This window comes from Parasteatoda tepidariorum, chromosome 8 (assembly GCF_043381705.1).
Source record: "Parasteatoda tepidariorum isolate YZ-2023 chromosome 8, CAS_Ptep_4.0, whole genome shotgun sequence".
Classification (NCBI taxonomy): domain Eukaryota; kingdom Metazoa; phylum Arthropoda; class Arachnida; order Araneae; family Theridiidae; genus Parasteatoda; species Parasteatoda tepidariorum.
The window spans coordinates 90,611,225-90,667,727 of NC_092211.1; the positions used below are offsets into that span (position 1 = coordinate 90,611,225).

The 56,503-nt window shown below is 30.3% G+C and overlaps 2 protein-coding genes across 4 annotated transcripts in view; both read left to right on the forward strand.

The window, feature by feature from the left end:
• Positions 1–9,655: 9,655 nt before the first annotated feature.
• LOC107442139 (solute carrier organic anion transporter family member 74D) lies at positions 9,656–29,712 on the forward strand. Of its 2 annotated transcripts, XM_043050894.2 has the most exons (9): positions 9,656–11,241; positions 15,664–15,750; positions 17,500–17,688; positions 17,763–17,927; positions 21,569–21,749; positions 23,149–23,293; positions 26,433–26,608; positions 28,083–28,147; positions 29,022–29,712. In XM_043050894.2, exons 1-9 carry the CDS (start codon positions 10,617–10,619, stop codon positions 29,372–29,374), a joined length of 1,986 nt encoding a protein of 661 aa, XP_042906828.1. In that variant the 5' UTR covers positions 9,656–10,616; the 3' UTR covers positions 29,375–29,712. The 2 variants fall into 2 exon arrangements, with proteins under 2 accessions (XP_042906828.1, XP_071040467.1); XM_071184366.1 differs by lacking the exon at positions 28,083–28,147 and having other exon boundaries at positions 9,657–11,241; positions 29,022–29,276.
• A 4,670-nt stretch (positions 29,713–34,382) lies between these two features.
• The window catches only part of LOC107441394 (solute carrier organic anion transporter family member 74D), a 44,327-nt gene continuing 22,206 nt past the window's right edge, over positions 34,383–56,503 (forward strand). For both annotated transcript variants that reach the window (XM_071184365.1, XM_071184364.1), the window contains exons 1-4: positions 34,383–38,245; positions 46,517–46,603; positions 52,620–52,811; positions 55,453–55,617. In XM_071184365.1, the coding sequence (XP_071040466.1) occupies positions 37,597–38,245; positions 46,517–46,603; positions 52,620–52,811; positions 55,453–55,617 (1,093 nt within the window). In that variant the 5' untranslated portion in view covers positions 34,383–37,596. The remainder of the gene's footprint in view (positions 38,246–46,516; positions 46,604–52,619; positions 52,812–55,452; positions 55,618–56,503) is intronic.

Consider the following 56,503-nt stretch of genomic DNA (forward strand, 5'->3'; position numbering starts at 1 on the left):
TCTGGTTGGCATAATATATATATTAATTCGGTAAACACTGTTATTTCTTGCAACAAATTATTCAGTTAGTGAAAGTTAATATTATTCGAAATTTAGTTTCAAAACTAATATTTAAATGCGATCTTTAGTTATTGACTTTCCATTGGATAGTTTTTATATAGAGTCATCCACGTGAGAATCTTGGTAAGCGCAATTATTTCTTTTTGTCATGTTTCTTTGACGCTTCAATATGAACATATATGCTGCTGCAATTTTCACTTGCAGAATATTATTTAATGATATTTTAAAATAACATTTTATGGTTTACACTATTTGCAAAATTAATGGATAAATATTTTCTAGACAGGTATGTCAAAAACGCATAGAAATCATGCTTTTATAAAAATAATGCTAAAACCCCTATTTTTGTGCATAACCTATTTCGGACTATCAAATTCTTATGTATTTTTTTTCTTCCAAAAGTAGAAAAACTATACGAATGCAAAATAAAATTTTAGATTTCTAGTTTATTTGATTAAAATCAAATTTTATGTATTTTAATGTATGGTTGCTTTGATATGAAAAATGAATATTTAAAGAGACCTATATAAAGTTTTGCCCACGGCAATAGCTCTTCTGATAGAACATTATTGCGATTTTTTTTAGAACTGTATTCTGGGTACTTTTTACTGAGTATCGCTCTCTTGGAATATCCCTCAATACTAAAAAGAAAATAAATAAATTGTTATATTTGTTGAGAGTAAAAATAAATCTGATTAAATCATTTTCTATTTTAGCTATCTAATAACTTTGGTGCTGCCATCTATAAGATTTAACACAAAGCTCAAAAATCTAAGTACGTTTAAAAGAAACATTTAAATAATACATCATGACTCGAAAACGCAGTATCGTTTTGCGTTTTAATCATGTTATACTAGGTTACTTATTACAGCAACACTATTTAACACGTTTTTTGCTGCAAATTTAGCAAAAGTAAAAGATAAATACGTATATAAATATTTTTGTTTATCGATATGTAGAAGTCTCGAATAATTCAATATAGTGTTGCCATCTATTGACTCTCTTGCCCATTGCATTCAATAACAAATTATTTTTTCTTCGGCAAAGCATATTTTTAGGGGATTGAAATGGATTTCATAGAGCTTTAAAATCTGAAATGGAATCAAAAGCTGGATTTAGTGTTTTACTTTATTGTAAGTTTAAAAGAATAAAACTAAACATGTTATTTAAGAAGAAATGTCTTAATAAAATATTTTAATTTAGAAATTACACAGATTCCCAGAGTGAAAACTATATTTCAAAGTATAAAAATTTTCTTAAAAAAGACGCTATTGTGTCTTCCTTTTTTATTCGAGTTGAATTTTCTTTCTTTTTTTTTAAAATTGGAATTAAAACTTGAAAGCGGCTGTGTCCTTGTTTATGATTTTAACGCTAGAAGGGATATTTTGTAAATTCTTATCACAAATTTACACCACAAAATATTAATATTTTTTTACATGTGTCGATATTTTACATTTAACCATGACTTTTGTACACAAATTTCAATTTTAAAAAATACAGTGAAATGCAGAGTATTTTATAAAAACATGTTAAATTGTTAATGTTACAAGAGTCGATTTTGACGTTCACTTCACATATTGCATAGTGATATCTATAATTTTTGGATTTTCATTTGGTTTTCAACCAACGTGAATCATTTAAATTTGGATAATAAATTTTGTGTATAATCGTAATTTGTGACAGTGTCGTCCGTTCTTGAAAATGCGTGTCAGAAGTTCTACCATTTCATAGAACAATTTAGAAATTAATTTTTCAATTCCCAAAATCTATTTCTTAGATAAATAATGTCTTCAAATGTTAGTAAAACTATCTTGCACCTTCACTATCTCTTGAGTTTTAACACACACCTGAAATTTTAGTCAAAATTAAAATTTTTTTTAATACTTAAAGGCGAGTCCTAAATTAAATGTTAAAAGGAGCATTTTAAACATTAACTTTAAAAATTTGCTTCATGAATATGGATACTTTTCACTCATAGGGACCATGAAGCCAAGTTAGCTAATAATAAAGAACAACGTCGATTCTGGTTGGCATAGATCACCGTCTATTAATAATACAATATTGGAAGAGACACATTCACTTTTTGACATTTTTTTTAAATTTCTCAAGAAATGCCATTTTGTAACTTTAGAAATGTTTAGTTCATGCAATTTTTCATACTTTGCAAGTTTAAAGCTTTCAGAGGTTTGAGGGGCCGACGATAAATTACAAAGGAAAACGAATGCCAGAAAATCAAGCAATAAGCTTGTTACTTGTATCAATCACTTTAATGGTTAGTTGCACCAACTTCATAAAATTTCGAAATTCTAGCTTCCATATTTATAGAGTTGCAGAAATTTTTATAAAAATTATTTTTTTTTGTCTAACTTTTTTGCTTTCACTTTAAAAATATTCAGTGAAATGAAACAAAATTTTTGGAGCAATTTAAATTGAAATACAATAATTTTGTCTTAAAATTCGAAAAAAAGTTCGCTTAAAACTACGCAAGAGTATTTAAAATAGTTCTTTTGTACTGCGCATGAGTGAAGAAATGTTTGAAATTTTTTTTCATCATTTTGTAGTGAATCGTACTTGGCAACTCATGAGAAAAGCCTTACTTGAATATCTTAAAAACGTAAAAAGTGTCGAGTAATTTTCTATGCAGTTTTTGTACTTTTTAAAATAAAGCTATAAATGATGAAGAGTTTTCCAGGAGTCATCTATTCCATTCTTGTATATTATGAAAGTATATCAAATATGAAACTACAATTGTGATCACTATTGATAACAATAATTATAGAATACATAATCGATATTAAAACAAATCTGTTACTCAATTTAAAAATGCTTTCATTCAACTTTGGAATATTGTAGTATTATTTGGAGTTCCTGCTCTAATAAGAAGAAGCATTTCCTCGTGTTTTCACATTGCAAAATGATCCCTCATTGGAATGGAATGTCGTGGAGATTTGTCTTGTTTATTATTTTTCTATAAAAATTTCAATTATACGATTGATTGTTCAAATATTTTAAATATAATTTCTGCAAATAGTCACAATGATTTCAAAAAGAAATTATTTGTAAGGTCATTTTGTGAATACATTTACATAAAAAAAATTTCATAGAATATTTTTTTACGAACAACTTACAGACCTTGATATTTTTAATATGTTTTTTAACTGTTTTTTTTTTAAAATATGTTCAAACGTTTTATTATTGCAATGACGCTCGTTTTTTTTTCTTTTCTTATTGTATACGTTACCGTAAATGACCGAAATCAAGAGAATGTCGACTTTCACCGGTGAATGTCAACAATCACATAGTCGCTTTGGTGAATGTCCGAAATATTTGATATACCTCATTTGATACTCATTTATTCGTTGATATTATTATATTTATTCGATATTTTAATATCTGCTGAGGATAGATTAGGAGAAACATCAGTGTAAGGCATACTGGGTAAATGTATACCAGGCAGTGGCACTGAACCTTAGAAAAAATACATTGATGTAGGGCATACCGGGCAATATATACCGGGTAGGGACACTTAACTAGTATATATTTCGGACCAAAGATACTATGTGATTGTCAACATTAACCGGTGAAAGTTAACAACCACCCATTTCGTCATATACATCGCTATGATTGGATTATATCCGTAGTGTGTAATTTGTCTTCAAAATAAATAACGAAATAAAATTTAAAAAATTATATCGCGAATTCTATGAATAACGATAATCATTGAAAATAATATTATTGTGATGATTGGTAAATTTTATTTGAGTAACGAAAATCAATGATGTTATCGATTTAATTTATATATATGAGTAAAATTCCAAAAATTTCGAGATATGATTAAATATCGATATTTTTAATAATATGTAATTAAAATTCAAATAATTACTGATAAATTAAAATTTATACCCGTCAGTCATAGCGACTACCGTTTGGCGAAAGAATTATATTTTTACTCAGCAACTTAAATTGTTTGGATTCAAGGTTTTCAAAAATAATAGTTAAAAAAAATTTTAATTTTAATCGAAAACTCGTTGCATTTTTTAATGCGACACTTTAAAACTCATATTACAACTTACCGTTTTAAAACATAAAAAATTTTGACGAGTGTTCATCGTAGCATTTTTGCATTTGAATTGCAATTTTTCCCTTTAAATAAGTAGTGAAATTCGGGGCATTTTATAGGAATGTGTCTGACTTTTTTAAGGACTAAAAATAATAATAAATAAATAAATATTTGCAAGATCCTACTCTTACAAGACAGTCAGAAGTTTCTTTCCCAGTTAAATTGCATTTCAATCAATTAATATAAATTAAGAGCAGACTCTATCAAGGGGATGATTTACTGAACCAAATGCAGATTTAAAAGATAAAAAATGCAAGAACAGTTTTGACCTTCCACTTTGGCTTGTTTTAAGTCATTCTTTAAGAAGAAGATAAAAAGTATTAATTTCATGATATAAGTATTTTCTTATCTTTTCTATTTGTGTACCGATGCTGATAACTTTTCTTTTTTTATCAAAAAAATGACTGATAATGTTCATTCAATGAAGGATAAAATAAAATCTTTCTTTTTTTTTCTACTGCGAAAGTTTCTCTCACAAATTGAGCTCGTTTTATGTAATAATGTGAAGCAACGAAAGGCTTCATTCATCAAGGTTAAACAAATATTTGACCTTACTCAGTGAGCAATATTGTTCGGGAAGAGGAAGTAAATGCATTGAAATTAGGAAAATTGCGTTTAAAAAAATACTAAAAAACAAGCAAATGTTGGCTTTTTACAGTGTATTAATGTCATCCTTTTTTTTCATTAACAATGCAAAACAAGATTCAAACAAGTTCTTTTGAAAAGAATTACATAGAGTCGTCAAATCATCGGGCTGTAAGAATAGTCGCGTTCTGATTGATGTTGGGTTAGCACGGGATATATATATAAGTTCAAAATGTAGAATAAAACAAAGAAAAATTATAGACATATGGAAAAAAAAGGGGGGAGGACGTAATAAGTAAAAAAATAACAAACAACAGTTTAAAAAAAAAGGATGAAANTGGAGGAGCAATGTTTTAGCGTGACTTTTTGGTGTATAATGTTTACCAACTAAACTTCGTCAGATCTGACTGTAACTCTGTCTCTCCCTCTCCGTCTGGAGAGGGGTGAAACTGCTATTTCACCATCGTTTAGCTAAATAAAATATCATGCCGAAACTGGACTCGTTAATCATGTTGCTCTGACTGCTAATTTACTAAAAAATTATTATAAGCCTCGCAGGACTTTTACTTTGCGGAGGAAACCTGTAAAAGAAAATCAGTGTTTATAAATTTGAATCTTAGGCCTGGCAATGCTACGCAGTTCTTTAGAGGCCGGCTATGACAATTTTTCATCCCATCACCCAACGGGGGTGAAAAAGAGAATCGCCGAAGGTTCCCATCGAGAGACCGGGAAAAAATCGCCTAATCCCGTTCTGAAGAAATCCCATCCCTTTACTTAATAAGTTACCTACGGAAAGTTGAGTTATGCTAGTGCTGCTCTGGATTAATCGTCGATGAAGTGTTTTCTCACCCAGGAATGGTTTACGATGGTCTACTTAAATGTTCGAAACTCCCTCCTACTCAGAACTTAAAGAAAAATAAGCTTCAATTTCTCCTTCACTCTAATTTATGAATCCTTTTAACGAAAAGAAAAAAGAGAAAGAATAATTTTTTCCTATCAACTTTTATCTGATGTTGTGGCTTTCAAGATATATGTTGGATTAATTCGAACTTTATCCAGCTGTATCCTTTAAATATTTTTTTTTGAAAACATTTATTTCTTTGATTTTTAGTGATTAATAAGAAAGGAAATCGCAGATAACAGAGGAATCGGCACTTTTTTTTAACCGACATGGTTCCAGAGATTTTCAAAATCATTGCTGCAGGTCATCTTTTTGGAACTTTGAATGGTGTCGCTTTTACGTACTTCATCGGATGTAAAAAAGGGTCAAAAAAGTGAATTTTTTAATTTCGGAACTCTTTAAAACGAAAAATTTGCTTGTGATAACAAATAATGAAAACGGTCTAAAAGAATTTTAAAATCAGTTAATATCTTTCTTTCACGCATGGTGCTTAAAATGAATAAAAACTTGAAAAAAATCAGGCTATTTTTTAAAAAAATTAATTAGGTGAGCTAAGATTTATAAAATAAACGCGCTTTATTTCTTTAGGAGTTTGTGATGGTTTGAATATTTTAAATAAATGAAATTCTGAACCATAATTTAATTTTTAGGGTTCGCACTATGTTTTAGAAAGAGAAAAAAGAGAAGCTTAGCAACTTTTCGCAATTTTCACTTTGCATCTCTTCGCTCATTATATTAGATCAGAACCACCGAGAACTTCCCGCGTTCCATCACATCATTATATTTACAACTACCTATATTCAAAGATTTTCAATGCAGTAGAATTTTTTGATTTATTGCATTGTTATTCGTTGAGTAAGGTTCCTTTTTTATCTGCACTACATATGAAAGAGCAATTCTCAAAACATGTCCCTTTTTTGTAATATTAGAAGCGAATAAGTTTTCCTATTATTAAGTACATATTTTCGTTTCAATTTCTTAATTATTTACTTTTATATTAGCTTATAGTTTTCAATGAGGTGTAGAATGATATTCATGTTTGTTATTATCTGAAACAGACAGAATATGAAAACATATGAGTGGATCAACTACAACTACTTTATTGCACAATGTAGTCAACTACAGGTTTTTTTTTTTAATGTACCGACTACAAACTACTTTGGAGATGTATAGTCACTATTTTTAGAAGATGAACTTGGCTTGAGAATTTAATTGACACCGATTTTTAAAATAGCTCGGAATAAAAAATTGGTTTATTCAAACGCTGGTAAGAAATATATATTCATGAGCAAGTTTGTTAAACCATTCTTTTTTTCGAATTTGTTCATTTGATCTTCTTCTTATGCTCTTCTCGACAGCGAATATTCAGTTTAAATGCAAGGAAATGATCAAATATTTCAAATTTTGTTGCGTATTTAACGCTCTTTTAATTTTTTTTAAAGAAATAATGTACGAAGCGAATAGGTTTTCTCTTATTGAAATAACATTAATGTTTCATGAGAGAGTCGATTCGCATTTGAAGGTGGGATGAAGGGGACACATTTGCTACTATTCGTAATGGTTTGTTTAATATGAGTAATGCGTCATTTTAAATGCATCATTCTTATGAACATTCAGCTGTAAGGGGGCACACTGATTTTTAATGATTCCAATCGAAAAATTAACTGAATCGGAGCATTGTTTCTTTACTAAACAAACGTTAGTTGTCGGGAATCGCTACAAACTACATTTTTTCTGTATCACACTACTCACTACACTACTTTTCTTAAAAAGTTGTACTCTACACTACACACTACGAAAAAAAGTAGCGACTACAGTAGTTTCGCTTCTTGTAGTCGCAGTCGTAGTTACAGTAGTCGCGCTACTTCCAACCCCTGCCTACAGTGAATACAATTCTATAACTTGTAAAGATTGGTAGATATATTTTTTGGCTTTACTCATGTCTCAGTACCACATGGAGGAATGTTCGCCAATACAATTCTAGAGGCATTCTTCAAATGAAACGCTGATTTCTTAAATTGTTTCGATTTAAATTTGCCGTTTTTATAATCGACTGAATCAGTGTTTCATCATTTCTATTGTGGGTGAAATACTAACGAGTACAAATCATCGATCTTTTTTTTATAAAGATTCAGCCCTGGTATAATTTTCATCCGACAATCTTATCAAAAACTGAATCCAAAAATATCATGAATGGCCACTCTTTGAAAACCTCTATTGACTGCCTTTAAACTGCAATTCATTTAACCAAAAAGTGAAGATATTCAATCGAAAGTGGAGATTTTAGGTTAANTATATATATATATATATATATAGATATATATATAAAAGAATACTGCCGAAATGTTTTAATTTATTTCATTCATTAGTTTATTTACTTATTGAATGAATGGGCTGTATAATGGATTCATTTATCTAATTTGATTTTTTTTTCCAATTTGATTCAATGAATCTATTTTAAATTTTCTAAATAATTTTTCTATTCAAATTTTATAAATAATATTTTAATTTAAATGTTAATAAGTTTAAATTAAATTTGAATGAATTAAAAAAAGTTGAAATATTTATTAATTATTTTTTAAAAAATCTAAACTAAATTCAATTTAAATATTTATGTATTTTTAATTGGCAAAAAATTTATAGAACGTAACTATTTCTCATATTTCCCCTTTTTTAAAATCGGATTTCATCAGCTTGTATTTGTATACTTTTAGAATTTTTTTTTTTACTGCTTCTTGATCGGGTTGATAACTGTTATAAACAGTTGAACTTGAATCAAGCATAATATTCATTTTTTTGCTAGTCTGCAGAATTTCGAGTTTCTAATGGTTATTTATTTAATTGAATTTAAGTGTGAATTGACGGCTCAAAGAAAGGACTTCGAAATTGAATTCTTTCTATTTCCTCCAACGAAAAATGTGAATTAAAAACATTTCTCAGAATTTCTTTTCTTTCTTCGTTTATTTCGCTGTTGACGAAATATAGATGTCACACCTAAAAAATGTAAAAGAAATACAGAAAAAAATTGTAAAAGTAAGCATGATGATAAAAGTTTAAAAATGTTAAATAGACGATAAACTATTTCTAGAATAAGAGCGTGTTAATCAATGTTTAAATAATTGCACGTGATGAGTTTGATGCAATGCAAAATGCGCAAAGAATAATAACAATAATAAACGAACACCTTGAATAACTATTTATCCACTGATCGGATTTTCGCATACTGAGACTTAATTGAGGTTAATCACGTTAATCGCTGAGAATTAATCGCGTACTGAGAATTTTTTTGAGGGTGATCTCAAATGTGCTAATTAATTAGATCAGATGATATTTTAAGTTACAAAATCAGGAACAAAAACGTATTTTCTCCGAATAAACATACTTTCTTTTCTCCAGATTATTATATCGGACCCCCCCCCTTCCCCATACATGAGAAATAAGGTCCCAATAACACAGCTGGTGAATCTCCAAAAGTACATCTGAAAAAGAGACAATTCTTTGCATATTTGTAATTAGATATACACAAATCGTAATTGAAAAATATATTAAAAAAGAAAACATTTGCAGATTTGTGTTATAAGTTTTTACTATTTCAATCTCTGAATTTCTTATTAAATTGAAATACTTCATTTCTTATCATATTAATCTCAACTATCACATATCAATCGCAAACTTCAAAATTCCTTTTTCTTTTTTGATGAAGATTTTTTTTTTTATCGGTGAAAACTGATGTTCTTAAAGATTTGAAAATATCATTTTTTTTTCACATTTAATCAGTTCTCTCTACTCGGCAAACTTATAAAAAAATAAATAAATAGAAAGTAGGAATGTTGTATAATGATTAAGCGACAAAAATGTCATTCTTCCTCAAGGTCACACAAAATTGTTTTTTTTTTTTTTTTAAATATTATTTTTTTCTTCTTTTTTTTTCTCAAGCAAAATGAAATTGTTCGTAAAAAGGAAGCGGACTCATTGAAATAAGTAGTTTGGCAAATAAAAAGAATGAACATTGTAATATTTGTCTTCATTTTCATTTTTATTTTCATTCACACAAGGCAAACAAGTTTGGGATTTTATTTTTTCAAATAACAGTGGACTTCAGTTAGAAGGGTTGTAGAAAATCGTCTGCTCATCTCGTTGTTCTAATCAAAACGATACAAGGAATAATAAAAGTGAAGTGTTGACTTAAAAGATGAAAGAAAAATCATTTTTATCGAACGAAAATTAATATTAGCTAAGTAGTTCATTTGCTTACAGAGTTGCAAAGAAGAAATTCTGATTGTTTCTCTCCAAACAGAACAAAGAAAAATAATAAAATAAAATGCACTCCATTTAACTCGATTCATAATCTGCACATCATTTAACTCTTTATTATACCCTACTTAATGCTCTTTAGAGCATTCTGATGTCTGCTAATATAACTGAAACATGTAGAACCGATTTTGTTAGTAGAAGCTAAGCAACATTTCTGATATGCTGCATGTTACTGAAACTAATTAATATCTGATGATTTATTAATGGAATTATCTGATGAAAGAGAAGAAGATTTGTTGAAAGGAAGTGATTCCATGATCAGCATTTCATTATTAATTTGCTGCATGTTCCTTGAAGCTAACTTCAATCTGCCGTGGAGTTGAAACAGATAATCTGATGAATTAAAATTAAAACTTTTGATAGTTTGAAAAAAGAATTTAGAGACAAAAGACTGATTTGTTCATGATGGTGGAATGTGTCCATGCTAAACATATCTGCAAAGCCAATTTATATTTCTGAGTAGACACTGAGCAACGTTCTATTCATAATTTGCCGCATGCTCTTGAAGTCAATTTAAATCTGCCGATGAGTTGAAATAGATTATCTGATTGAAACTAGTTTTTTTTTATTAAAATAGAATTTGCTAACGAAAGATTATTTGCTGGACGTGACGTGTGAAGTCTGATCTCTACAAATATGTCCTCAGATCGGAAATCCTCGACAGGACTTGATTGGCAGGAGGCAAAAGGCGATGAGGATACTGCCTGCGGAATCGGTCATTTTCACCCGGCATGGCTCCAAAGGTTTAGTTCTCCGAAATCGTTTCTCATCAGCAATGGTCTTTTGGGTCTCTTGAATGGAGCTACCTTCGCTCACTTCATCGGTTGCATATCCACTTTAGAGAAACGTTACGCCTTCGAAACAAAGATATCAGGTCTTATTTTGATGTCCGAAGAGTGGATTCCATTTTTCATAGCTTTCTTATTGGGGTACTTTGGAAGTCGGACCCACAGACCGAGATTCATAGCCGCAGCCATGTGCGTATCCACTCTCAGCAGTTTTGTTTTCGCGAGTCCTTACTTTTTGTACGGAGCCATAAGGGACTCATCCGTTTTGAAGGAATATGCCAATCAGACCGATTTTCAGCTGTGCGGAAAAATTGAAACGTACGAAACATGCAACAAAAATCCCAGAATCTTTGCTATCTCGCTCATATTCTTTGGAATTATGTTGAAAGGATTGGGAAATATAGCATTTTATTCGGTTGGAACTCCTTATTTGGATGATAATATTAACAAGAAAAATTCCGCACTCTACTTAGGTAAGTTCCTTTTTTCTCAATCAAAGTTTTTTTAATTGTTTTTATTGAATGGTTAATGAACCGTAGGAAACTAAGCTCATATAGCAGTTGAAATTCTTTGTAAAAGACTTCCGGGTTTCTAGTTCCAATTTATGGGTTGTTCTAAACTTTTTTTTTAAAAAAAAAAAAAACTCGTTATATATATTGAACTATGTGACTTGCGCTATTTACCGTTCAATCTGTAAATCCCTTTCATTTTTGCTGGAAATAGAAAGAAAAAAAACGTAAATAAACTTTCAAAACAAGGTAATCCTTGCATTTAATATATGTCATGGTATTATTTTCTTTAAATAGATTTATGACTAGACATAACGTAGATTTATGACAATAGACTTACGAAGTGAAAATTGAAGTACAATTTTAATAACACAACTTCCTTGAATATTAAGACTGTTCTCTTATCGTCCCGTAAACGTAACATAAGTGGAAGAATGCACCGGAAACATTCGAGATTCTAATACCGGTTTAAGAATTTCGTTTTTGTTTACACTTAGTGAACCAGCTATAAGAATATTCAATTTTTGATCCACCCCTTTCACGCATATTGATTCATTTGGTGCGTAGCATCACTCACGTTCAAATATGTAGGTTCTGTTGCAGTGCAATTATCCTCCAAATCCTCCAATAACTGAAAGTCTTCACGTAGTTTTCATAAGATTGTCTAATTACGCAACTGAAAGAAAGGATTTGACTTGCACATTTAACCTTGCATAGGAAAGGAGTTAAAACAAGAAAGCGAGAGAGAAAATATATTTTAAAGCCTACATAAATAAAGATGAAAGCCGGGTAGCCTGGTTGGCAGGTACTGGATCACGTTCCTTAGAACGGGAGTTCGAATTCAGCGCCCGAAGACTCCCCGCTTAGTAAATGGTGGCGGGTGCACTCTAAATCTGTAGGGTCACAGAGTCCACCATGTTTCCATAACAAATTTTACCTCTGAGGGTACTGAATTGGAGATGGATCGTTCTCTGGTTCAGATCAAAATTACAATCTGTGGATGAATGAATGGGTCCGCCCTATAAACTTGTGTGACGTATGGGTGTAGCAAAAGTTGAATTCTTGGCCACAGATGGCGCCACTGGAAAACAAGATCAATCGCAACCCTTGCCTTAATGGCCTACGACAACAATAACGATGAAAAGGTGGTTCGCGAATCCCAATAGCAACATCAAATAAGGAATCGTCTGCTTTCCTTTTAAAAAGGAACTTATTTTAAGATAAATTTTAAATAAAATCAAAATAATGTGTGGAAATTTAACTGATACTATACCAACTCGATTCTTATAAGTTGCTCGCAATATCGTATTCTCTTATTTTTTGTGTGCAAAACTGTTGTATTTTTAAAAAGCATATATTTTCATCATTTTTATTTAGTTTTCCTAAATATGCCAAAGATGCCCGGTGACTGAGTGGCAGCGCTTCGAGCACTCGTGCAAAAGGTCCTGGGTTCGATCCTCAGATCGGGCAAGGTTGACTCAGCCTTTCATCAATTCAATGGGTCGATAAATGAGTACCAAGCATGCTTGAAAGCTAAACACTGGTGGTTTCGCGTTCGGCTGACCACCTGACCGGAACATCTGCTCCTGCACCCCGGAGCCCAAAGCGAAGAAAACTGAGTTGGGCACAAAGTAGGCCTTGGACCTCTATGGGCTGTCGCGCCACTCAGTTTAGTTTAAATATTCCAATAATTACCGATATATTGTGTTCTATAATAATTGAAACTCGAATAATAATTGTGTTCTATTAAAATTTGAAACATAGAGAATTGTCCGCAATAACTTCCCTCTCAAAAACTTTATTTCGTTTCACTGATGCCATACTAACTCCCTTCGTAAAATAAAAAAAGTTTTAACGAAAGAAAACTACAGTGTAATGATAGGACTGAATATGCTCCAGAAATCACTCAATAACGGGATTGTGTGAAGAGAATTAATACAATCAGTGTAGAGCGCGCATTAGATGCTCGTTTAATCATTGAAGAGTTATTTATCAAATTATCATTTTTAGTTGAATGCAAGAGAATATTATGTTTCTGTTTCATTCCTTTTTGTTATGAAATTGTCGACTCATAAGTAGGGTTACAGATTTTGACAAATCTTCTAGATTACGTAGATACGTTGTCGTTTAGGATTTACAAATGTGATAGATCTATATGCGATTTTGACAACAGAGGGCGCTGTTCTCTTTCCTGTTATTAACTGTACCCGGTCTACTTTTTCGCCATTTAACTATCCTGTATTCACTTTTTGTCGATGTGTTGTAATGTTTATAGTTTGAGTTAACATTTTTTATTTACAGTTGAGTTAAAATACTCATGTTTATATGAGTGTTTTAAAAAATATTAATTACAAGTGAAAAATAAAGATCATGCTAGACATAAGCTATGAAACAAATATCAACTTGCAACCAGTTTACTTCAATTTTAAAAATTCGCTAGATGAAGCAAGAAATGAGAGAACTGCTGATCTGAGGCTATATAAACACAACTAAATTACAAAATGAAACACAACAAACAAGAAATAAAAATTGAATCAAATCAAGGCTGCCAATTGAAGAGATTTCATTCAAAATTAGGCAATTTTGTCTCTTCTTTAACAAATAAAATCTAATTTAGTCTTTAATAGTTATTAGAATCCAATGGTAGAAAAGCTATCTCATGACTCGTAAAAAAACTAAGTTCAGATTCTTATTTAATTTTATGTTTCGATAAAAACAAAATAAAAATTTGAAAATATCGGAAAGTGGTATAAGCAGTAGTGACTTCCTAATTGGAATAATTCTTGATGTGCTTTGGTCGTTTGTTTAGGTTTACTTTTTTGTTGAAATCACCCTCTCTTTATTGACTCCAATCAAATGTGTGTAAAAGAAAGAAAAAAAGAAACATAACATAAACGAATACGCTTGAAATAATGATCATATATTGGGACTCCAAATTAACATTGAAGGTATTTTGACTATTTGTAAACCTAAAAGTCTCATACATATATAATTAAATTTTAAAGAATAGATTTAGCTGCAATAGGGGAATGACGTTAAAAGCATGGTGGTTAAATGAAAAATGCGGAAAATAGGCAGGGAACTTATATTAGGGTGGTGTAAATTCTTATTTAACGGAATAAAATTCTTAATTTGACCAAATCATAAATAAGCAATGGTAATTATTTTTAAATATAATAAAGAAGCATCAAGAGTAACTTTAAAGAAGTAGAAAGCTGCCAACTTTTCCTATTTCATCAGGAAAATTTTATTTCTATATAGCAAAATTTTTACTTTGATATTTCATTTTTTATTTAGAAAAAATTTCATTCAAAACATATAGGGGAGAGTCGGGTAGCCCCGCCCACTTAAGGAGTATTGCTTATATTTATGTATAATATTGAGTAATAATCAATATTTTTGAATGTTTCTATTGTTTTACCATCTAATTAAATAATGCAAAAAGAATTAACCAAGAAAAGAATAGTTTAATTTAAAAAAAATAGAAATTTAAAAAAACATGTTTTTCAGTTCTTTTCAAAATGTGTCGGGTTTCAAAATAAAATTCATTTATCATTTTAATCACGAACTTATTTTATTTATTACATATTTATATACTTTTAATGAATTCTATCATTTAATGACAATCATTTAATAACAACAATATTTGTTGTTAAAAATGCATATAACATTCAAATTTGAAGCAATAAAATAATAATCTTTGCAACCGTACATTTATCGACGAAATAAAATTGGGTGATGATACCCGACATTCATGTGAGCGGGACTACCCGAAATCCAATTTTTTTGTAAATTTGTAATTACTCGAGCAATTTTTCACATATAAACTTCTTTCTTCGTGCAAATTAAACTTAAGACTACATACTTTAATGCTCTATGTATAGAAAAAAATAATTTTTTTAGTATTAAAATGAAGTTTAATCGAAACATTCAACCAATTTTTCTTAATTTCATGACTACTGTACTCAATATATTTCCAAAACTATTGTTTACAATGTTAACAGCTGCATAAATACTTGAAACTTTGAAAATAATCTTTTCTTACTATAACAATTAATGTCCGATGGCCCATTGACTTGAAAAAATATTCTATGCAGATGAAATTGACTGTGGGCGGGGGTACCCGCTGGGCGGGGCTACCCGACTCTCCCCTATATTACTTATTTAACAGTTTCATGTTTAATAATTTAATTAATAAGAAAAAAAGTTTTAAAAAAAATTAATTTGTTGCTAAAATGCATTTTTTACTACCTCGCAAACCGAATAATTTGGTGATTTCTCGTTAATTACAAAATCGAAATCGAATATTCCCCTCTAAAAATTAACCTATTAAAGACACCTTCGTTGAATCCCCGCATTTTTTTTAAGTTAATATTTTTCTTCCAGCAATTTCAATGACCATTCAGTTACTGGGACCAGCATTAGGATTTTTGCTTTCCTCTTTTTGCCTACAATTTTACGAGGATCCTTTCTGTAAGTAAAAAAATACTTTTCTTTTGTAAAATAATTTCAATAATAAGAAATTATCTTTAAAAACAAAATTAAAACAATTTTTTAAAATGAATGTAATCTTCAAATTGTTAAAGTTTATTGTTAAAAAAATTTTTTTTTAAAAATTGTTGCTCATAAATAAATTCCGCCGGCAATTAGTTTTCCTGGAAGAACAAGACAGACTCTTGATGGATCGAAGAAACTACGTCACCACACAGAGGGACATCTTAGAATTGAAATTTGACTGATCCTTCAATTTTAGCTACCTTTCAAATTCCTTCCTTTATCCTTACAGATCTGGGAATGCATTCTCACATTTTTACCGCGAGAGGCACAGTAGACAAAATTTATATTAAATTTCAGAATTTCGAAACTTCTTTTTTCTTGAATTTTTCAACTCGACTGTAAAATTTTACTTCTAGGATAGATTGTGACAAATTTCAGTGTAGGGAATACCAAACAATGTCCTACGCATTCCTGCCAGTTTGTTATCCCAGTTTACCTTTCCATTATTAACCATAAGCACGCCTTTTGGTAAACGGTATGATAAATGCACATTACCTGGTAACACTTGCTCTGTATTCCTTACAACCGGTATTTTTTGCACTGTTTCCAACTTGAGAGAAAAAATTGAAAAACTATTAACATAAGGAAGCAACTTCGAATGAAAGAAATAGTCTGAAACATCAATTCTCCACGCGATGTCATTTATTCGATCCATCAGAGCCTTCCTTGTAAAGAGCTAATATGCTGGATCTGTTTCTATGTGGAAGCTATATCCTTTTTAAACAAAATATTTTTATTCTTTCTATTATTTCAAATTTTCATTACTATTGCGCGGCGTAAGTAAGAGTGGAATTTAGTAATCGATAATTAGACGACTTTCTGACTGCTTAAATCATGCAAATCTTCTGCGCCTGATGGCCAATGCAAGTTCAATCTGCGAGCAGAATTTGTCGCCCTATTTTTGTCGAAAGGCAGATTCTTTACCTTGTTGCGGATCTTATCGTTATAGTATGGATGCATAAAATTAAATCTCAATTGAAGTTTCGGTCATTTTGCAAACAGTTAGTATACCCCAAATCTCCACAACTACTCTCTCTGTCAAAAAAAAAAGAAAAGAAAGAGAGAAAACAAAACAGATTTCAATCGTTTTTTGACCACCATAAACATAATTTTATCAACGAAGACATTTTATCATCAATCGAGCACTTAAGTATTTTTCAACTACATCAAATGCTCAAAATTTAACTGGAGCTGTGTGCTGATTGATAAAATATGGGTGCATGTGTTTCTTCTAAATGATACTAACAAAATGTGTTGCCATTTTATATTCAATTGAAATTTCACTTAATTTCCGAAAAAAACAAATTGACACAAAACAAAAAGAAGGAAGTAAAAATGCTTAAAAGTTACGTTTTTTAATATTTTTATCGAGTCGATTCAAGAAGAATAAATAAAAAAGAAATATCCATTAGACTAAAAAAAGATGCTAAAAATACGTATCCTGTTGACTAAAAAAGAAATGCTAAAACAGAAAAGCTTATCTAGTATATTGGTGCTAAAAAATATAGAGCATAGCTTTAAGAAAGACTTGGGAGGGAATTTTCTATGGTGACAGAAGTGGATTACGAAAGTGGTGCTTTTGACTTAGTACGAAAAAAAAATGAAAATATTTTTTCCGTTTTTTATTTTATTCGAGAACGCATTTTAATTTTTTTACGTTTGTAGATGATCCTGGATATGGACCAGAAGATCCACGATGGATCGGAGCCTGGTGGCTTGGATTTGTCATCATAGGCATTTGTATGTTTTTTGTCATGTTGCCAGTGTGGCTCTACCCGAGACGATTTCCCGGTGGAAAAGAACCAGAATCTCACAGGAAAAAATCTTTCAAATCCATGACCGACTACTTAAAAGGTAAGAAATAATTTTTTTTAATGAAAGTTGTTTATAAAAAAAAGAATCTAAAATGGATTTAACGATAATTTTAGACATGAAAAACATTTTGTTCCGCTTCTACAAGAACCCATTGTTAATGTGCAACCAACTTGGAGCCATCATGAGAATTAATGGAATCGAAGGCTACTACATACTGATGCCCAAATATCTGGAAATGCAGTTCAAACAGACAGCTTCTATGGCCAATCTTCTATCAGGTAAAAAAATGCACTGATTCATCAATGAGATGCCCGAAAGTGACGTAGTGTGGGTATCTCCATCCTGATTGGTTGTTGAACATAGGAATTTTTTTACGTTTGCAACTGTTCTTTCCATTCAATTTCATGCAAGCCATGCTCGTCAAGCATCAATTCTCTAAAATGATACATTCTTACACAATCTGTATTCTTACACAAAGATTCTTTCACTGTTTATTGACACAGGAATTTAACACAAAGACAGGCACGAAGCCTTGTGGAACATAAACAAACTAATTATGCATCGAAGTTGCCAGGTACACAAAACAAAAATATATCACGGTTACAATAAAATACATAAACAAATAATAAATCTAAGCTAAGTAAAAGATGTAGACCAGAATGAATTATATTTCAACTAATTCTATGTGCGATACGGTTCTGCATTTAATTAACTTATGGTTCATTAACATTCTAACTTATGTAAAGAAACTTAGCTCAACTTTAATTTGCCATTTTGCTGACAAAGATTAGCTGGCGCTGTCGTCATATGTGTGGGTATGGGATGTCTTCTACTTGAAGTGCAAGTACCTAATGAGTTGCGTTATGCACAATCCATTTTGAAACTTAGTTTGTTTGCTTATTTTATTGCGATAAAACATCCTTTGTTAGACGCCTGGAAAATGTAACGTTTCAAAACTGTTAAGATTTTCTGTCAGTCCGTATCGAAATCTTATTCTTTGACTTGAAAATTTTTATTGACTTTATTTGGGGATTGAAGGTTGGTAAACCTGTGAATGACAAAATGTCAATACAGATGTTAGATATTGATGGAAGAGTGTTTTGAAACGTAGAGACTGGATTGACACCTCGAACATTTGAAATCAGTGGTTGGAAGAGCTACATTATTTTTATAGTTTAATTCAACTACTACAAGTTTATTACAAATGTAGCTAGCTATAACAACTACATTTTTTTAAATGTAGCAACTGCGAACTACTTTGGAATTGTAGTAACTCATTCACAACTTGAATGGGAAGAACTTTGCTGGAAAACTTACACCCGTTTTTAAAATGGTTTTGAATAAGAAATTGATTTACATTAAATATAAGGGTATAGTTAAGAATTATTTATTTATATTTACACGATCCAGTTTGTTATTTCAAAAAATGTTTTTTTTTTCGAATTTGTTTCTTTAACTTTCAACTCACTTTTCATTCCTTTTCAGGCAGCGAATATTTATTTAACGAAAGTCGAAATTATCACATACTCGAATTGTTTAATTTCTTAATTGTTTGATGCTCTTTTATTTCCTCTAAGAAATTAAGTAGATTGAAAATACCTTTGAAATAACATCAATGTTTCATGGGTGTGCATGTGAAAGTGTGATCGAAGTGATTAATTATCAATTGCTTGTAATGGCACGTTTATATATTAGTTATACGTGATTTTAACTGAATCATTTCTATTAACTCTCAGCTTTAGTGATAGGATCATTTTCATTGCATCCATTGACGGACCCATCAAATTCGACAATTAGTTGCATTTGAGCAGCGTTTCTATTCCTTACTAACGTTTTTTTTTTCTTTCGTATCGCACTACTCACTACACTGCTTTTTAAAAAAGTAGCACTCTACACTACAAGCTGCGAAAAAAAAAGGAGCGACTACAGTAGTTTCGCTACTTGTAGTGCGCTGTTTGAAGTATGACCAGAAATTTGGTGAGTGTATTTTAAAAACTGATAGCATTATAACAGAAACCAAGCTAAAATGATTTAACTCATATTGGAAAAGCAGCTGAAAGTGTTGAAACATTCACAGAAATTCTAATGCAGCACTTACACGCAATTTTGCTTTATATAACAGGATAGTTGGGTTAAATATTTTTGAAAAAGCATTTCAAAGAAGTTTAATTTTATAATTAAAGTTGATTATTTTTAAATGTTTTGTAGAGATCATTTTGCCAACTCATTCATCATTACGTGGAAAAATATTATTGAAGTTTGGTGTGGAATTAAAGCAGAAATTTATGGAAGTAAATAATTATTTATCCGAGTGTTTGTTTCTCGATGAAGGTAAACAAATGTAATCAAGTGGTAGTAAATTTGGATTAATAATAAAATTATATATTTTATTTATTTTCGCTAAAAAGCTTCACGGTAATGAAATAATATGTTTTAAACACTATATGAATTAATTTTGAAAAATGGCGTGAAGGGTGTGACCTCCTCTTCTGAGGAGTAATATTAGAATTGTTGTCACCAAGAAAAGTAAATGAATCCATGTATTGTATATAAACTGATTGCACACGCATTCAAATGTGTTGAAGGAAAAGAAAATCTGAGAATAAATAATAGCGTATTTTTATGGTAAAAAAACATTTAACAAATATTTTATGTCAATGTGTTAGGGCTGATGTTGAAAGAATCTCTAAGAAAATGTTTTACACTCATTTCAAGGTTGTGGAATATTGATAATAATAATGACTTTTATTAATTGAGAAAAAAATTATATGAAATAATAATATAGTTTTTTAATTCCAAGATACGCATTTACTCTGGTCCTTTCGATCTATTTTCAGTCCTCCCAGAAATTCACAGAAATTCTAATGCCTCAGCCAGTTGAATGTTGCTCAAATTTCAGTCACTTTCGATCACATTTGCTACCAATGAGATAACTAAAAGACTCATTAAATCTTGTCTATCCAATTTTTTTAGTCATACTTTTTTTTCATTTACTTTCATATTGTTTTATTCATATTGTATTATTCACTCTCATACTGCAAATGTCAGTCCAAATATCGACAATTTTATTTATTTTACTTTTAAATATTTCTGTCTGAGAATCTTTAGTGAATACACATTGTTGTTGTGATTCGTTGACTTAAGCTTTTTTAAGTAAAAAATGTTTAAATGAATTGTAGTCATTATAACACATTTGGGATAACGGGTGTTGTTCTAGGTTATCCGTAAGCTTTTCGACTAGATTAACTGTCTCGACCAGAATCAACTTCACCATAATCACACATAAAGAATTGAAATAGTCATAAAAATCAGACCAACCTAAGTATTCATAACAGAAAGCGCTCTACTTGGAGTTGCTTAGCGGACTAGGTTCTTCCTTTTATTTTCACCGACTCGCATTTTTAATGCTCTAACATAATATTAATTCAAAGTATTTTAAAGCTCCTTTTATGTGTAAGTTATTCATTATGACTGTCTTGGCGGCGATTTTAATACCATCAATACAATTACTGAAGGAAGGAATAGAATATCTTAAGAAACGTTTATTGGCTGAGATTGAAAACCCATCCAGCCTATTGAATGACAGGAGGCCCATTTTGCAACCCATGACTTGAAATGTAATGGCGTTTATAAAAGGTTATATAAAAAAGATCATTGGACCCATAAGTAACCAGTGATAATGCGATTATAATTTTCTCTCTTTTGTAATAAATCTTTCGTAATTAATCTAATAATCATATTTGTATACTCTTTATATTTTCGAATATGATTTGCTAGAGTATCTTTTTAAAGATTTTTTTAAAGCTAATTACAATATAATTTAAGAAATGCGGTTGAACCTACTCATTAGTATGAATATTTCATTTGTGTGCAGGTTAGTACTAAACAAGCATTTTATATTAAATTTCGAATGTTTTAGGTCCAGTTGTAATTGTTCTAATGATGGTGGGTATCATGAGTGGAGGATATGGAATAAGCAAGTTCAGACCAAGAGCCCGAAAACTGACTGGAGGAATTGTAGTCACTCAAATACTGACGATCGCGAGCTTTATCGCTTGCATGCTTATTATGTGCCCATCAACAGAGATGTCGGGAACAGTGTAAGAAGGTTTTTGAGATATTTTCATATAAGGGGGCAACTCTATTTATACTAAATATTCACAACTTATGCAAATATCTTGGCAAGTGTTATTTAAATTATAATAATTTTTCACATTGAATATTAGGACATCAGATTATCTTGAACAATAAATGTATGGTAAAAACTATCAATGTTGCGCACATTACATGATTTGGATAATCCTATATTTCAAGTGTAAGATAATTCCGTTTTGTTGCATACATATTTTATAAAAATACAAGAAAATAAATAAATACTTTCGAAGTTATTTTAAGGATTTTTAAATAAATTTAAAGTTTTTTACTTTTCTGTTAAAAGTGATAGCGCGTTTTCGCCCAGACATGCATCAAAATATTAAATTGTTCTTCTAAAAATATCTTTCTCGCAGTAAAACTTAACTTATTTTTTGTTTTTGCTATTTGTCAAGGGTATTATCGAATCTTTAATTTTTTTAACTCTTTTTTTTTATTTTTAGACATCTACTATTTTTCTTAAAGCGTGACATTGACTCAGTTATCGTTTTGACTAAATGTTGCGTGCTTTAAAATTGGTATTTTGAACTGCAGTTTACCGAAGATGAAAACTGAAATTGTAATATTTTAAACTTAACTTTTAATAAAATCTAAATAAATATAGTTGTAACAGTTGTTTCACGTTCACAGTTACAGACTTCATTCGATGTAGAGAAATAAAGAAAGAGGAAGGGAAAAAAAGCGAGAGATCCGTTCAGTTCATGTCAGGTAACAATTCGGATTCGGAAAAGTAGATTACAGGCTCGAATGCAGTGGCTCCACCACAACATCAAAATTAACCCTTTAGTTAAAAAATGTTTTAACGTATTTTTTAAAAAAAACTTTTGAAATAAATTATGTTAATTTCTGTCACAAGACCGAATTATAAATTTACTTTAAAATTGCACTTTTACATTCTAAATTAACTTTAAACGCAATTGTTGTCAGAGCTTGGAGTTTTGACCAGTATTATATTCTCCCACCTTTTGAAAACTGACCATTACAGTTTTATGCTATATTCCAAGCAGCGGATTAACCTGGATTTAAATTACCAATTATAGCTGATTAAAGTTCGAAGTTAGTTTGTTTATCTTGATAATGCAGTATATTATTTTCGTTAGAGCTAAATACCTTCTTCCAAGTCTAGAGTCTATGAATCTCGTGCGATATTAGGATAAACAGTATTGAAGATTCTTAAAATTGCGAGCCATTTCTTGGAATACACTAAACTGACTTTATTTTTAAAGTGAAAAGCCACTGCACTGTATTCACTACAATGATGTTTGTTTTAACAGTTTTTTTTTAAAGTCACATGCTTTTTTATACTTTCACAATCGGACAAACAGAGCACATAAATTTTTTTTTCAGGTTTAGTTTAGAAAATGATTGTAATCATGAGTGTTATTGCACCACCAAGACATATACTCCGATTTGTGCACCTGATTCTAAATCGGAGTACTTTTCTCCCTGCTATGCTGGATGCACCGAGTTCAAAAATGAAGACGGCAAACAGGTATACCTAACGATGTTTTTGTTCGGTTCCTTAAATAGTAAAAACAGTCAGCAACATAAAGCATATACAGGGTGTCTCAGGATTGCTTTAAAGGGGTAAACTGTAAGGGGAGGACATCTCAATGATTCGCAACCCATGGTCTTAAATGTCATGGAAAAGTAGTATGACAGGTACAAGAAACAAAGAGACACAAGACTGAGATCATTTGAAATATTTATTTGTCAAAGATATTACATGTGCTGTGGTAGATGATATGTGAAAGTGTCACAAAAGATATTCACTATTGCTTAGCAATGCATGCCTTACACCGTCGAGCCATGGATTGGCGCTGAAATACACCTGGATTTAGTTGGATATACGCAGCAACACAGACAATTCTTGCAACCCGATTCATTTTGGAATCTGTAGGTGTTGCGTACACACCGCTTTTCAGTACGCCTGAAATAAATAAACCCATGTTGCTTAAATCAGGAGAGCGTGGTAGCTAGGGAAGCAGTCAATGACTCCCAATTCATCGGTGACCAAACACCTGATTCAAATGTTCACGAATACATCTGCCATAATGGGTAAGTGCCCCATTATGTTGAAACAGCGTTTGACATGGTTTGACATATTTGTGGACAGGGTCAAGCAAGTTTGGCAGCAGCTTTTGCAAAAAAAAATTCACTAAAAAGTGATAATGGGCATCACGGGGTCTTACGTCATGGGGATTCTTGCCACCTTATCAATGCACATTGCGGTGATTGAACACACCATCTCGCGTGAAGTACACCTCATCCGGATATAAACTTAAGGATGGAAAATGTGCGTCTTGGCGACATGGGTCGAGATGCCTAAGTGCAAAACGCACACGCGCAGGATGATTTGTGTGGAGCAGTGACAGTACTTTTTGTAGATAGTAAAGTCGTAAGTTTGTCCCAATAATCCTTGGACGCTCTGTATGAAACTTATGTGACTGTAGTTCAGGAGACGGAAGCTCATAATTTCGCAGTATGACTCAAAACACATAAATATAGTGCGCATGTAAATTTAAACATATTAAAAAGAAAAAAAGCATTAATCGAAATAAAAGTTCAGCGGGTCTATTTCTAGATTTCAAAGATCAAAATGAATCATTAAAATGAAGTCTTTCGAAAAGCACTTCTATTTTGACACTAATTCTTATGTTTCAGGAGTTGGTGAAAGGTACTAAAAACCAGATACTGTTCAAGTATACAAAAAATTAGAAAAAAAAAATACTGTCTTAAAATATCTTGAATAAGAACTTTTATTGGTATTGTCTGTTAAGGTTATAGGGGTTTCGAGAATTAGAATTTTTTTCAACTAGCATTGCTTTTCGAAACCTGTAATTTAATTTATATCACATTAATAATCCGTTATTTATTTAATATTTCCTTTATTTTTATAAAATTATTCGAGTAAAATGCTTGTGAGGGAAGAAAATTTAAATGAATGTTTTTTCTAATAATAATAATATAATAAATGAATTATTAAAATGATATTCAATTATGAAAAATTTCTTTATAATTTTATGTCCAATAAAATACCCAAATACGACAAAGAAGCAGAATGTTTCTATGTAACCATTTTCAATAAATTTTTCTTCCTCTTTCGTTTTTATGTTAATGTAAATCGCTTTTCATTCATTTTCAGTTTATTCAGAATCAAATTAAGAACTCGACTCAATGGCCACTTCAGACCTGTGAATTCAACTGTCTGACAAAGAATCCGCTTTCAAGACTAATATTGAAGAAAAAAAACGATTTAATGAAAAATGTCCCGCATTCACTGAATATTTTCTAAATGATTCATAAAATTTAGATCATTACATATTTTTAAAATAATTAATTATCTTTCGTTAATTAATGTATTAACAATTGCTGATGAAATTTATTCATTAAATCTCGGTGTTTCTCTAAAAGAAGCTCTATCATTTATGGTTTCACTGTCGAAAAAAATTTAACACCGCTACCTCAGTCTATTTCAGCTGTAGCTCTTGAAGCGATTTCTTTGCATTCATAACTCTATACGATTTAATGAGTTTTAAAAATCTAAATTCCAACAATGAAATTTACTACCACTATTATAAATTTATAGGATCAGTAGAAATCGTCTAAAAACAGCTGTTCACTTCTAAAGTCTTTGCTTTTTTTTAAAAAATAAATAATGACTGATTGATTTAAATGTTATTTAGGAAATGGGCGATATCACATTACGAATTTATTTGCATTAATGAGTTATTTCTTTCAAAAAAGAACAATAAAGAAGTTTGAAAAACGGAATCAAATCGTCCATTTATTAAATAGTACTGTGCATTTTATTAACTGCGCCTTTTGACCGGAAAAAAGCTTACCGAAGACACGTTTCTTGATTAGGTTAGTGATTCTCATGATCTGAAATCAAAGTTCTGGTGTTCTAAGGTAGTTTGAGTGACGATCTTTAAAATTATTCAGATTGGAGTTCCAAAAGCAAAATACTTCGGATTCGCTTACTTGGTGAAGTTTTTCTCAAACTGAGTTGAAATGATTTTAATTATTTCTAGCTACATTTCATTCACTTTTGTTTTAAACAGACAAAGTATATGCTAAACTACACTAAAAATGCTTAAATTGTTGATGAACTATCTTTAAATGCCAAAATTGCAACTTTTAAGTTTGTAGTAAGAAATAAATGATTAGCAAAACAAAACGTTTTATCAAAATATGAACTATTTTGATGGGACCGAATAAGTTTTGATAAAAAATGCCAATGAAAGCAATTTTTTATTTCACATGGTTATTTTACATTATTTTTCCATATAATCGATACTTTGAATAGTTGAAAATATTTTCTACAGTATACCTATAATTTTGAGATTCCGCAAATGTCTTGTCGATCACTGCTTGTAAGTTTAAGGGAAGCCAATCACAGACTCGTATGTCTCAACTCGCTAATTACGCTAGATATAGGAACTCTAGCTGGAATTAAAACTATTTATAGATTGTCTGATAACGTTTGTATTCTTTAAGCAAAATGTAGCAAGAAATCAGTTTTCATTAAAATGAGCGTGAAGAAGCATTTAAAAAAGTGCTTAAAACAGCACATTCGGAATGAACATTTGCTATTGGAAGATAAAACTGTTTTATTTTTCTGTTATCAGGTGTACACGAACTGTAGTTGTGTACAGGATGAAGCTGGAAAATTCCGTCATGGAAATGCTGAAAATGGTTTCTGCGGATTCCATTGTCAGGGACTTCTTGCATACGTCATAATACTTTCTGCCGGAAAATTCATGTTCTCATCACTGGGGGTCGCTAATCCACTCATCACACTCAGGTAAATCATACGATGACTCTAAAATGTTTCGTAATGTTTAAAGCATTTATAGAGATTGTTTTTTTTGGGTTTATTTTCGAAACTTTCGAAAACGAGAGTTATAAAACTGATCAACTATTAAAATTGTTTGTTTTATACAGTAATGTTTAAAGCGTTCGTAATATTTTTTTTCGGTATCTTTACAAAATTTTTGCAAACCAGAGAAATAAAAATCCAGAGTAGTCATTAAAAAATTCGTGTTTTTCATAGTAATGTTCAGAGCATTTGCAGTACTTTTTTTATTATTTCTCAGAACTTTGACAGACGGGGAAAAAAAAATTCCCCTTTACACATTTGCTACTTTCCAGCGTTATTTACTATCTCCTTCATAGATCCAAACAAGACACATCTTGGTAGATATAGATTCGTTACAATGAACAAAAAAAATAATGACCCTGATGAATCACTTTTGACATGAGGATCGGATTTTCACAAACTAAAAGCCAATATTAATGGGCGATCACAAATTTAGCTACTAAATTGGACATAAAATCTCTGAAAAAAAAAAACAATACTTTTTCTTCGAGGAATTTGAATTTTAACAAACAAAATGCGTCGGGGGGGGGGGTTAAGACGACATCTGAAAAATAGGGTGCCAATAGGATATTCGTCGAAAGTTTTGTTATCTTTTCGTGCATTTTGCTATATTTTCGGAATTTTTTTAAGGAATTGAAAAATGCTTGAACACAATTGCAAAAATCATTTTTCTTTTCATAATTCGATATAAAAATAATTATGAATTTATGTTCTTAATTTATAATTTTATTTAATAATGATCGGAAAACTTCTGAGTTGTTAGCAATACATATTTTGAAATTAAAACAATAATACATTTCTACAATAATACTAAATTTGAATAGAATACGTAAAGTAGCTAATGAGTTATATATATCTGTGTTTCTAAACTTTCGTTTCTCCAGAGCGGTTTTCAATCAAATCAAGAATTTTGTCATTTATCTTTGCATTCTTTAATTAGATGCAAAAATTAGTACTGCTTACAATTCAAATATTTTTTTAACAATAAAAAAATATGTATCAAATATTTTTTAATAATTATTTATTATTTATAGCATGTAATTATTTTTCTTTGAATGAAGACATTTTATAATTGTTTACAAAGGAATTTTCGATTCGCTTAAAAACTTCCTGGCATATGGCAAAATAAGTAAAAAGTAAAATTAACAATCGGAAACATAAACTTTGGACTGAATTATTGGGACCAGAAATCCATTGAAAAATAAAAAGGTATGTTAATTCAGAGAAAGTACAATTTATGTCTGATTCAATAACTTAATAGTTAGCACCCATTAATTGGCATGCGTGAGATCAATGGATTGAATGATTGGCACGTTGATTGTGAAAAATCTATCATTTGAGCATAAGTTATTCATAGTGATATCAAATATCAATTAACTCTTGTAATGTATGCATTTAGGTCCGTTGATCCTGATGACAAGGCAATGGTGTTTGGTGCTGTAGGTCCTTTATATTCTTTGTTAGGTAATTATCTGTTTATGCAAATGATTTAACATACCGAGTGTACAAATCATTATTCTCTTTTCTTATGTCGTACATTCGTGATTGAATTTAATCGAAAATTTGAAATGCAAATTTCATAGTGCAAATGTAAACATATAAAAAGTGAGATGTTACTATAACTATTACTAAAGTTACTATTTAAATACTTTTTTTTAAGTTATATATCGGATAAACAATAATAATTAAGTTTTGTCAATCTAAAACTTTAATTTTTGATCATTATAATACGTAAGATAATTGTGTAGGATATTTGAAATACTTCCAAATGTGTCGATAAATACGCACGAGCATTTAATTTTTATCAGTGGCTAACACTTAATTAGTCAGAAAATTTCATTTCGCTCATCCCGCTCGAATGGATTTTGTAGAATATTCGAAATTCGACTTTTTACGTGCTGTCTGTATGCTGCCAAATTTAATCACTTCGGATCGGTATATTTTATTTTATAACCGCCGTTGAACAGTCTACCCAATTTTTGGGTTTACAAGCTTTCGATGGAACTAACCCTCCCATGAAGAAGAGCACCACGGTTAGCCTGAAGGCGAGGAGACTCTAACTCATGATACGTCTACAACTGAGGATATTTTACGTCAACACCGTGGTCGGTGCAAGCCGGATGCGGAATTCGTATCGACCAGCCATCACTGGGATTCGAACCCGCTAAACCTCATTGGAAAGCGAATGTTCTATCCCCATCACGGCTCGGTAATGATATGTAATAATAATAATGTGAACTTAATATGTAGCTAAAACATTTTTTTTGTTACAAATTTGGTTTACCCTTTTGTTAACATTTTCTGATACATAATTTAATGATTATTATTTCTCTTCTAGCATTCTTCCCTTATCCACTTATTTACGGCGCCCTCACGGATTCCAGCTGTCTCGTATGGCAAAAAAGTTGTGGAAAGACTGGAAACTGTTGGATCTACGACCTCGATGACTTCCGGTACAAACTTCACGGCACTACGATTGTATTCTTTTGCTTTGCTTGTTTCTTTGATATCTGCGTATGGATTTTTAGTAAGAATCTCAAAAATTTGTACGAGGAGCCTGTCTCCAAAGAACAAAAAGAAATGAACCCTTTGTCCACCCTCCATTTTGATACTGTTCATGATACGCGAAGTGAAACAGAATCGGATTTGGAATATGTTTCAAAAGAAGACTCTTTGAAGAGGGATTCTTAAAATCATTCATGGTTGTTTAGAAACCCTCGAAAGTATTGCAAAGAAAGATACAGATTTTTGTATTGTATTTGCAGAAAACATTTGCCGATTACTCTAAAATATGTCGACGAACCAGTTTCCAATGAACCACAAAGAGGTTCTGGTTCGCTATTGCTCACCAACCACCTTTCCTTTGCTTTTTGATATTACATTTATATGAATAAATATTTATTCAAAAGATCACGAAATGTCAGATATCGAAAAAGATTTGAATTAGCACAAAATTCGATCTCGATTGTAGTTATGATAAAATTTAAACCTTATCTCCTTCCCAATTTTTTTAAAATTCCTCCTTAATTATATATTATATATATATAAAAAAAAATCCTTTTTAATTTAAAAAAAACTGGTTAAATTCTTTATGTTAAACAGGTTGCTTAGAAATAGTGCAAAAAGTTAAGTCCTGAAATTTTATATTATTTTTCAAATTGTTCATTGGACACAATTTTATGCAAAGCTTTTAATGAAAGTGAATATACAGGGTTAGGGCAAAATAATGGAGACACTTCCGTACTTATACATTTTTTCATATTTCTCAAGAAAGGATTTGAGAATCATTTTATAACTTTAGAATTGTTTATATCATGCGATTTCTCATACTTTTCAATGAAGTGTAAGGCTTTTAAGGGTCTGAGGGACCGACAATAAATTGCGAACGGAAAATCTAGTTTTTGAACACCCTATGACAAAAAATGAAGGAATAAATTTGCAACTTTTTAACAATTATTTGATTTATTTTATGCAATAATTGCACAAAATTTCGTAAGTCTTGCTTTGATATTTATTAAGATATGGACATTTAAAAAAAAAACTTCGTCTTAAGCTTTTTTGCTATAACTTTAAAAACATTCAATAAAATTAAATAAAGTTTTTAGAGCTATTGAAAAGTAATTACAAAATTGTTGCTTTGAAATTTCAGAAACATTTTTTTAAAACCTGCGGAAGATATGAGTAATTAAAGTAGCTCTTTTATACTGCACATGTGCAGAAAAAATTGGAAACAATTTCGCTCATAATTTTGTAGAAAATCGTATTTCGCAACTAATAAAGGAATTGAATATCTTAAAAATTTAAGAAGTTTTAAGCCATTGTAGTTTCGTACTTTTTATAAGAAAAATGATCAAGGGTTTTCCACAAATATAAATTCGTATTATTAAACAAGAGTTTTTAAAAATGACACCGGCAATCATCCTCCATAAAAGCATCTTTTCTTTCGATTGTTTTATACAACCATATTTCGGCGTATAAAGGTTTATTGTAACGAATTATCTTTTGTTATTTAATTTTGCCTCTTGATATAAAAAATAATAATTGTAGAAAGCCTATTATCATTTTGAGCTTTGTTTTAAAAGGTGAGAAAGCTAAAGAAATTGCTTGAAACTTTTTATATTCTTAAGTTATTCAAATTAATTAATTTCATTATTAGCTAAATACGATTCACTACAAAATTATGAAGGAAAAAAAATGTCAGGTTTTTTTTTCCGCGTATGCCCGTTATAAAAGAACTACTTTAATGTTTTGAGCAGTTTTAAACAAGTTTTTCTAAAATTTTTAAGCAATATTTTTGTAATTAATTTTAAATTGCTGCAAGAATGTAATTCGATTTTATTGAATGTTTTTGAAGCTATAGCAAAATAGCGTTAGACAGAAATTAGTTTTTATAAAAATGTCCAAATTTTCATGAATATCTAAGCTGAGTTTAAGAAATTTTATGCAACTATTGCATGTAATAACTGAAGCAACGGTTAAAAGTAGCAAATTTAATTCTACATTTTTTTGGCATGGGGTGTTTAAAAACACTATTTTCCGTTTGTAATTTAATGTTGGCCCTCAAACCTCTAAAAGCTTTGCATTTCATTGAGCAGTATAAGAAATCGCATGATCTAAACACTTCTGAAATTATAAAATGATTCTTTAATTATTTCTTGAGAAATATGAAAAAAAAATGTATTGGTGTAGAAGTGTTTCCATTATTTTGTTCCTCCCTTGTGCTAATTTAACTCTAGAAAAGTTAATAGGTTAGATTCTGAATTAATTATGTTCATTGTAAAATGTTTCAGAAAGTGGTAGGATAATAAGTTAACTTTATAACAAAACAAAAAAAAAAGACCACTTTAGTATTTAAACTTTAATTCCGAATGAAAATCAAAAGGAATAACAATGGGGCAGAAAATACAAAAAAAGGAAGAATGATAGAATTAGGAATATTTTGCAGGTGCATAATAATCTCTTCTCAAAATCTTATGAGACTCCAAAAGAAATCTGGATCTTCATGTGAATTCACTAATACACAGTGAATTCTCTGCCTTTCTTATAAAAATAAATAATAAAAATAAAAAAGCGCCAACAACAATGCGAAAGCAGTTTATATCATTATGTTTTTATTTATTTATTATTTTTTTCAGTTCGACTTATCCGTCCTATCATTTCCTTATCCGTATATCATTTCCTTTCCATTACGCTATCGACATTAATATTTTTAGTAATGTTTTTAAAACTTAGCTTTAGTTATCGCGAAATCTGTAAGGAAAAATAGTTTCTATTTTAATCTTATTAGACTGTTGAACATTAATTTATTTTGTATATGTATGTATCAGTTGATATAGGTAATAATAGGCAGTCTTTGAGTGGTTTTCGAGTGAAAGAAGGATACAAGCGCATCTAGCTAATAACAGCTGATGAAAAATTTGAAACACCTGCCATTCGATAGCAAATTTAATCGCCAACTAGAAGAAGATTAATGAAAAAACAGTTTAAATCAGGGATTAATAGATTTTGTCAAACTATATCGTTTGGATAGAAATTATGCCAATGCCTAGTCTTTATTTCAACATAAACTTCAAAGCAAATTAAATCAAAATGTCAGTTTCAAATTCTATCCACGGAAATCTACCTATACCAAAGAATTTCCAGTAAAACTCACGAAGTCTTTATGTCTTATAAAAATACAGATACACTGCAATTTTTTTTTTTTTTTTTTGTTTTNTTTTTTTTTTTTTTTTTTTTCTAAAAGTATTTATGAAAAGTTTTTTTTTCTGAAATAAATCATCCTTTTCACATTTAAACTTTTTNTAAACTTTAAAGCAAATTAAATCAAAATGTCGGTTTCAAATTCTATCCACGGAAATCTACCTATACCAAAGAATTTCCAGTAAAACTCACGAAATCTCTATGTCTTATAAAAATACAGATACACTGCAGATAGTTTTTTTTTTTTTTTTTTTGATTTTCTAAAAGTATTTACGAAAAGTTTTTTTTTTCTGATATAAATCATCCTTTTCACATTTAAACTTTTTGAAACATTCAACCTTTTCAAACAAACTTGTAAGTTTCGGGCAGTTTAAATCTAATTATTCAAAATGCAGCTTACAAACGTGGAATTATTGAAGTATTAACGTCATAAACATTACAGCTCTTTAGTCCAATAAAATTTTAAACTACAAGTTAGGCCAACTGTTACTCTATCTGTTATTTTTCATTCGTGCTTAATTTGTACCAATTAAATATTAATGATAAAGGCAAGTATACTGAGTGCAAGAAACTGGATAACATTTGATCTCATGATTTAATTTCAACGTACTCAATCTTAATGGTTCGAGGACCTGACTAATTTGATTATGACTAACTAATTGACACAAGAATGTAATTTTTCTGAAAAATAGTGTTCCAATATTTTAGTCAGGAGAGTGATCACAATTTGGGGTCACTTAATATTAATTTCACTCCTTGCGTATTTCGCTATATCAAAGGAATCATAAAATTCCCACAATTATAAAATTCGTTTTTCGAAAGATGTACGAAATAATTTTGAATAAGTATTATATATAACAACTGTGGAAAATTTTTGAATTGAGTAAAAAAGTTTTACAAGGTGCATTTTTAACAAGGTAATTTTGAATGACTAAATTCGAATTTTTAACCAAAAAATTCTACAGAAAGGAAATTTTAAAAACACTGCTCTTTTGTATTTCATCAAAAATCCAATTCCGCACAAAAAAATGTGTTTATTCTGCGAAAGTACGTTTTTCGTTTGATTCTGTAGCTTAAAATGTCATCTGCACTATTGAATTGGTCTTTTTTGAACCCTTAATCAAGTAGTTTATGCAAATGCGGTTATTAGAACAAAAATTATTTTGCTGTTTTTTTTTCTTTCTTAGCACTATACTTTATCCCAAGAAGATATTTCAACATGCAACAATACTTCGAATTTAATTTGTGGAGCTTATTAGAAATTTTAGATAAACTGATTTAGATACAAAGCTCTTTATATTATTAAGAGAAGCTGCATATCATTATAATAGTTGTATGTCATTAAGTAATTGTCATAATATTTCTTGAATATACAGGGTGTTTATAAATTCCCGGACCCATTTTGATGTTTAATAACTCATAAAATAATGAAGATATAAACAAACTTATGGCATTTATTGATGGAATAACTCATATATTTTCCTTTTCAGGTTTGAATATCTTTACTTTTGTAAATATCGTCTGCGCGTGTGGTTAATTTCAGATAATTTCATTTTCCTGTCTAAATATCTGTACTTTTCTAAATATCGTCTGCTTATTAATTGCATTTTTCTCTCTTTTGTTTTTGGCAAACTATTGCAATGATATGTTTACTTTTGATGTGTTTGTTCTATGTAGAACTTTTCTATGTGATGTTTTATTCGAGCGGATATTAAGGAGAATGCATACACCACAAGAGGATTCACAGATTTTATGGTGGTTCATAGAAACAAAATCGATAGTGCAAGCACAGAGAAATTGCAGAAGAATTTACCAAAAAGAACTTCCATCCAAAAGCAGCATCTTGCGGTGGAAAAAGAATTTTCTAGAACAGGAAGTATTGCAGATAAGAAGCGTTCCGGTCGTCCCTGCACAAGTGATTTTGACGTTGAGCGTGGCAGACAAACATTTTTAGACAATCCTAGAAGATCTGTGAGATCAGCGGCAAGAGAATTGGATGTGCCAATTTCGACGGTGTACAAGGTTATTGAGAAGCAATTAAGACTGCATGCATACAAAGTTCAAATTGTTCAAGGTTTGGAACCGGACGATAGGCCTAGGAGGATGGCGTTTGCAACAGATATGGCAGGAAGGATAGAAGATGCGGCTGATTTTCTGAAGCGCATAATGTTCTCCGACGAAGCATCCTTTCATGTTTCTGGCATTGTTAATCGCCATAATGTGCGCATATGGGGATCTGAAAACCCCCATGAATACCGTGAGACACAAAGGGAATCCCCAAAGGTTAATGTGTGGTGTGGACTAATGCACGATCGAGTCATAGAGCCTTTCTTTTTTACAGAAAAGTCGGTCTCATCAGTCGTTTACTTAGACATGTTGGAAAACTTCGCATTTCACAACTAGAAGAGCTTCAGCTGCATGTCTTTTTGCAACAAGATGGTGAACCACCTCATTGGGGTATCATCGTTCGTAGTTCTTTGAATGACCATTTTCCCGGATTGGGCGAGAAGGTCCAATTCCTTCGCCACCCAGATCACCTGATATAACGCCGCTGGACTTTTTTCTTTGGGGATTTATGAAGGACAATGTTTACAGGAGGATCGTGTCGAACATTGATACCTAAAAGCCAGAATTACAACCGCAATAGCCTCTGTGGATGCCGACATGCTTGCCGCTACCTGGCGTGAAATTGAATATCGACTTGATATTCTCCGTGCGACGAAGGGACGTGGAAGTTCATTGACAAGGGTCATGGAACTTTTTGTGTCTATCTAACCATTTATGTTATTAATTTTAATCCATCTTTATTATTTTATGAGTTATTAAACATCAAAGTGGGTCCGGGACTTCATAAGCACCCTGTACATTTTCTTAGTATGATAAGTACATATTCTTGTTTTTTACATTCTTGTTTGTTATACAAGCTTCAAATATGTTATGTGTTTAAACTGGAATGGCATTTATTTTTTTAATTATTAGAGTATGTTTAATAATTATTGTAGTTAATCACTCAATCGCGATCACTTTTATGTTAACGATTGCGCAGTTGAGCACCGGCTGACATAAGGAGAATTGAATGTTTCGATTTGTGATTAATTGGTAATAAAAATCAAAAAAAATTAAATTAATATCAAAAGTAAGAATGAGATTTTTTTATTGAAAAATCAAATCGAAAGTAAATCAATCATACAATCGAAAGCCCATATGAAGCGTGAACAAATTAAAACATCGCTAACCAGCGTTTAAATTAGAATAAATTTTGTCTTAATTCTATATACTTCGTAGTCCCCTTTTTATCAAACATTAATATGCGTACATGATGAAATTAACAAAGGAAAAATCAGCGCATCGTAGTTTAATTGATTAGAAGCGCTAAAAGACTAAAAAGAAATAATTTAATTTAAAAAGGGTTTAACTAATACTTTTTATATAAGGATAAGTTTGAATGAAAAAAAAATAATTTCATAAAGATTAATAATAAAAAATTTTATTCTAACAAAATATCTAGATGCCCAAAAATTTACAACTCATTCTTAGCTAAGCAAATTTGGCCAAGTAAATTCAAAACTTCTCTGAAATTTCAATTGGGTTTCATTTTAGGGTTGGAAAACATCCAGACAAAACTATTTTTTCAGTCAGTTATTGTTTTTTTCTAAATAATTTTTTTCTAAAAATAATGGGGATTTTATTTTATTAAGGAAACCTTGTTACATCTATTTCTCAGTGAAATTTGGGTTTTCTCAGAGAAAACTCCCCGATAACTGTTTTTTTTTAAAATATGCCTGATAACCAAATTACTACTTATAATATTACATTTGTTATAGTTTCATATCTATATCATAAATTTCATGCATATAGCAGAATTAGATGTATTTTTGTATAAAATTGCTATTTTTCCCACTTTTAACTCTAAATTTAATTCTTCAAAAATAAAAATTATAGTAGGAATTTTACTATTTATATTGTATCGAATAAGAGTATTTTACTCTATCGTTATATCGTATATTTTAAGAGAGTGTTTTACTATGTCGTATATTCTCAGAGGCATGAAATTGAGCATTTAAAAATTGATGAAGTATTACGTTTGAAGCATTGACTAGAAACAACTTTTCGTGAAGAAAAGCATTGATTCACACTGAGCAGTCGAGAATGATGAGGTCTCATTTAGTTTGAAAGGAAATAAAGTTTTAATATTTTAATAGGGTGTCCAAAAATATAAAGAGAACCCTGATCGAATCTTTTTTTTTTTCAATTGACTGGTTTAAAAACGAAATTTCTGGAAGAACACAGTTCCTGTTTTAAGAATAAATTATTTCACGTTATACTGTAAAATTATCAATGGTACTAAAAAATTTGATTTTCTTTTAAAAAGTATTAGAGCTGATAATCAGAACATACGAATGAATTTTGCATTTCTCTCGACATGAAGTGTAAGATAAATAATATTTTCTTATAAAACTGGCTTTTTGAGTGCTAAGAAAGTTTCTGTCAGCATGGAAGGTCAAGCATATGAATAAGAAAACTCATCGGTTTGCTTTATCACATCGAAACAAAGTTATCATAGCTATGCGACGAAATATGAAAAGAAACAAATTTAAAAAAGAAGAAGAAGAAAATGGCGCAAATATCAGTGTTTGTTCCTGAAAGCGATGATGGTTTAAACATGGGAGATGGAACAAAAACGGAAACAACGCTCAGTTGGATTCATTGATATTTATTCTCGTTATTCTTGCCTTAACGAGAAAAAGAAATCATTTTTGTATTATGCCACAAATTATAATGTAATCGTTAAAACTATTTTTAAAACGAAAACTGTGTAGGAATTATATGTTTTCAATAACGTTTTCACTGAATGATATTATTTAGGAAGCACTTCTTTAACTAATTGTGTCTTGAGATGAGATAGTGTTTGAGATTTTGAGACAGATTTAATTATTTGTGTTTGTGACTTTTTTTGGATAATATATAAATTGATGTAAATAGAAATTGGGCAGAATCTATCTTTTTGTGGTTTCATATTAGTAATCTAACAAATCGGGAAATAGCTGCATTTGTAGACCTGATGATGAGAAAAAGTTTCAGAGCTATTGAAAATCAGAAAATAGAAGTACTAGTGCAGTTACAGACCGGACGTATTTGTGCTATTCAATGCCATAAAATTGCGGCATTTGTGAATTTACAGATCATGAAATAACCGAATTGGTGTACTTAAAATGTCTGTAAACGAAGATCGGAGAGGATCATTAGAACTCAGTTTAAAAAAGGTCGAAGCAGAGGAAGAACAGAATGAAAATGAGGACACCACTTGTGGAATCGGGAACTTTCATCCATCGTGGCTTCAAAAATTCAACACACCCAAAGCATTTCTGGTTAACAACGGATTTTTGGGACTTTTGAACGGTGCGACTTTTACGTATTTCATTGGCTGTATATCGACTTTGGAAAAACGTTATTCGTTTGAGAGCAAAGTGACGGGTATTATTATGATAGGTGAAGAAATAAGTCCTATATGCTTTGGATTTCTAATCGGTTATTTTGGCGGTAAGTCACACAGGCCGAGGTTCATCGCCTTAGCGTTGACGATAGGTTTCCTCAGTGCTTTGGTGATGGCTTCTCCGTATTTCTTGTACGGCGCCATACGGGAGGTGTCCAAGCTGGACCACTACAAAAATAGGACAGATTTCGAGCTGTGTGATTCGGCTGAGAAGGATTACTTTTGTGATAAGTTTCCAACGTTAACGGCTGTGACGATTTTCTTTATTGGAACTTTCATGAAAGGCTTTGCCGTCAACGCTTTCTACACAATTGGTACGCCGTATTTAGACGATAATGTTAAAAAGAAAAATACAGCTATGTATTTTGGTAAGTATTTATAATTTTTTAAGCATTAGTAAGGGTTTAAATTATCTCTGTACAGAAAATATTTGAAGTGCTGAAAATCGGTTTATTTAACACTTCAAATAGTTAATTTACGAATTTTACAGGCAATTTGCACATTACCTAGTCTACCTCTATGTTACCCATTTAATTTGTATGTTACCAAAACAAACACGTCTCCCATTATAGATATTTAGATTTTAAATAAAGCTTCATGTGCCGGAAATATGTTTTATTCAAATCGATGTAAGTAATTCCGTCACCCCCTTTGAAAACTATTGTGTGTTTTATAGGCTTATGGAATAACACATTGAGAATGCTGATAACATGTTGAAGTCATAAGTTTCATGAAACAGGAGGAAATATAATAATTTTCATTTTAACTGCGCAATGGACGTAAAATGCGGACGCACATGGCACATGCGCAAAGCGTTTTGATCGTTTCGCGAACTAACTCTACGAAATTTCAGCTCAATTGTATAAAATTTGTCTTCCTTGCTGAGCAACCAAGAATTTCCAATTTATTACCAGATAAATGTTTTAAGTGAAATTATTTAAGTACTCATTGCTTAGCAGATGTTTCGAATATATTTTTTTATTTTGAAATAAACACGAATTTGAAACACGTTGATGTAAAAGTAAAATTATGGCAAAATACATTTGTGATAGAACATTGAGATAGTTTGGTTTGAATAACACTTTTTTAGAAGAAAATTAAAGTCACTTTTCCAAATGTTTCATTATTTTCAAGAACTTTTCTGGTGATTGAGTTTCGAAATAGCTGGAATACAGCTAAACATGTAACACCCACTAAATGGAAACCACATGTCAGTTTTAAATCTATGACTTTAAAGATTCTAAATAGTTTGAAAAGAAATTTACCATCTATTTGTTAATTTTCAAAACTATCTCATTATACATATATTAAACCCTCTATTTATTTACTTACAAAACTATCTATTATACAAGTTAAACCCTCTATGGAACTGTAAGAAAGCAATAATTTGATTGATCTTTGATTATTTTTTTAAGAAGTGCCTTCGTATGATAATCCTGCTTCAAAATCGGTAAGATAAAAATCAAATTTATTTTTTTAAAATATGTTTTAAAACAAAATTTGCTCCTGGATCACTAGATCTTTACCTTTGATTGTTGCTTTTCCTCTTTTTCTAAATTTTCAACCAAAATAACAAAGTAAACATTTGGAGAGATACAGATACATTTCCGGTAAAGAGTTCTACGCAGATTTTATCCTGATATTCATCCCTAACTCCTAGATGTTTGTCGCAACATTTATGTCACTCCACCCCTGTTATGTACAGCATTTTTAAATTTGTATATGTCGACAATTAATAGACAAAAAAATTTTATTAAAAAAGTCTGTGGCCTTAGGAGCAAATCTAATTTAAAATCTCCACACTCGTATAGAGCAGGATCAAGCATTTATTGAAATGAAATAAAAAATTTGTTCCCCAGTGTTATCAATATTTTTTCATTAAATCGAAATTTTCTTAACCATATCTCATTAAAAAAATGTTACGACCTACTTCTCGTGTTTTAGATTTCGAGTTTTAAGAATTTCATTTTTTCAATTGATTCATTATTTAATGAATAAACAAAATTTTAGAAACGATTAGTTTTTATTTTTAAGAGAATATTAAATAAATTTTCTTATTGGTAAATGATTTTTACCTTCTTTCCCAGCTTTACAGCCCTTCGTGAGCTTTGGCTTTCTCTACGATGGAGTTTCACGTTCCTCCCTCCCCACATTTATTTTTCCAGTTTTTTTTCAAGTTTTCCTTAACTTGATTCAAGTATTGGTTTTTTTCTACTATTATATAACCTTCCTTTCATGATTTTCTTTGGCATTTCACTGTTTTCTTTTAATTTTGATTATTCTTATGGGTTTTTTTTCCTTTAATTTTTCTATTTCATGGTTGCATTTTTTTCCCATTATGCTATTTTCAGTAACGTTTCTATAGATTTTTCTAATTGTTCAAAATTCAAAATTTTTTAGTATATTTTCCATTTTGTGGGATAAAAGCCACGTTTCAGATACCTATTGGCCTCACTAGAGTTCAACATCTGCATTTTACATTTTCTTGAAATAAGTTTACTTTTCAGTAATCTATTATTTGAAACTACTGATTTATTTACAGTTCATATCTGTTTATTTATGCAGTCATGAATTCCTCATTAATTGCTCTTTTTTGTTACCGATATCAGTAGACGTAGTACCCTTAAAAATGTTATCATTAAATTTTAGATCTTTATTTTGTCTTCTCTCTTTCAATTTTGACTCAATCATGAATTTCATTTTGGTAATAAAACAGTTTAAAACACTTTTTTATTTCTAAACATGCAAAAAAGGTGTAAATATTGCTTAAATTTTATTGTTGCTCCTGCAATCTCGTGTAAAAAAGTTATTTTTTAGTGAAACAATAAAAACGGAAAAATAAAAATTGCTTACAGCCTAATTTTCTGCTGATGAATTTCGAGAACAGCTTCTAAGTTATCACGTAATAGAAGTCCACAGTCTTGACACAAGGTGTTATTAATCATTTTATAGAATTGGCCTTTCGAGTGCTTAAGAAAATTGCTGTTTAAATCCGCATAGAAGGTCATACTTTTGAATAGGAAAACTCATCTGCCTGTTTTGTCGCTCTAAAACAAAATTATCACGCGATGATGGAATATCAAAAGGAATAAAAGGACAATTACGCAAGCATCAGCGTTTGTTCCTGAAAGTTTAAACAAAAGCGAAAATAACGCTCAGTTGGAGGCATTGATATTTTACTCTCCATTCATGTCTTAACGAGGAAAACAAATACTGGTTTTTGTGTTATGTTAAAAAATCATTATTTATAAAGTAAATCTTTCTATAGACAGCTTGAAAAGAAAGAAAGTGTCTGTTCCATCTTCCTTCCAATAAAAAGCTTTTAGTTAGAGGGTTGTATGAGTTTAAATTAATAATGTTTTGTAATACATTTTCTCTGCTGTGGTAATGATCTTTGCGATTTGGAAAAAAACCGGAGTGCAGAGATAGTTGATAGAGATAGTTACATAAGGAGATAGTTTTTTATGTAATCGTGAAATAGCTGTTTTCGTACAATGGCAAGGATCATAAAATAGCTTTTTAATGCGACTGATGATCGATGATTGTGCTTCTGGACATCGTGCAATAGTTGTGTTTATGCATTTGGAGATTGAGAATTGGTGATTATTTTTCTGAATTTTCTATCGTTAAAAAAACCGTATTTGTGAATTGTAGAATCGTGATAGAGTTGTATTTGTACAATTGAAATTCAAAATGTCTATAAATATAGATCGACGAGGCTCCTTGGCTCTCAGTTTCAAATTAGAAAGAATCAAATCGGACGAACAGAATGAAAAAGAGGACACCACTTGTGGAATTGGAAACTTTCATCCATCGTGGCTTCAAAAATTCAACACACCCAAAGCATTTCTGGTCAACAACGGATTTTTGGGACTTTTGAACGGTGCGACTTTTACGTATTTCATNTTGGGTATCCATTGTTTTTTTTTATCAAATTTTGAAATAGTTTATCGATTTGCTTTTTTGATAAATAAATATTAATACATATTCTTCTAATTCTGATCATTTCATTAAAAGTGGTATTTAAATAGATGCTCCTAGAAGCAATAGAATTCCAAGTAATTAGTTTATTAATATTAAGATTAAAATCATTTCTTTTATCGTATAAATTAACAAAGCAGATATTTTCCACTTTTATAATACCTAAATTCAAAAAATTGAAAATATATATATATATAATTATTTGAAGTTTCATGTTTATATCGTCATCATTGTAATGAATATTGTTTTCATTGGGTTGGTTTCCGTTGTAATCTCTTTTCAATCTGTTCTGGCTAATAAGACGGATATTTTAATTTTTTTTTGGCTATTTTCTTTTTGCTTTAAAATTATTAAAGACATTTTTAATGTATAATATCTTGATTTTTAAACTTTTAGAAGACAAATGAAAGTCTATTTTGTTGTATTGTGGGGCACAGCATTATCAAGGAAGTAATTAAATCAGATATTTCGTTAAAAAGAATATTAAAATAATCTGTTAACAAATAAAAAGGAGTTCTGGATTTGCTAATTTTTGATGATAATTTGCTTAATTTTGCTGACTTATTTTGCTTTGCAATTTTACTTAAGGGAGAAGAAGGATGAGCAATGCTAACGTAAAGCATTGAAATGTTCTTATTTTCAAAAGTTTCATATGAAGCAGGCTTAGAGATTTCATAAGTTTTACAAATAGATTTCAAATTTGGAATAAAAGTTTAATTTCAGGAAATATAATTTTTCCTCTTTCGAAAAGTTGCAAACTTCGAGAGTTTTAAAGTCCAAAGACTCTCATGGAATATTCTGCTCAAAATTTTATAAAATGGAAAGAAGCGTAAATTTTGTTTTTTGCAAAATTATGTCTTTATGAATTTAATCCTAAAGAAATTGACTACTACAGTAAAAGTTAAGGTAAAATTCACTCAACTTCCTTACGTAAGCATGGCTGGGATGCGCGATTAGCTCATTTTTGCTGACAAGGGGTTAAGATTTCAAAATTACCAAAAATATACTTATGTAATATTTAAACAATCCCCAAGGATTTTAAACATAAAGAGGATATAAAGCAGAAAACTCTATAGAATATAAATATTTCAAAAACATACGTGTCTTAGATAAAAAAGCTTTGTGAAGGTAAGTGACATTTTTTTAAAAAAAATTGAAGTTTCTCGGAATAAGCTCTTATTTTAGTCTTATTTAAATAAAAAACATTCACTGATATTGTTAAATCTATTAATTCCAAAGATACTCAGTGGAAGAACAAAGTTTGTGCCATCATTGCTATTTTAATATTCTTTGGGGGGAAGAACCATGTAAATGACTTTGCAACAAATAGTCAACAAACAACCCTAGAACATTACTTGCTTGGCACTGAATGGTAAAGCGCGTGGAGTTCGAGCTTTCTCTGTAGAAAATGGAAAACTTGAAAAGCAGCTTCCATACGTTAGGGAGTTCATACATTTTCATACATGATTGATAATGCGGATTTTTTTACGAATCAATAATTAGAAAATAGAAGGAAAAAATTGCTCTTAAAGGGCTTCATATAATTTTATTTTCTCCTCCTTCGTAATATTTTGTGTTTCAAACACATTGCCTGTAATTTTTTTTCTGATTAAAGTCGCGTTCAAATAACTATTATTTTGTGCTTATGAAACTTGTTCAGTATATTATTATTATAACTAGATGAATACTTGTTCTTCGTACGGGTCGGAAAAAAAAACTAAATATTAAATAAATCGGTCAATAAAGCGAAATCATACACAAAATTGAAAGAGATGCACTGATGGATACAATTAAGTTAAAAATAATTCCAGTTTCTTTATTTATTATTACTTGCTGTTTTTCCTGATTCTTTTATGTTATTTGGTCGAGCAAAATAAGTTTTTAGAAATGCATCCTATCAAAATAAAAATCAATGATATTCAGTGTCATTAAACATGATATTATTGCTCGAGGAAAACTCTTGATTGTCAAAAATTATCTGGTACTTATACTTATTATCTGGTCTGGTACTTATACTATTCGGTGGACAGTAATAAACCTATTTCCACAGTACCTATTGTAGTAACTATATTAGTATGAGTTGTAAATATCAAAACAGCTTCAAATAAAATAGAATCAGTATTATCAACAAAAAAAATTTCCCTTCTTTTGGATTATTATTTTTACATTAAAAATACCAAGAAGCTGTTCAGCAATCTTTAAAGTGTGGCACACTTAAAATATGAAGCGTTAAATTCGAAATGTTAAGAGTACATCTTTTAAATTTAACAAAACAAAAGGCAACTTTTTCATAAAAATCGATAGGGTTCATCGTTTTAGTGAATATGAACGAATCACAGAGATTGATGGTGACCAAAGAGATTCCATTGCTGATGCAGATTGTACTTTGGTAAAGACAGATCGGCATCGGGCTAACCATGAGAGGTTTTCGAGGCTTTTACCTCCGGTTGGCGTAAATACTGATTTGTTACGCTTAAGAAAAATTATTTCAGAAAGGTGAATTTGATCTGCTTCTTTAAACAAGGTGTTCTCTTTTATTTTAGAATCATGTCTAAGAAGGATTGGCTGTTCAACGACGGAAATTTGTGAAATGATAGCCTAAATTAGAAAGAAAAATGAAAGTCTCAAAACTAATCACGATCACGTAGTTCACCAAGATAGAAAAAATATTCAAAACGGTTTTATAAATACAGTCGAACCCCGCTATAGTGAACCATCAAGGAACTGAAATTTCGGTTCACTATTACCAGGTGTTCTCTATATTCGCTCCGCAGGCAATTTAACTAATTGTGCCCAAACTCCTCCCTTTTATTGCACATTATTTAAATAAATGACTGAAAAATATTATGTAGTAGCCAAAAATATGTTATTTTTCATTAGTCTTCGTCTAGCGTACAAAAAAAAATTAGTAATCTCTAGCTGATGAGCAATCCTCAACATCAGATATGGAAACACTTCCCGACTCTCAGACAATTTTTCCTGACTTTCTGTTATTCCGTTTTTTAAACATGTCTAACTTGCCACTCGAGCACATAAAAATAGTCTCATAAAATCGCTAAGCAAATTCATCGACATTTGTCAAGATACTGAAAGATTGCGCCTTCTTCGAATGGTGAACCACTTCAGTAATGCTTCTTCAACATCCTTGTGATCTGCTTTTCTTAACTTTTGTCTGCCATCCAAATTTTTTTCATGAGCAGAAATTATTAATCGCTTATTTTTCCATATGTTACAAACTGCAGATTTGGACAGTTTATATACCCTGAAAATATCAGCTTGATTGCATTCATTTTCAATTTTTCTGATTATGCCCATTTTATCATCGAAGGAGAACGTCTTACGTTTACTGCTCGCCATAGTTAAATTTTAGACACTTGTTTGCAGAAGTTTTTTTAACTGAACTGAGAGCAAAAAGGAGTTGAAATGAGTGCATTATCAACACATATTAGTGTCCAACCCTTTGACCAATAATGAATAATTGCTCATTCCCTCTGACAGAAAATGCATATTGATCCCACTGACACCTTACACGTGCATCATCTGCTTGGGTTGGAAACATCTGCTTGGTTTGTTTAAGGATGGGAAAGTGAGATAAAAGAAGCAAACAAGAAAAAATGCTTATCACTACATTCCCCTCTATAGGTGGTTTTAAAAATCGGCATATGTATTTATTTTGAAGTAGAAATTTCAAAATTATTACCAAAAAAAATCAGTCGAAGACAGAAAAAAGTTCATTATATCCAACTTCCTCACTTTTTTGGTTCACTATATCAATATTATGCGTGTATAGCAAGGCACGGGACCAAACATTTAGTTCACTATATCCGGGAGTTCACTATAAACCATGTTCACTATAGCGGAGTTTGATTGTATTTCTTATAAATTTTTAGGAAAAGTTCATTTTTGCATAAAACTGCTAATTTTTAATGGAAAATTTGCGAATAATTTATGCATTTCGGCAACTATAAATATTTCGTGTGTTACAAAATATTTTCATCTAGTTTTTGACATACTATTAGATGTAATGATATGATATAACACTTTGATCACTATCAGCGCTATTTAAAAAAATATTTTTCAAATCAATAATTACTAAACTCTAGTCTTTCCAAACGATAAATACCGGTTCAGACTGCTTCTGAATTGTTTTGGGGCGATTTTCTGACAAACAAAGCTAAATGAAACTTTATGTCAGTTTGTTCCAAATTGCGGATGCTAAAATTTTATTTCATGAATATAAGTCTAAATATATGTGTATTTTAGCTTTTCAAATAAAATTAAGAGTTAAAAATCCTTCATCTTAACAAGCAGATTCTACACACGAAAATCATCAAAACTTCTCTTTTATAAATTAGTGAAGGTTAAATAAATATACACTGAGAACTTTTATGAGTTATCTCTCTCTTCACAAATATACTTAAAAACATAAATATTGAGCGAAGTAAGAAAAACGTATAAACTTTAGAGCTCATTTACTCAAATTTATTCTAGTTCAATAAAATGCCACTTACCTGGTTCTTCCACAAAGCTCCTCAAGTATGTCACAGATGTTTCTAAAAATTCCAAATTCTAATAAAGGTATTTTTCATTTTCATCCTAAATAATGTGTGAAGAGATATCCTTTAAAATTTTTTGACTAGTAACTAATATATTTTCAGCCACTTCAATGACAATTCAATTACTTGGCCCTGCATCAGGATTTTTGCTTTCCTCTTTGTGTCTGCAATTCTATGAAGATCCTTTTTGTAAGTATTGCTTTCTCCAGACAAATTTATTATTTCTTTGAAGTTTTTATGCCGAAAGGACAAAAAAAAAGCCACGCATTACTCGTTTTTAACTCGAAGAAAAAGATAAAAAGGCTATAATTTGAGTTTATCGAAATGAAAGCTATAATTTCAGACTTATAAGAACAATCTTCACAAATAGATCATACAAATTTAAGGCTCTCATTGAAATAACAATTTGTTTCAAAATAATATGTTATTTTCATAAATGTTGTGAGTTTGCAACAGTTATTCATGAGATCAGCTTTAGCCTGCACCATCTGAGCTAATTCTGAAAATAGCACAAAACGTCACTATGGAAAAAGCCACAGTTTTGTAAAACTACGAAACGTTTCTCACTTGATTTTTCAATATTTGAAAATATATTCTAACGGTGCATTATCAGAGCTCATAAAAATTTGGAAAAAATTTAGACTTATTTATTAACTTTGAAAATTTTCATCTTAGTAACACCAAATTGACATTTTTGTAAAAAGTTTAATAATTCTAAAATTATTTAAGATATTTCATACGTTATAAATCGCAGATAATTATTTGTGGCAAAATGGTGTAGTACGTGTAATAGTTTAAAAGTATACTTTTGCTTCAAGCCCTTAAACTTCTTGTTTTTCTCGGTGAAAGAGCCTCGGTAACCCATCCTCTATAAAAATCATTAAAAATTGAATAATTTTCAGTTTTTTAATATTTTTATCAGCCCCAAAAAGTTAGGTAAGAAAGTTGTTAAAAGTTTTGTTCACAAACACTCTTTATGCTTATATAGAACGCTGGCTTTTCTTAGAGTCATTTTCATTGCTAGCTTAGATGCCAACGGATAAAAATGGGCAAAAACATATAACTCACCTATGGCTCATACAAACTCACTACATTTATAAAAGTAACGTACTATTTGCATTAAAAGAGACTTCCAGAACAGTCTTAGGAACATTATGCATAGATTCCTGAAACAATAAAGCAAATAAATAAATAAATAACTCATAATAATAATAATTTTATTTGGATTAGATAAGTAGAGCTCGTATGAAATAATAGATGATCAAAGTTTCCACAATCTAGAGAAAGTTGTTTATATCTTTAATTTTGAATTTTTATAAACCTTGAAAGTTCAATTTTGAACCAGGGGGACGCAGGGGGTAGAACACTTGTCTCTCAATGAGATGACCTGGGTTCGAACCCCAGCGATCGATGGTAGATACGAGTAGCGTACCCAGCTCGCACTGACCACAGTGCTGACATAAAAATATCCTTAGTGGTAAACGGATTATGGGTTAGAGTCCCCTTGCAGCCAGGCTAGCAGTGGAAGATTTCCGTGGTCTTCCTCTCCATGTAACGCAAATGCGGGTTATTTACATCAAGAAGTCTTCCATGAAGCGAAAGCTCTCCCAATACTTGATCCAGGAGTTTCCTTATCTTCTGGATAATTTTTTTCTAAGCAAGTCTATGCAAATCTCACTAAAATAAAATTACTTAAATTAAATATGGTTTCTTTTTTATTTATAGTAGATTAAATTTCCCTCTTATTTCACATTTATGTGTGAACAGGCTTTACAAATTTTTCATTTCGATCTCATGGATTTTCAGTCATGTAATATTTTTCTGCTGTGTTATACATACAGTGGTGGACAAAATAATGGTAAAACTTCTATGCTAACGCATCTTCTCATATTTCTCACGAAATACTTAAAGAATAATTTTATAAATTAAGAAGTGTTTAAATAATACGATTTCTCCCACATATCAATGAAGTGTAAAGCTTTTTGAGGTTAGAGGGACCGACAATGAATTACAAACGGAAAATAGTATTTCTGAACATCCTATGTAATCAATTTGTAACTTATGTAACGAGCATTTAAATTATATGCAATAAGTTGACAAAATTTCGTGAACCTTTAGGCATTTTTATAAAAAACTAATTTTTTTCTCACTTTTTTTTGCTATACATTTAAAAATATTCAATAAAATTAAACAAAATTTTCAAGGAATTTAAAATAAATTACGAACAAAATTATGAAGAAAAATGTTTGTTTTTTCTTACCATGCGTGTGCTGTATAAAACAACTAATTTAAATACTCATATCTTATGCAATTCTGAACAAATTTTTCTCAAATTTTAAGCAAAAATTTTTTAAATTTATTTCAAATTACTCTTAAAAGTTTCAAAATTTTCCCCGGAACATTTTTAAAGTTATGGCAAGAAACGTAACAGAAAAAATTTCTTTTTTATGAAAGTGATATTTAAGCAAGAATTAATAAGTTTTGTCTTATTGCACATAATTGCTAAAATAATTGTTACAAGTTAGAAACATATTGCTACCTTTTTAGCATAGGGTGTTCAAAAACATTATTTTTCGTTTGTAATTTATTGTCAGTTCCTTAAACTATTAAAAGTTTTAAACTTCATTGATATATATGAGAAAGTTATAAAATGTTTCCTTAAGTATTTCTTAAGAAATATGAAAAAATGTATTAGTAGAGGTCTTCCCATTATTTTGTTTGCCCGCTGTATAATGTATGTTTTAATTGTATTCGAGCATTTCACTCTAGAGTTGATTTAAAGATCTTATTTGCGATTGTAGAAGAAGCTTAAACTTCAAAATTCGATGTTCAAAATTTATTACAGACATGAAAAAATAAGCCTGATAAATTTGAATTGAAATTCGGTCAGGTTGTTGAACTTCAGATCATTTGAATGGTTTGATGAATCTTAGGAAGATAGAAGTGCGCATCTTGGTTAACCTGTCATTGTGAAACGAATGAATCCGTCTCTTTGTAGAAAAGAAATATCACAACTCACATTTATTGACATTTCTTTACGGGATATAGGAATTTGTCTCGTTGCTGCACTATTTGACGAAGCTACAAAAATCACACACTTTTCCTTAAAAATTCTAATAAAGGGTCAAACATTATTGTTACATAAGGTGTAAAAACGTTTGGAAAGGGTCAAATATCTCGAGAAATATGCGTTAAATAGTTTATTAAAAAAAAATCTAATGCGTGTAGAAAATTNAATAAAGGGTCAAACATTATTGTTACATAAGGTGTAAAAACGTTTGGAAAGGGTCAAATATCTCGAGAAATATGCGTTAAATAGTTTATTAAAAAAATCTAATGGGTGTAGAAAATTTGGTCGTCCATCTCCACCCTCTGTGGTTGGATCGAGGGCAATTTTGAAATCTTATGAATGAAGATCTATTTTTATGACAGAATTAAGTTTTCCAGATGGAAAAAAAAGTAATCCTATTGTTTCGCAGAGCTCACTGTAACCGAGAAAATGAAAAGGAATCAATACTGTTTAAAATGACAATCTCCAGATCCATCAGATTAAGAGCATAGAAACAGACAGGTTTCAATTTTTTTTCCTTCTAAAGTTTTCTCGAAGAAAGAACATTGAAACATTTTTATTCCTTTTTTATTTATTTTTTCAGTTTGATGTATCTCCAGATACTTCCATTTTAAATAATTTGTACCCTATTTTAATTTTTCCAATTCATTTCCTTCTCAGAGTTGGGGAAGATCAATTCTTTGAAATTACTGGATAGATTTTAAAAATATGGAATGCCTCTATTTCCACTTTTTTTAATCGATGTATATATATCGAAATAGTTAACCATTTTTCACATCCTACTTAGTGATGTAAACCAATAGCAATGTTCAGATCTTGAGTAGTACCATTAAGTAGTTGAAAACACAGTTGCTAACCCTGAAAATCTTCCCGAAAAAAAAGTTTTTTCTTTAATTCCGTCAGTTGAGGCGCAGACACGTTTCATGAAACAAATGGATTGGCCCATAAGCATTTTAATAAATAAGTTTTTAAAAAGGAAGATTGGAAGTCATTGCTAATCTGCCGAAAGTTATTTATTTTAAACTTTGTCAACGTGTCGAATTGAGATTGTCATATTGTTTATTCAAAAAAATCAGCATCGCTTTTTAAGCAGTGAACGCCGTTAATGTTACGAAACGAAGCAAAATTTTTCGTCGTTCCTAAAACCTATTTCGTAGAAATTTTGCGAAGAACGTTTATTTCAAATCTTCTACAGGGATTCATAACTGTTTCATGATGATATTAATCTCTTAGTTTCATGATTCATTATTCTTGTTTTTAATATATTAAAATACAGGACCTTAAAAACCTACTAAATTTATTGTAACCAAACTTACTATTTATAATGATAGTAAACCTAAAAATCAAATATTTACTATCGGTTTCGTATTGAGATCAAAATGTCCGCAAATGGTCGTTATACGCAAGTAAAATTGTCGGTATTTTTATGATTATATTAAAAGAAATATTATGTTATGAAACATAAATTATATAATTCTATATATACATTTGAAAAGGAATTAGAATGTCTTTTTTTAAAAAAAACTTTTATTTGAGTCCTGCTTCAAAATCCTAATATTTTCAATGTTTAAAAACATTGTTCTGATAGTTGAAATTTTATTTCATTCTAGTGTTTATTTGAAGTAAAAGAAACACTTCATTAATCCCTATTGATTCGCGAGACTTGTTACTCGTGAAATGGTAGTCAATCAAAATCGCTCCTTTTTGCTCTTGACAGAGAACAACAGAAGTTTCTCCTTTTGAGACATAATTTTCACATAATGAGCACGCAGTTCCATCTTTATCCTTACTGTTAGAAAAATTCCTTCTTCATAGCAGGTTATATAGCAACCTTTTTATCAGTTACTCGCCTAGAGAAAATAACCATAACACTCCAAAAGAATGTAAAGCCAAGTTCTCTTTAGGGGACGGGATACAAACCTGAAAACAATTATCCTTATGTCAACAGCCAAAGATGTTGTCATATCTATCATATATATCATCTGAACGTAATATTGCAAAATAATTATGAGGGAGGATTTACTGCATTAGAACTCAAAATAAGATCTGAAATCAGTTGTGAGAAAGCTCTGAATATAAAAAATATTTTAATTTGATTCAAATCCAAATCAAAGGAAATCCTATCTAGAACTCACAAATCTCTCTTAGCATCAGTGAGTGTTAAGGCTTTAGTGAATTTTAATAATAGGAAAGCGATGAATAGTTTGTTTTTACCAACAATATTTAATGAACCCAATAAACCAGTGTAAATAGAAAGGGTAAAACAACGAGTGAATAAAAAAGTTAACTTCTGTATGAGCATCAATAGGGAAAGTCTCGTTGACGAAGTTTATTTTTCATGTTGATTTTGATTGTTTTTGCTTCACCAAAATACTTCTTGCACATCAATTTATAAAAAGTCTTTCAGATACTTGATACTATGCGCTTTGTTTTATTTTAGGAGTATTTATTTGGCTTATTAAAATTAAGAAATCAAATTAAAATTGTTTTTGTAGCTATCCAGTTTATTTAAGTTTCAAATTAAATTAAAGTATTATCTTAATTTAATTTTTAATTCTTAGAACAAATATAGTTGAAGTGCTATTCCTTTTCAAAAATATTTTTATAGTTAATTCTCTCCATGTTTACATTGTAAATTAGTATAGTTACGAATGTCAAACTCAAATACACAGTTGAATAATACTGTGAATCATAATGTGAAGTTGTAAATACTTAAAAACATAGTATTTAGGTAAAAATCTAATAAATGAATTAACTCTCATTCGCAGGAGTCTTAAATAATCAACAATTAAAAAATTTTATTTTTGATATAACCTTAAAACTAATTTTAGTTTTTTTTTAAAAACTACTAAAAATATTGCCAGGGATGTGTTGTGAAAAGTGTTCAAAATGGACGAATAAAAACTGCAGTTTTTGGTTTTAAATATCCATTGCCCCTTTTATTTAATAGCTATTCTTATTTTATTTTGACACACAGTGTTAATTATTTATATAAATATTTTTAAAAAAGGAAAGAAAAAAATGACTGTACAGGCTTTGCAATACCATAATTTTAGTATTTTGTAAGATAAAAACGTCGTTGAAATCGTGTAAATTTTTATGTTGTGATAGTTTGATATTAGTTTTTCTGAGTAGATGATCCCGGTTATGGCACTGATGACCCGCGTTGGATCGGAGCATGGTGGCTTGGCTATATCATCATTGGATTGCTCATGTTGCTTTTCTCCCTACCCATGTGGCTTTTCCCGAGAAGATTTCCAGGAGTGAAAGTTCCAAAACCTCTCCCACAAAAGCAAGATTCAAAAGCTAAGACTGGTATTCTAAAAAGTAGGACATTTTTAGTTTTACTATAGTAATATTTAGTTTGAATATGCTAATAATTAGTTGTGTTTCTGCACATATTGTAAACCAAAACTTTGTCATGTTAAATAAGGGAGGAGACATTTGATTCTTATTGATATTAACGTTCTACAACAATGGAGTTACACATATTCCTAAACTTGATATGATAGATTCTTGATTAATAGTCTTACAATATAGGAGAATAATACCTGTGCGTGTTTCATATGGCTTTATTATGAAATGAATCCATATGAATTAGACAATTCACTGCATCACAAGGGAACTGGAAATAGAACAAAGAAGCAATAGAACTTCAAAAATTTAGATTAAATGAACAATTAACATTTCAATCAATAAGCACTTGAAACAATAAATTGAAAATAAAATACATTTCGAAGTCTTAATGAATCATATGTTATCTCTCCAATTTGATTGATGTAAATGTCAGATTTATAAATCTATTTGTTTCAGAAAATTACGGATTCAAAAAAATTTTTCTAGCGACACACTGTTTGAAAATTTCATAACTGCATGTTTCGTGCTATAGTAAGCAATAGAATTGTGAGCCTATAAAAATGATTCAGGATACTCAACGAAACATTTTTGAAAAAGTCAAAAAATTTTTAAAATAATTTTTTTTTATTTATTTCGAACAAAATTATTCACGCTTTCATTCGTATTAAAGATTACTTGATTTGACATTTTAAAACCAAATCATAACTAAGAGCTTCTCACTATCATTATTTTTCGTATACATTAAAACCTGTTTTTTTTTTCCAAATTACTATACACAAAAAAACTTAATAGAATTTTCTTAATAATAACTAATTCTTAATAATAATGAAAAAATAAACTTAATAGCATTTTCTTTGCTAATAAAAATATTCCATAATTGTTCAATTAAAAAGAAAACATAATCCTGGGTAATAAAGCCAGAAATATACGATACTTAATCATTCATCTAGTAATTTTTCCGTTCATTTAGTAACGGTTTACCAGAAATTTTGGTTTTCAAAATTATCGTTCTTATTTCCCTAAATTCAGTAAAAAGAAATATAAACTTAACCGAATGAATGTTTTTTATGCCATATTCTAAGGTATTATGATAAAAATATGGAATTTTACCACACTTACCAAATTTTATCACATTTTATAAAACCATATTTTAATGCTAATTTTATCAAATTCATTACCCTTAAAAATTACCGAGCTTTTTGGTGTTCCCCTTGAGCCAGAAACATGGTAAATTTTACCATATTCTGGTAGTTTTAACCATACCTTCTTCTCGATGCAAGGCTTGCATCTCTGCCATAAAATGTTTCAAATAATATGTAACCAAAGTAGCCTAATAAGTATTCTAAGTTTAATCAGAACTTGATGGTTGCTTGGGCATTAAATAGCCACCAAGTGATAAAATCATTTAATTCAAAATGGATCATAGTTCATAAATACCCATTTTCAGACTGATTTAGTGTCCAGTCTGGTAGAAATTGGAATATTAAATTGAAAAGTGAACAGAAGAAGCTCGGCCTCATCCAACTTGCATCTGACAATTGCGTGTTTGCTAAAATTGATGAAACCGGTGTTTTAGCTATTTGTTTTTACTTCGATGGCTTTGCAATATTTTCCAGCAAATTCTAAATTATATGAGGATGGGTAATATGAACTTAAGTAATCAAATGGAACAATTGAAAAGTCTAAATTGTTAGGCACAGAAGTTTTGAAAGATGAAAATGGAATCAGTTTGTTTTAAACTGAACCATTAATTAACAATTATGATCTAATAATGTAATAAAACTAATCATCTTATAATTAATGTTGAGGATAGATATTTTAATCCTACAAACAAATTAAGTCAATCAGAAAAATTATCAAGAAATTTTCGGGGAACTTTTATTTTTGGCAAATAAAAGGCATCCCGATATTTCTTTTGTGATAAGTTAATTTATTAGCATTAGTTATTATGAAGATTATGTTTCGTTTTATGATAAACAATTGGGATTTTTAAATGGTAGGGTAGATGTAAGGTGAGGAGATGGCAAAAGAGGTGAATCATTATCACAGTGTGTAATTATGTTAGGTAATTCTCTAATCTTGTGAAAAAACAGAAAACAAGGAATTGCACGATTGTCAACATGCGAACTATTTTCTATTGCTGAAACAACAAGAAAATTCAGAAGAATTATAAACATGCTACGCGAAATTAACTGTAAACAATTCATAAATGCTCCAACTGAAATTCATTCTGATAGTCAAGCAATCACTGACTGGTAAAATAATGATAAATTATCAAATAAAACTGGTAAATTTAAAATTCCGTTTCTCAATAGACACAGATGATGATAAAATTTTAAAATCAGTGTATAACAACATTGCTCATTTTTTTAAAACAAAAGATATCAGATTTGATAAGTTAAAATTTTCTTTAGAAAAAAATATGTTTATTTTAATATTTTATTTTATAGATATGTTATTGTTTACCCTGAAGTAAAACCCGTATCGTAAAAAGAGAGTGTAATTCATGGATGCTGCAAAGGCTTTTAATTTTAATCAAGCCTCTGCGTATTTTTTTTAATTGTTTGTGTTTTGTTAATAAAAATTCATCTTGAAATACTGCAATTTTCAGATATGGGCAATGCTATATTGCGACTGATTCGAAATCCGATCTTGATATTCCATCAGTTGGGTGGAATATTCCGAGTGAATGGCGTGATCGGATATTTCATTTTGATGCCAAAATACATGGAGATGCAGTTCCAGCAGTCAGCATCCAAAGCAAACCTCTTCTCAGGTAACTTTCTTTTTGAAATAGAAGATTTTTTATTTGTTTATCTGCATTAAAAATAGGTCGTAAAAAATTTTCTTTCAAGAATAAAAATCTGAATAAATTCGGTTACTTTTTCTCAACTATTTAAAATTAAATCCGTTGTTGGATCTTAAAAACTAATTGCCTTTGGACACCGGTTTGATCACTTTTCAAAGTAATCTCTTGTGCGACATCTACACACTTTAATACTAAACAAAACGAATGGCAACACAACTGTACTTAAATATTTTTTTTAATTCTTTAACCCTTCCTCCAATTCTAATTTCATTAACCAATTTTTTTCACTCTCTATATCACCGTTACATATACACCGAAGAGCCATTACGTTATGACCACCCTGCTAATAACATGTAGGACCACCTTTAGCCCTCAAAACAGCTAGCATCTACCGGGGCATTGATTCCACAAGGTGCTGATAGGTAGTCTGAGGTATCTGGTACCAAGCGCTCTCCAACTGGTCCTGCAATTCCCTCACATTGCGAGGGGTAGCGTGTCAGCACAAATTTGGTTTTCCAAGTAGGACCACAAATGCTCTATTGGATTAAGGTCAGGTGAATTTGGGGGCCAAGATAAGACTTGAAAGTCACTGAAATGTTCCTCGACGATTTGACTCTTATGATATGGTGCATTATCCTGTTGGTAAAAACCATCCCCCGCAGGGTAAACTGTTGCCATGAATGGGTGAACCTGGTCTCAAACTATGTGTAAGTAGCTTACAGACGTCAGGGATAGTTCTATGAGGATTATGGGTCCTAATGTGCCCCATGAAAACATTGTTCCTGGGGGAGCCCATTGTTATAGATGGAGGGTAGTCATACATAATGTAATGGCTCTTTGGTGTATATATATA

Bases quoted from the DNA above. Each gene is read 5' to 3' on its own strand.
- LOC107442139 (XM_043050894.2), top strand. From the start codon at position 10,617: ATGTCCTCAGATCGGAAATCCTCGACAGGACTTGATTGGCAGGAGGCA. The intron at 21,750-23,148 runs GTAAGAAGGTTT...TTTTTTTTTCAG, and splicing joins ACAGAGATGTCGGGAACAGT to GTTTAGTTTAGAAAATGATT. The intron at 28,148-29,021 runs GTAATTATCTGT...TTTCTCTTCTAG, and splicing joins TCCTTTATATTCTTTGTTAG to CATTCTTCCCTTATCCACTT.